Source organism: Nothoprocta perdicaria, unplaced genomic scaffold (assembly GCF_003342845.1).
Source record: "Nothoprocta perdicaria isolate Ctin4 unplaced genomic scaffold, notPer1 scaffold_27, whole genome shotgun sequence".
Classification (NCBI taxonomy): Eukaryota; Metazoa; Chordata; class Aves; order Tinamiformes; family Tinamidae; genus Nothoprocta; species Nothoprocta perdicaria.
In genome coordinates, this window is record NW_020455499.1 from 1,874,289 (window position 1) to 1,946,377 (window position 72,089).

The 72,089-nt window shown below is 39.5% G+C and overlaps 1 protein-coding gene across 4 annotated transcripts; it reads right to left on the reverse strand.

The window, feature by feature from the left end:
• Nucleotides 1–4,312: 4,312 nt before the first annotated feature.
• Nucleotides 4,313–54,396, reverse strand: KYNU (kynureninase). 4 transcript variants are annotated; one of them, XM_026040871.1, is made up of 14 exons: nt 54,310–54,396; nt 49,860–50,049; nt 45,827–45,947; nt 39,801–39,883; nt 34,612–34,673; nt 34,045–34,116; nt 32,877–32,951; nt 31,384–31,530; nt 24,330–24,428; nt 23,267–23,340; nt 7,752–7,804; nt 6,187–6,272; nt 5,256–5,486; nt 4,313–4,544 (listed from the first exon to the last, which is right to left on the reverse strand). In XM_026040871.1, the coding sequence occupies exons 2-14, from the start codon at nt 50,026–50,028 to the stop codon at nt 4,395–4,397; spliced, it is 1,422 nt and encodes a 473-aa protein (XP_025896656.1). In that variant the 5' UTR covers nt 50,029–50,049; nt 54,310–54,396; the 3' UTR covers nt 4,313–4,394. The 4 variants fall into 4 exon arrangements, with proteins under 4 accessions (XP_025896656.1, XP_025896654.1, XP_025896652.1 ...); XM_026040869.1 differs by lacking the exons at nt 39,801–39,883; nt 54,310–54,396 and adding exons at nt 31,144–31,221; nt 49,205–49,271 and having other exon boundaries at nt 49,860–49,889; XM_026040867.1 differs by lacking the exons at nt 39,801–39,883; nt 54,310–54,396 and adding an exon at nt 31,144–31,221 and having other exon boundaries at nt 49,860–49,923.
• Between the last annotated feature and the right edge of the window lie 17,693 nt (nt 54,397–72,089).

A 72,089-nucleotide genomic window follows, 5' to 3' on the forward strand; every position in this document is an offset into this window, starting at 1 on the left:
TTTTTGAACATACAATTTAAATTCACTATTCGTTTCTTATTTTTAAAGCTGTTTCATACCACTTGATTAATTGCTCAAAACTGTACACAAAGATAAAGGGAACTTTGAAATTCATACCTTGGAGTATTAACATGTACGCAGGACTAGACGTAAATGTCAGAGAGAAAAAAGATCTAATGAACTCTTTATTGGTAAAATTCAGTATTGCAGCTGTGTGGAATTCTAAGCGGTCTGTAGCCAGCATCCAAAGCAACATAACTGTAGACATATACTTACAGCATGGACTCTAGTAGATTTATAATGTCTTCTTCTGGGGTGGAGAGAAGCCATTTACTCTGCTATAAGTTGCAGCTACTTCATTTTGTTGAAGCTTAGTGGGATCCTCTTAAAGTTAGCAAAATATCCAGGAAAGAAAAAAGGGRAAAAAAAAAAAGTGCAGCCATAGAAATATTCTTCTGCCTAGAAAATTACTCCACTATAAGTCTTTCTTTTCCCCGATGTCTTCCCAGCCATAATAATGGCTTCAGGATTTAAATCCTTTGCTGTTATTGTGACTTCAAAGCCTTAAAACTGCAATTGAATGAAGTAGTTCATCTGTCATTATTCAAATATGAAGCAATTACGATGAAATAAAGATAGAAGTCCATTGAGAAATACCCCAATCAATTCTGACTTACATTTAACTGGAAATGTAAAGTGATGCTTAGAAGGGTAAGTTTAGGTAATAACAACTCAGAACATAAAAAGTATGAATTACTGATCTGTAGCTTATTCATTTCTCTCCAAGCTTTCTAAATATATTTCACGAATATTGACAAAGCTTTAAGCTTAGGGTGGGAATCTGTCCCTCAGCTGATTGGGAAGAGCGATTAGCTTTTCAGAAAACTATTTTCAAAGGCTTGGATGCCCAGAGGTTGAGGCAGGGGCCTGAAGAGGGTTTTAAGAATCTCTGAGAATCTCCAGAGTCTCTCTTCCTTCACAGCTAGAACTTCATAGAGAAGTCCCACCTGCCTGATGTGGTATCTGGGAACATGATATAACATATCAACACTTACAGTGTTAAGTATTTTATTTTGTTGTCTCCTCTTCTTCATTTTCTTGCACTGAATGTGTACTGAACTCAGCTAGACTAGCCTTTCTTTCTCCCCTTCTCTTCCCTACTTCCTTCCTTAGACCACCAATCCATAGCACTAAGTAAAAGAAAGGAAGATGAATTCTGCCAGTTAGAGCAAAGACTGCCAATATTTTACATCTTAATCTCTTAAAACGGGTCACATCCTCTTTCATTTGCACCCATGTAATGACATTCATCCCTTCAAGTACACAGTTCTTTCTGAAAACAAGAGTACCATGTGCTCCCTTCCTCCACGCAGAAGAGGACTTTGACTTTTCTCCAGCCTCCTTCTGACAAAACAACAGTAAAATTGCACAAATAGATCTTAAAAATATTTTTTCTTCAAGTTTTCAATAGTTACARGGAATTAAAATGATCTATACAGTACTGACTGGGTTGTGCTAAGAAGTATCATATACAACCAGGCACCTACATGTTATCTTTTATTTTTTCATCTTATAGACATTTTCTGATGCCTACCTGCCTATCATTTCCTGCCATCTACAGACCCTCATGTCATGCAGTTTAATTTAAAAAATGTAATTTCTTCAGACAATCCTAGAATTAAATCTCATCACAATTAGAAGCCAGAGGTACTTAATACTGAATTTTAAATCAGAGATGTAACTAGTGAGAAGCATTCGGGGTATATACAATTAATTATTTCTCACATAATTATTTCTGATATTACGCTAACTGTGATAACTTAGAGCACTTGAAGCTGTAGACTGCAATATTCCTTTTTTTTCTGCATAGAAGCTCTTTCAGTTGATAACTCTCACTAAATAATATGTAAAATACTGACACCTAATGTTAACTTTCAGTATTATTCATTTTGCAAAACTTATAGTGCAACTAAAGAAAGAACATAGAATACAAGTGTTTATGCTGTAATATTTCAATAAAACACAATATAGCCTTGCCCATCATTCGAAATTTGCTATTATTTTAAATATATGCACATGTTAAAGGAGCCTTGTGTTTGTCTTCATGGTTCACAGGTAAAAGAAAGGAAAAATAAGGGAATTTTGACTCTGAACTTTGACAAGTTCATCTCATACCACAAATGCTATAGAATGAATGTATGCTCCAAGTCTCATGTGTTACAGAAGACAAAATACTGGTGACTTTATTAACAAACTGCTATGTTTCTAAAACAGGATTTTACAGATCTACCTGGCTCACACTCCAGAACTTAAAGGAATTGCTGTACACCCAGTGATTATAACACAGATCCCAAACTGCTGTGCTGGCCTGAGACCTCAAGATTTGCCATCTTGCCCATCTACCTGATGTCTGAACACCAGACATCAAGTTCTTCCATGGTCTACTTCACAAGCAGAGTCAAACTGAAATAAAAATAAGGGATTTTTATAGCAGTTTATAGTGTAAATTTCTACAGAAAACACAAGTCTTTTAAAGTCCATGTTGTTCAACAGGTGACAGTGGCAGCACTTCAGATGTTAGAATGAAAATAAAAACACAGCCACTGAAACGCAGAGTCCTGATCTGCAAGAGAGCAGATCCTTTCTGTTAAATTAGAGAAATTAAAGGCAGATCATGTCAGTGTAATCAAAAGCTCTCGATTGACCCCAAGCTCTCTAACCAAGTAAGAAGTGCTGCTCCTTCTCGTGATATTCCAGGTTAAGTGGCAGTTCTTACTTTTTCACAGGTGCCAAAAACACAGACAAACTCTGTATTTGCAGTTCTTTCAGTCTTCCACTCTCTGTTGCAACCATGACATAAGTATTACTCTGACAGGGAATTTAAAGCTACCCATTTTGGGGGAATTTTAGAGTGGAGACTGGCCCTGCAGAGGCTCCATGTGGGCTGGGACACTGAGGATGGAGCCCAAACAGGGCACTTAAGGGACACACAAGAGGCAGCCAACACAAAAGCCCTTACAAAAAAAAAAAAAAAAAAAAAAAAAAAAAAAAAGGTTTGGAGCCATCCTCATGCCTCACATTCTACAAGTACAATTAAAAGCTCCTAAAAAACTTATCTTCTAAGTGTTTCCTACCAAAAATCAGACACACTGAGTATGTTGGGAAAGAAAATCTTATGGCTTAGCTGATTCTTGAAAAGTGGGTACAGACTGAACACACACACACGCTTAGGGGCTCAGTTACCGTTTACATTATTAATGTCATAACCGTGAACTACAGAGCCCAGATATAAGAGAGAGAACCAGTAGAGAAAAAGACTTTCCGCTGATCGAGGAAGATTGGGTTGGGGATTATTTAGGCAAAGTGGACACCCATATCTCTCTGGGCCCAAATGGGATGCACCCAAGAGTGCTGAGGAAGCCACTCAGCTGCTCTCCATCATCTTTGATAGGTCATGGAGAGTTGGGGAGGTGCCGGAGGATTGGAAGAAACGAACATCACTCCAGTCTTCAAAAAGGGCAAGAGGGAAGAGCTAGGAAACTACAGGCCAGCCAACCTCACCTCCGTCCCTGGTGAGGACCCTGGAAAGGTGATGGAGCCTTAAAATCACAATAATCACAATAAATGCTCATATAGCCCTTAACACTCTTTTCCATGGACTTAAAACCCCTTTTGGCTTTCTCAAGCATATCATCTTTAAGATCAAACCTAGAAATCTAAACATAGAACTTCTTATTTCAGCCAACTGTATCACACTTACCTACCAAAGGTGGGGTCCCCGATAAATTCACTCATCAATTAGATGTTAATTAAATGAGAATTTCAAAATGTCAACATCTTTGAAAGTTTCAGTACATAGCTGTTAACACTCTTTCAACAAATAATTGTTCAACTTTTACTCTTCAAGTGTAGAAGATTCACATTTATTTACTATAAATAGAACTGATAAATTGGAAATGCAAATTGAATGTTTTTAACAAAGCCAGAGGTTTGTCTGTTTTCCATTTTTTGTTGTGCATCATTTTTTGCTAATAAACAAGGAGACTTATTTTCATTCTCTTGTAGCTGATAGGCATTCTTCCGTGCTTCTCAAAACTAATGTAATAAAATCAGAGAAAACATTCAAGAAAAGCCCCATTAAAATATACAAAGCACACTAATTCATGAAGTCAAAGTCAAGGCAGAGTGGAAATACAAGCTTTAATAAAACTATGTAAGTAACCATTGAAGAACTATGTAAGTAACCATTGAAGCACAGTCATTTTTTTTGCTTTTTTTTTTTTTTTTTTTTTGCAAATTTTTTTATGGCCTGCTAAGGCTACGAAGAACAAAGAGTCTCTCAGTGGGATAAATGCATCTTAGTCAAAAATGGATTAAAAGATGGAGCTGAGGCATCAGTGAGGAGCAGGGCACACGGTGTTTGCTGCTTGTTTGGAAGCTGTAATTGCAGCTCCCAGGATCTCAACAAATCTGTGGACATCTCGGAAGGAGTTGTAAAGAGGAACCGGGGCRACCCGGAGCGCGTTGGGCTCCCGCAGGTCGCACTGCAAAACAGAAAGGGGAGCGTCGTGTAAACAGGGAGCACTTCACATTTATTTAATAGATAGCATTTTTGTTTTTGCAGAACCAAAACATGCCAATCTTGTCTTAAGTGCAGCCTATAAAACTCGTACATCAGTTATACGGTATTACACTACTGGCCTCCCCTCCCAGCACTGCCAAATGACAAACGCAGAGCCTTAAATTTAGTTTTCTGAGTGGTGCTCAATGGCAAGTGTGACCTCAGCTTGGCTACTTTCTGCCTGCCAGAGGTGATCACAAAAACTGCTGTCTCTCCCCAAATGAGGCAGGGATGTCCTTGCAATACACTGACACCTGTCCTGGCTCCAAAAAGTGCAACCATTCCACGTATGCTGAAAGATACCTGCATGCTGAGAGGAACCTGCACACACATGGCAATTACTGAGATGCTCTAAACCGTTCTTGATCTGCAAAATCATGCAGGTTTAGTTTGCATAGTAAGAAATCACATTTCCATCGTTTGAGTAAACCCTCTATTTTAATAAAAGCTTCTTCTGCAGGATTGCTCTGAAACYTGCTGAAGCTACTTTTGTGGCCTTACGTGAGAATACAAGAATAAAATACAGACAAATATATCATACTAAATATATACAGGAAGAAAAACAAAGTGATTATTTTGGAGCTGGACAACTTCTCAAAACAGTGCATAAAAAGGTGAAATTTGATTTACTCACCGCTACTCCCCTTTTCTCCAGCTCTTTAAATACAGATTTGATTGGAAGGGAGAAAAACAGAGTAAGCTGGCATCCTCTTTGCTCAATCTGAGGCGGGGTGATTATTTTAACAAAAGGCTTCTCTGGATTGGTTTTATCCTCGCTGTAGTGATGCTTTATCAGGTACTCCAAGTAACCAGTGAGCAGGATGGATTTCCTTCGCAAGGCTTTCATTGTGGCTTGACCAAAAACCTATAGTGATTTAAAGTCTTTTTATGTAAAGGCATTGCTGCAAGACATAAAATGAAGTCAAAGGCCATTTCTGGCCTTCCTAATAATGTAAATTGTTTTGGTAACACTAGAACCAACCCCGTTGTTCTTTCTTTGCTAGGGAACAGATTTCTCTCTATATATTATACCTGTACATGGCAGAACTGGGCTTTCGAGAATATGGGGTAAAGCTATTATTTTGGACTTTATTACGTTATAATATGCCATTAAAATGCAAGACATCCCTGTCTGCTGTTCAATAGTTTCATACACACCCAAGCAGGAATTTGCACCCAGCAGCAGTTTGCTGAGGAAGTGCTCAACAGCATCCYAAGAGGATCCCAAAATTCTCTGCACATGCAACCGTGCTGAGCAAAGCCCAAAACCACACATAAACTTATCCTGCCTCAAGTAGCAAATGTCAAGGGCTAGAACTGCAGTGTCGTGATTGATTCATATTGTGTGAAAATCCACAATCTTCCTTCTYGTGAGAATTGTTTTTGCTCTTATTTTCCAGCATCAGCCTTACTGTCACACTACAGCAAAGGAAGCATTACATAATTAAGGAGATGCAGCTCCTGGAGAAACACAGTTCTAGTGTTGGTGTCCATGTAAAAGTCGGAGGAGCAACTTTCTTTCAGCATTGTTATCCTACTAAAGCTGAAGTAAAGCAGACACTTACCTCTAAACTGGCTTGCAGAGCACAGACCAGTAAAATTGGAGGATTCGATAAGCGGAAGCCATTAATTCCTTCACTCAGTTGCAATTCTGGAAAACGAATAATGGATATTAATGTTTGTGAATTTCTTTTGCTCGTAATGTCTTGGACCTTATCTTGAAGCCTGTCCTCCAGCAATAAAACATATCRYTAATGTGGCCTTTAGGAATCAGTCATTAAAAGGAAATAGTAATCTATTCCCAGCTAATACTCTTAACTCCCAGAGAAGCCCAATTTTATCCAGTGGAAGATCTCATTAGCTGCTTCATGGGAACTAGAGAACTGCAATTAATTTGCTTAAATGGTGTGTGTTAAAGCCACCTTTACACTCAAATCTCTTTTAACACTGGCATAAACCAGCAAAACTGCGAGTCAGCAGAGGCACGCTCCCATGAAGCCGGAGCGCGCAATTAGGGAATCATGTTCCTTAACTTTATTAAACTGACGCGATGAGTGGGAGGCTGTGCCTATGGAGAGCTCTAGCTCCAGGCCACATATCAAAGTTGCGGGGATTTGGGGCTGTGAAAGCTCACAAAATCTCTTTAATAACAGCATCAAACATCACTGTAATTTCTGAGTCACCGTCTATATTTTATGCCCCAGCACCCAAGCAAGAGGGAGATGGTCCCCAGCTTCTCCTTATCAACTCTCCATGGGAATTAATAAATGACTCTTCTTCTAACACTACCAACAAGGTAATTTGTGTCTTCCGCTCTTTTTATTTTATTTTATTTTATTTTTTTTTTTTTTTCAGTACTACATTGCCTTGTACCTGGTCAGAAGAAAAGGAGCCCCTGGAAGCTATTAGAGACGTGCTCCACATCCTAACCCAAACCCACGCACATGCCCCCTCACAAAAACTCAACCAAAATCTCCTTTCTCATGATGCTTCAGAGCAGCCTCTCTGCAGCACTTTTCAACGAAGCTGCAGAAAACTGATCAGCTCAGATGTAGAAAGGAGGCCCAATTTCACCACCCGTTGGGGCAATAAACCTTCAGTGTCTTTCAGAGCAGATTTGGCTGGGTCTCATGCTCCTTCCCCTGCAAGGGCAGGGGATTTGGAGATGCTGAAGCATTCGTGATGTGTCATCACTTATGTCAGATTGCCTTACCTTTACACATATCATTTCGCATTAATTCCCGTAGAGCTAATCCTGAAGCAAGGTATTAACCACCATGAATGCAAACAGACACTCATTCCTCAGCACCTTACGGATTTAATCCACTTTTAAACTTTTATCCATAGGCTACATCTGCATTTTCAAGGAGTTTTGGTGTATTTAAGTAAAACACCTGGAAGTGGATAACAGGATAGGTAGGCCTAAAGATCAAATTTATTCCTATATTTATTTTATTGACTTAATTGTGTTACATACTTGGGATTAGTTTAATATCTTTAACACAGGTGAAATGCAAAGTTCCCTCTTAAGCTCCTTTAACTKGAACTTCTACTTAAAGTACTGCAAAAGTGATGCTAGTTATATAAACACATCCTATGACGTAAAACTGAAAAATATAAAAGTACGTACTGTTTTCCATGAGAAATCGTGTTTTGAATTCATGTCCCCACCAGCCAACGAGCCTAAAATTGGTCAGAGAAAGTAAATGAAATGCAATCTTTTTTTTGACATGTTTAAACTTGCTTCTGAGAGTTAAGGTATACATAAATAACATTTAAGAACTATATACATTTCTAATATAAAAATGACATAAAAAGGCARTAAATTCTATAAATAGCTAGCATTAACAACTTAATTTTTACTATTTGGAAATTTCTCTTTAACAGCTAGGGATAAAAAACACATTACATTTTTCAATTGACTATTGATTTCTAACAATATCAATTTCATCTGAATTCATTTTGCAAAACGAAAAAACAGAACATAAATACTTTCACTCTTCCATTCCTAGGCATTAAATTCCCCTCTCCTAAAATTAGCTTGATGAATATTGAAAGCTAAAAGGTATTATAAAAATCACACAATTTCAGAAAGCGAAGAAATTAATGAAAACAGCAGATGGGCAACGGGGTCTCAGAAGAAAGACTGTGCTGGCTTTGTCTTTTCTTTGCTGTGAGACAAGGACGGGAATTCTAGAGTAAGTTTTCTGCTCAAACTGAGATTACTATTCATAAAAGATCCTTTAAAATTAAATTTAAGACAATCTTACTTTACAGATCAGATTTTTCAGATCATCTCCAAGAAAGAAAGAAAAAAACTAAGTAAAGATCTGTTACACTGAAAATCGTTTATCCAAGCATTTTAATTAAGAGGACCATTACGTTATTACTGTTTCCCGACTTGAAGGGAAATCTTCTCAAGGACACTGCTATAAACAGATTTCCAATCCACGCAGAGATATGTTGGGAAACAGAGAAATAAGTTTCTGGCAGTGGCCARTATACTATTTGAATCCTTTATGGACTGAGATATCGGGAAGCACTTTAGTGGCATTAACTTTCTGTAGGAGAGGGGGATAGTTCAGACTCTATGGGTGAAGCTGGGGACAGGGCTTTGCTCTCACCTCCCCAAGCAGCTGCATTGTAGCCGGCATCTGGGCACCCCAAGACATAAAAAGTACCAGAGAGCAACAGAAAGGATGGAAGTACACCCTAAAAACATCCTGTTTTCTCCTTGCATTTCAAACCTCACAGTTGGTAAAACACAGAAGAAGCTGTGGCCAAAGATGCCTTCCCGAGGCATAAAACCATTTCTCCCTAGACTTTGCTCCCTTTTCTCTATGCAAGGTAGCTGAGCTGGCAGGGATAAAGCCCAGCAACGTTTGAGGTTGCAGTAGTGTAAGAAATCTATGGGTAAAAGCTCCTGTTAGCTCAGACTTCCTGGAGATGCACAAGAAAAAGAACCTCTCTCTAACGCAGAAGCACTTCTCTGCACTACACTTAGAGGAACTTCATGGTATAAAGACCACATCTGAGTTAAAGCCTCGTTATGGACTTATATAGTCTTGTTGTGCACAGTGTAAAACAAAGTACTTGGCATTTCTGCACAACAACGTAGKTTTTATGTTTACTCCTATGAAAGGCTCTGAGCTGCATCTAAACATAGTGTGCACAGAGAAAGCAYGGAGGTTTTTATAGCTGCATGATGTTTCTGCTCTTCTAAGACCCATGAAAATCAATAGTGCAATACGTATTTGTTTCAAATGAGATATTACACTGCCAAAATGAATATACCCCACATAAAACATACTACAGGTTCTGCACATGTGACTCCACTACGGATGCTTTGAATCATAAAAGATACCCTAACTAGTTATCACTACTGTATAATATGTATAGAATATTTTGCCATAAACTCCAAATTACTCTATATTACTACAAAATCCTACTGATATCAATGCCACACACACTCCATGAAGTCCAAAAGCTTTGCCCAGCAAAAATTCCAGTGTGAAATGCAGCAGGTGGACTAATATTCTACATCAAGGAGAAAACAATAAYATGCTCTGTTCGGACCATATCCTAAAGTCAACCCAGGTTGCAGCTCAAAAGCTCAAAACTTAATAACTCTGAAATGGGCTTAAACCAGTCTGCTGCAGAGCCCTGTTTGGAACGTGGAAACCGAAATTTCAGAACTTTTGCAAAGTGACAGAGTGAAAGATTTTTTTAAAGATACTTTTAGCTGTCTTGCTCTTTCCTACCATAACTTTGCTATTTTTTATTTATTTATTGATTTATTTTTGGTGGGGGGGGAGTGAGGAGGCTGTTCCAGCACTTCGGAAGTGTCATTGCAGGATATGCACTTTGAGGCAGCTCTGGTCCTAAACTATCATTGATCTAATAGTCCATATGGATGTCATATTATTTGACATTTAAAGTTGACAAGCTTCAAAGTGTGGAAATTAACAAAATCTTTACAAATTAGCAATTTGCTGTTTACAATTTTCTATGAAAAATTTGAAATGAGGGTAGCCACTTCTACGCCAAATTTCAGCCTGTTGTGATGAGAAATAGCTAAGGTGTTAAACCCTAAACATAAGGCTTTATAAATGCTCGCTAAAAATAATAGGCAATAAAATTGCACATTAAGATGCTGCAGTAAAATTTTGTATTAAAGGGTTGTTACTCTGCATGCAAACTGGCTATTGCTAAGTGCAGTCGACATTTTGACTACTCTTGCTTCAAAAACAAAGTCACCAAGATCTAAGTCAAATTTGAACTTCAAGCCATAACCCTTGCAAAATGCAAAACATGGGAGAATCTGAAAAGTTATATTTGACATTTTTGTATTCACAGACACCTTGAGCTTCGATATAATCAGACTGAAAAACATTCTCATTGCAGTTAAAGCCCAGTTTGCGAATAACTTTTAAAATGAAAGGAGAGTTGGGTCTATTTTATCTTTCAAATGAAAGCTATGTCTTCTTGTCCTGATAGCAATGAGGACGTCCTGGAGATTTCTGTAGCCCTCTAGACTATACACAGATTTAGCTTATAAATGTGCAAGATACAATATAAAGCAAGCTATTACTTGCTCAGTTTCATGACAAATATGAATGAAAGCTCTCCAAGTTCCTTACTTTATCCTCAAAATTTGATTAATTTGCAAATCAGTAAGTAGAGATTTGCTTCCAGAAAAGAATACTGTCTTCTAAATTAGTCCTACTCCTAAATGCACATTAATACCAGGGACCATGTCTTTAATAAGTGTTTTTATTTATTTCATTTTCTCTCTTCGTATCATGCATTAACATGGTGGTTTGGAGCTTCAGCCATCTCGTTTGCAGTTGCATTAATGGTACAAGAGCAGGGATATAATAAGAGGGATATAATGATGGTGATGCATGTACAGTATAGACATCAAAGAAGACCCAGTTAAGGCACACAGACAAAATATATATAAAAAGAATCCCTTTGACCTTTGCTTCGAGTTACAGACAAWCATGCTACTCATAATTTACAGCTTGAAGCAACGTGGGCCTCATTTCCCTTCTTGGAAAGAAAAAAAAAAAGAAAGAAACTCTGGAGCAATGATAGAGAAAACAGGGAAATATTATTAATGCAGCCTGACTTTGGCAATCGGGGCAATGACAAGGCAGCTTGTCATTATATTGGACAAAAATCGTTTTCTGTCCACGAGAGAGCATGTGGAAAAGCCGCAGCGGGAGCGCAGCACAAAGAGGACAGTGCTTGATGTTAAACGTGCTGGCCATGCCGTGCATGGAGCAGTGTGTCTCCCCTCAGCAAGCAGGTCAAATCTGTCGAGAAGTTTCCTATGTCTTTCTTAAATAGTGTGATTATTAGGAGCACATACCAGCAAACCATGGTACAGCTGATTTGGTTTAATTCAGAGTTTTTTTTTTTTTTTTTTTTTTTTTTTTTTTTTTTTTTTTTATTGTATTTGTGCATTCTATTTGAGCTATGAGGAAGAAGAGGCAATCGGTATTAGGAAAGTAGCAAGATACTTGTGCTTGTACTTCTCTTTTGGAGGAAACTCATGGCTTTATGGCTAAGGAACTTCAGGTTCTTTCTCCCACCAGGAGAGAGTAACTAATAACACTGGAAAACACAAAAGACAATTTATGCTAAGGATCTGACTGAGCTGTGCTATATCTGCAAAGGTATCTTAACAGTTTCCTGCAATCCCAGACATCTGTGACATAAACAGTTAGTTTAAAAGTGTCCCTAACACATCAATTCCATAGGTTTAGGGCTCACAGTATCTTTAAGATCTATAAAAGCAGACCAAGAGACACACTACACTGATAGAGGCACAGATTAGCTGTGTCTCCTGTATCCCTCCATCAGCAGGGAACACGTTAAATTGATGATCCACCACGTCTTGAAAAGTAGACTACCAAAATAGCTGAAAAACYTGCCTGAGGTTAGGAACAAGCTCTATCTGACCTCAGCCATGGCACATTGATCATGTTTAAGTAYCATTCTGCTACCTAAGAGAACACAACACTACCAAACCACTAATGCCACATCCCAAGCCCGGCTTGTTCAGCTTTCAGCGTTTCAGAAGCCTGTTCAAAAAAAAGAGAGAAATCCTGAGAAACCAATGTTATAAACCAGTTCCCAAAGTGCAAATATATTCCTTGATATGACTTACATCCACATATGAGTCTAATGCACACACAAATTTAGTTCTATATCTTGAGCAGTGTCCTGGGGCTCCCTGTAGTGTGGTATAGATATTAAAAATTAGCCAGGGCTGGGATCTGGAGCAGGAGCACTCCCTAATGCTGCTGTATTCAGGGAAACCCAATCTAACACCAATATAACAAGAGAGTGCCACGGCACATGTCACAAACTATAGAGAGAGAAGCATGTCCTGGCTGGGCCAAATCAAAGTAAGATGAACCCAAGGTGCTGCAACTAGCAAAGGAGGACAGGGAGAAGGGAAGTGAGGCCATGACTTCTGCCTCACCCCTRCAGCATGCAGCGCACTCATACATCTAACTCAGCAGCACAAATCGCATGAAAAAGCAGCCAACAGCCTTACACAGATCCCCTATCTGTGAACGCATATGGGCTGCTAGGACTTCTAGAAGACTCTGGATACAGACCTGATATCCAGAATCAAAAGTCAGGGCACAGTCCCTATTATTGATTTTAATCTACTTTGCATCCATAATTTTTTAATATATTTTAATATATTTGTGTGTAGGTATCTGTATGTCCATATAGATATATATGCACAAAGATATATGCATATATATTAATTTTATTGAAAGTCCAAGGGCACAACTCTTCCCTCTGGATTCAATGTCAAAATTTAGAATAAACAAAAAAAAAAAAAATCAAGTTTTTTAAGCAGAGGGGAAAAAAAAACCCACCCACTGCTCATTACTTCACATAGCATCGTTTTGGCTCACTGTCTGAGCTTTGAGAAGGAGTTTCAATTTTCTTTGCTGTCACAGGCTTGCCTGATCATGGATGAGTCATTTAGTTTTTCTGTGCCTCAAGCTCTCCTCTCCAGCAATGATGCTGAGCACTGCCCTAACTCTCTAGTGAGTGGTGAAAATATATTCATTACCATGTTTTCACATACTTAGTAATGAGAATCGTGTAAGAACAGAAAAATAGATTTCCTTGGAGTATTTYACACTGGATGCTTTGAAATATGGATGGGCAGACGGGAGTGAGAGGTCATGGCTGATGCGACAGTTTTCTTTCCCTGTCCCTCTATCTTTCCCTGAAATGACCCTCTCGGGCTCCAAAGTTGCAGAGATCATTATTTTTGGCCCATGGCTCTTATATCAGGAAAAAGAAAAAAAAAAAAAAAACAGCATTTCCATCACTTAGATGGTTTCATTACTTATGTGGTTTACTGAAACTAAACCAAATGCACATTGTAGCATCCCAGTAAGGTGGCTGATTTAGTCAAAATGAGCTCCTGCTAATGATGCTTCTCCCAGCCTCCCTGATTACACTGCTCTTTGGTCACCCTAATTCTGAGCATCGCAACAGAGTCCTGTTCTGACCCCACACTCCCCTGCTGATGGCCCTATGGAAGGAAACACTTCCAGCAATATTTGGTGTGGCAACGAGGGAGCCTGTTTAATAAAWATAAGGAACAACAGAAAACCAGACCCCAGTTTCATCACGTAAGTCAGAATTCAGAGAATTTAACCCTTTTGTATAGGTAAAAGCCTTCATATACTATGAAGCTGTCAGCTATGGAACATATTTCCTAGCATATATGCTCGACTAGGATTTGCATGGGGGATTAAGGAAGTTAGCAGCTAGTCCCTGTTAGATGCCAGTAATATTTAAAAATCTGCCTTCTTCAGAAACCTTTGCCAAGATTGCCAGAAGAAATATTTAAAATCTTTTTGGACTTTATTTTATTTATTAATTTATTTTTTTAGTGAGAATGTGAAAAGCTTTTGAAGGTAATGATTAGCTTCAGACTTCTGTTATTTTGGACTTCCACACAACCTGATGCTTTCCTTACTCTTTTCAACTCGTTAGAAATATTTCTAATTATTAAGCATATGTGACTTGTGAGTAACACCATGCCTTATTAATGTATCAGTCGCTTAGACCTCAGTGAAAGAAAGCCCTAAACTCTTTATGAAAAGTTGCTACTGCAGAAGTAGTAACTTTTCATATTTAATATCAATGAGGCTTTACTTTGTCAAAAGACCAAAGTAATATGATTGTATTAGCAGCTAATAGCATGACATTTTTCTTCCGTTAAGTAGCTTGCATTTATAGTATCATCTAAAGGGAGATATTTTTTCTCCTCTATTTTGCAGCTTGTCTTGGTTAAAAATGGCTAAATTCGCTTTCTGCCTAGCAGCAAACTTTTAACAGCAAGGACCAAAAATCACTAAAAACAGTTTTATAGCCAAAAGATTGCCAGAATTAACTATGCAATGGCAATGGATGAAACCACAAAATCCTCTGTGTTTGAATGATCATCACCATTCTTTTTCCAAAATGAAGAGAACATTGCTTCTCTCTATAGGACAAAATTTGCCGTAACCATTGGAACAATTATAGACACCCTTGGGTGAAAAACCTGACTGCTTGGTCAATCAAGCACAAGGTGATTTATAGCCAATAGGTATTTGAAGATAGAGGCTACACATGTTCTTCTTGAATTGATTTTTCTCCTCGTTAGTCTTTTAGACTCAACACAAGCGGGAATACACCAATCTCAACATGTTCCTCCCTGTTTCCCCCCCAGGTCAGAATAAGAGGAGATTGAGTTCAGTTCTTCAGTGGGAAACAAGTGGCTGTTTTAAGAGGATGAGGAAGAGAAATGGCTGCAGGGCCGGGCAATGCAATCAGGGCTTGGTAACTACCCACAGCCCTCCCTAAGAAATCTCAAAGGCGTCTGTGATAGCAATGATAATTTCATTTGTCATAATGAGGCAAAAGAAAGGTAYGACCAAGCCACTGACAAAACCTGAGCCTAAACTAAAACCTGGGGAAAAAAAGCCTTCCAAAAAACCTCTAGGGCTAATGACGTTGAATTAAAAATTATTAAATCAGCTGATAAACAACTATTATCACAAAGTGCTCATATATCCCTTCCACCAGCCAAATACCATTTATATAAAAAGAAGAAATACAGCCAATAGAATGCTAACACATTTAGTAAGAGGAGATCAAATCCTCTGCCTAACACCAGAAATTAAAAATCAAGCAGGGAGCCAATTKACTCAGAGATATTAATAAAGTTCTCAATGATCTTTACAAAGTATTGAATAGTTCCCAATTATATTATGGGGATTAAAAAGAGCATATTACATTTGCTAAGAATTCAGTAAATTTTTGTAGGCCGTTTCAAATAGATTAAATTAAACAAGAAGCAAAGGCAACAATCCCTCCTAGAGATAGTTTTATATATGAGTTCCAACTTGAAGAAGACTTGCTTGGTTTTGATTACTGTGATACATTTAATGAACTATAGTCTCCTCAATCCCTTGAATGAATCTTTGAGCACYGAATATCAAGATAGATTTCTAAATAATACATACATACATCTGACTGAACCATAGTACAAAAATTTTAAGATCTGGGAAGCTCTGCTTCCTCAGGTCTTCATTGTTTTTGAACATGGCACCACAGTATTACTGCAAGACCTTTAATATGATAGAATCTTTACTAGCTGAAATGTAATAGTAATCATCTTCTGCTCTTTGACTGAAACTCAAATTTTTAGGAGTCAGAGTTACCACAGGATCCAGTTGTGCTTCAAAACCTTTACTACTACTAAATGATACGCAGAGAGAAATGAACTCGAGTTGACAGACCTGAACTCTAAGACAAGAAGTTCTCTCTCATTAAGAGAGCAGAAAAGAGGATTTTGGGGGGTTATTTTAGAGATCTGCCTCCAAAAAGAGATGAAATTTCGTAAGAGATGAAATGACAGAACAAGACAGGAAGGTGAGTTGGGATCTCTTTCCAAAGAGGATGGGCAAGAAGACATGAAGATGCAATGTGAAGCTCTCCAAGAAGCTGCATGATACCGGGACTGTGGCCAAAGCAAACAGGTATTTGTAGGGTAAGCTCTGGGACATGAACCGTGTACGAGATCCCAGATACTTGGAGCTGAACAGATAAATGAAGGTTTTAGAGCAATCTCTGGAAAACAAAAAATCAATAAAAGTGTACTGAGGGTGCAAAAATGTGCAGGATTATAGCTGCTATATTCAGATTAGAGCATTTTGTGAGGAATACCAGGACACTGAAAGCACATTCAGTACTATGAGTTAGAAAACATTCCCGACTGCGGACTAACGAGCTAAAATGTGCATAACAAATCTGATGTTTAAAGGACACGTGCTTAAATGAGAATCTTAGCAGAAAAAAACTCATCAGAAGTACAAAAAAAAAAAAAAGAAGAAGAAGAATACAGGGTGAAAACAGTTTAAAAAAAATGACAAAACAGTGGAAATAAGACAACATCTAGAGGAAAATCCCAAATGCCAAGTTGCATTAGTTTCAGCAGATTCCTAAATAAAGGTAGGAGAACTGCGAGAAGAAACAGCAGCAGATTTGCTTCATGTTTTTGTTGAACAGAACCTTTTTCCTCCCTAGCAGAGAGAGTGGCTGAATCGAGTTTTTGAGGTGGGTGCACAGAAGAGATGAAGAAAGAGGTGCCAGAGGACAGACAGCTTCTCGAGCAGCTCCTGCTAGATCCCTGGGCCCTCCAGCAGCAGGAGGGAAACAAGCTCATTGCCTTCCCTTCTCAGCACACCCATGGTACAGTAGTAAACACATTTTCAAACCCAAATCCTTCAGAAGTGGAGCACTGAGGCCCAGGGAACACGTGGCCAGCAATGCAAGGCCTGGAAAAGATCTCAGTGGCTCACGTGGCTCCAAGGAGAGCCCGGGGATCTCCTCCTTGCTAGTTAGCCAGGATGCAAGGATTGCCCCCAGGCTACACTCAYCTTTCCAGCAGGCTAAGCCTGTTGTGCCTTTCATGTCTTCAAACAGTCCTGTCTTACATCAGATGAGAAGAAAAACTACAATTCAGGCAACTGCGGCCGTGAGAAACGCAGACTGACTGCTGTTGTGATTCCAGAGCAGACTGTAGGATCTATTTGCCACCCCAGCATGATCCAGGAAGAGAGATACACAAGGAATTTAAATTGGCCCATCATGTAAATCAGTGAACTCCATGCATCTTTGCCCCTCTCAAGTTTTCCATGCACCTTCTGCAGGTATCAAGTAGGTTGATAAGACCTAAATCATATGTACTGACCAGCAGGTCAGGGTACATCCTGGACTGCATGGCGTTGGTAACATTATCAACATCAGTGCTTCAGTAGGACTATGGATGGTGACTGCAAATGCTTTGAGGCCTCTTCCTTTTCTCACATGGGCTAATGCAGGCCTGCACGTTAAAAATGCAGAGGGAGGCYTGCATCAAAAGCAGGAATCCCTCCATGCTTTTGGAAAGTAGTAGCTTACATATTTGAGAAATTTTACAACAAACATGCCCCTGATTTTCCGAGTGCTCCATTTTAAATATTGAGTGTTTAAAATTAAATGTCTGTGCAGCAGGGAGCAAAAGGAAATAAAAGAGGACATTAACCATTACTTTCACCTGAACATTATCTGTCGGTAATGGAACTTAATATATACCAAATTTACTGGCATATAATCCCAGGAGTTTACAAGGAGAGACGCAGCTCCTGTTTCAAAGACCTCAAAATCTAACCAAGATAAAGGTGGTCAGGAATAAGGGAACATCACCAGGGAGGAGTGAGGGAGAGGATTATTTATCATGACAAAATAAGCAAGATTGCTTGAAGATATTACTTAATTATCAAGAGGAAATGAGGATTTGTATGAAGAAGGAGAGCAAATGCTCAGCAGAGAACCTGGAGACAACTATAGGCCTGGGAATGACATAAAAGGATGCACAAAAGCTGAAGAGATGAGACTGGGATAGATGGTATGGGAATAGGTGAATGCACATTAACCTTGTTTGCTTCTGCCTTCCCCTCCAAAGACTCCCTCTAAGGTTAAAAGATGCTCCTGGATATTTGGGATTCAGTTGGTGACGGCAAGAACACACCCCTGCAGGCCCATCACGGGCCTAGATTGGCCTAATAAATCACTTGTCCCAAGACAATGCAATTAAGCCTAATTAGCCAATGCCTTTATTCCTAAACAGCCTCTTCCCAGGGGAGGTTTTAACTTTTGGATTTTAAATTAGCTCAAGGAGCTAAATTGCTCTCATCTGCTTGGCAAAGAAACAGTTCATTTTTACCTTAATATGGGATATATTATGCACTTCAGAGACGAGCGTTATGTGCCACAAATAGCCCACCGATATATTACTGAGCAATTTGAGTGCAGCAGGACCTGTGACAAATCCCTTGCAAACTTATGCACTTTTATCTGTGACCACTTTCGACCTTGCTCTGTTTGGTGCAGCTTCCTGGAAGTCCTCTATATTGCTTCTGCAGATCCTCTCCCTTGCCAGGCTGCTCTGATCCACTATAATTTTCAGCACAGCTGAGCTAGGCAGATCTGGTAGACTCCAAAGAAAGTAAAGGTCAGTTAAAATTTGGCCATTTTGCTTTATTTTTCCTAGAAGCATTTTGAACAAGAGCAAGAGCAAAGAAGCCTTGGTTACTCGTTTAACAAAACACCTTTGCAACATGGTAAATATTTTTATCTACTTTATACACACACACTACACATACCATATACGTACATACATTCTATATTTTATATATATACAACCAGGCTATACATATCTGTCCACAGCCTTCACACATTTTTCTGACCATCCTCTTCTCCCAGCAAAAATAATACTATTTTTGCTATATGGTATATATGGTWTATTATTACATAAATATATCATTTTCAGAGAAGCTTCATCCATTTTGTTTGGGGACTGTGTGACTCTGATGAAAAYGTGGTGCCTCCTCAGCAATCAAAAGAATAACTAGAGGAAAGCTCAATAGGAGTTACTAGCCCTGGAAGGAATCAAGCAGACTCTTGCAAAATGAAGACTACTGAGCAAACAGGATCTGTCACTAGAATTGCAATATGCAGAGTTTCTGGGGAAAGAGGAAAGAAGAGATGCCAGGATGCTATTTTGTGTATTTTATACCTATGTAGAAGTCCATATATCAAAACTATGTAGATCTTCATAAAAGGTCCTCACATATGCCCTGGCATTTTCATTGGACTCGTAAGTCAAAAARGAAAGCAACCTAAAAGAAAAGGTTGATATCTCACCTCTGTCTGCAAAGGATTTGTTTCAATATACCCRATGTTTCTCAAAGCTAGTATGGAATAGTTATCTTTTCCTTTMTTGTTCTTTGATACATTTTTATCCTGCAATAAAAGTCAACGTGCTCTTTGGACATACAGCACATACAGCATTTCTTCACATCACACAAACTTTTTATTTTTAAACTCTACCTGCTGCTAGTCTGTGCTAAACTTAAGTCTTGATAAATCCTTTCATTTTAAACACTAGACTGTGTACAATTTTCATTTAATCCTCTGCCAAGGCTTATCTATTATTCTCCTGGCTGCTTTACATACATTTACTTCCCTTTCATCTTTTTAAATTGTGCCTTACTTTTTATTATAGGGATTCAGCAAGGGCTGTTCTTTTCCCCTATCTCAGGGCTCAGCAAGTTTCCCCCTCCCAACTCCTGTGCCTCTGACAGCAGAGTTAAACTCACTATGCAGTTATAACTGTGGATACTCAAACGAGATTCAAGACCTAACTTTTCCACCAGCTTCTACCCCACACATTTAAAATATWCACATTTCTGCATAGCCAATTTGTTTGGTAAATTTTAATTCTCCTTCATTATATAAATGAAAAAAATGTGAAGAACAGAGAGAGAAGCTTTTCCAGGATATGACAGGTTAATTCAGGTAAGCTGAATTTCAGCATCATCTGGACACCTTAGTGCTGTCTGCACCTTGGAAAATATCTCCTCTGCAATCTGAGTCCACATGGACAGTCTTCAGTGGAGGACGGGGCAAGCAGTAACTAGCCAAACAGTTCTGCTATCATTTTGTAGCTTTGCTCTGAGCAGGCCTTTCCTATTTGAAATTCTCCCATGGAGACGTGAACCTAGAACAATTAGCCAGGAATGGACTGCATTGTGATATATAGACAGATATAAAAATAAATAAATAAATAAATAAATAAATAAATAAATAAATAAATAAATAAATAAATAAACCACCCTACCACACCTCTTCCAGTATGAATAATAGGCTACAAAAAGGAGCTGAGGTCATGTGAGAAGGGGGATGTTGTGCCCATATATGTCAGATTGATCCAATTTTACTGCCAAAATAAGAAAGGTTGAGACTGGCAAAAGACTGGCCAACACACTTGGGAAAAGATGCTAGATGCTGGTACAGGTAGATTATAGACCTGCAGCCCTTGTCATGAATTAAGAAATCCAGCATCAAGAAATGGAGATCCCCGGGTACATCAGGGAATGCAGAATGGGTCAGGGGACCTCTAGATTCACAGCCTTGGTCTACTCCACATCAGGCCTGAGGATCCAACATTGCTTTTGTGCATCASGTAACATTCTTTACTAGAAAATTGCTCAGGCTGGAACAACTCATCAGAAGCTTACAGGCACATAAAGAAAAACAGCAGACAAAAATCAACACCTCTGCAACATATCACACAAAATGCTATCAGATAACACCAGTTTTGAGTTGTCCTGCTTTGCACAGAGGTTGCCACAACCCTGGACTGGGGACTCCAAGCAGAATGTGGCTTAAGGTGGCCTTTCCTGGTGAAAGGAGACTATTAAAAAAACAAAAACCTCTTCCTCCAGCTGCATTTTAGAATAAAGTAGCAGCAAATAAGCATCCTTGAATTACAGTCAGAACATATATTTAATATTAAAATGCACTATATAACTGTGACATCAAAAATAACTGCCTAACCAATAACTCGAAGGATGAGACACACAAGGAAATCCATACTGGCAATCCTGCAATGTTGGCCTTGAATTAAAAACAGCATTTCAGAACACCCAAATGACAAAAAGGAGATCCGTTAGACTGGAATTTAATCAACCCATGCGTGGGATGAGGTGTATAGCGAGGGAAAGTGTTGGGTGCTTCTGCTTTTGAATGAAGTTGTCTGGCCACTGGGTGTCATCCTTGATTCAGACGACAGCCGAAGACTTTTTAGATACAGCATAAAACCCGTAACTTCCAGAGCAGTTAAATTCCACTCTATTTGATTTTACAACATGCAGCAAATTGCTCTGCATTTAAATCAGCTGTAAAATTGAATACTTTGACATAGACAAATTTTCCTTTGTCTCACTGCCTTATTTAGAGCCCTGAAGTGGCTGGTCAATGTGGAAAAGAAAGAAAAGCAAAGCAACCAGGGGGAGTATCACCTACTAACAATTTGATGAGTGATTATCAGATCGTAGGCAGTATGAAATAACTATGCTTTAATAATGTTAACAGTCTCTGCAGGAAGTTTGGAATTGTGTCCTTAATTGGGTCCTAGGCTGAAAAAGTCTATTGCACAGAAGCATTTATATTTAAGACGTTCTATATCCTAACCCAATACACAAGTTAATGACTATGTATGAAGAATCTGGTTCAGGAAAAAAAAACTAATTTAAAGCTCCTACCTGCAATACTCAGTTAGTGTCCTCACAAAAGCTTCCAAATTTCACCGTGGAGGGAAAAAAGCCTCCAAAGTCCTTGAGGTGTTTTTGTTTGTTTGTTTGTTTCACATTCCCATTTCCTTCTATTACTATTCYGTGCACTCTAGCAGGCTTGCTCCTTTGGCACCCAAAAGACACCTCTTTGGGCATCTTCCCCAGCTACCCAACATATCCAGCACAGGTGAGCTGCACCCCAAAGCCTCGGCCACCACACTTCCAGAGTCACAAAGGAGATACACAAAGAGCAACTAGGCAATGGGCAACTAAAAGCACAAAAAGTAGCATAATCTGTGAGGAAAGAGAATCTAGTGGAACAATCCAGAAAAATATCCAGATTTTGCAGCGTTCACGTGTGAGGGTCAAATCAGCCCATGATGGGTCATATATCATTATAATGAGTTTTCTGTTATGGTGACTGAGAAGAACTCATCAGCGTTTTGTTATCTACCAAGAGTCTAGACAGTCTAAATTCAGCACAGGCTACAGTGAAGCTGCTTATTATAATGCTATTTCCTCTCTGAGACCTGATTTAGTTTGCCTTCTTCAAGCTAAAATAAAAGCAAGTGCCAACAGTTTCTCCAGGTATTACAGCGAGAAAGTGTTTACATTTGTCGATGTATTAAAAGTCTTAATCCTACTGTTCTTAATACACCTATATAGACTATAGTCATATAACATTTTAAATAACAGGTATTTTTTTTTAATGCAGCTAACCTCCGTTCTGATAGCACAGCTTTTCATGGATTATAAAGTCTTYGAGAACACAGATCTCCGTGTAATGCTTCCTAGCTTTACCAGTGGATGTAATTTTAATGAAAACAAGCCAGCATTAAAGAGCTATTAGGTAGCGAGTTGAAATTGGCTTTGATTTTGTTCACCAACCAGAGACTATGATTATTTAAAAAAATCYATTTTTAAAAAGAAAAAGTTAAGCATTCTCTTTACTTTAAACTGTCTCATAGGCATGATTGGGTTGGTTAGTTTTAATATTATAAGTATTCCTTTTTGTAATTATATTTCACTGAGAACTGATGGCAGATCTCAAGGAAAAAATCTACTTCAAATGTGAGTATGCATGTAAATTGACAATTTCAAAATTAGCTAAAATTAGCATAAATTCACCCATCTAAGGTAACAAAGCCAGATAACTAAGTTATCTAAACCTGCCCTTTTTGTTAATGTAATCACTCAAAAAATTTTGGCTAGCGGGTTTTCTTTGAAGCAGTAACTTATCCTTCTGCATCTATACACTATATATAAATATACGTATACACCACATACACGCACGAATATAACATGATTTCAGTCTATGACTAGGAATCTTTYACATTTTGTCACTTCCAGATTTAAACTCAAAGGGAAGATATTGCCTCATTTTAACTTCACAGCCCCTTTATGCTTTATTTGGGTACAGACATATACTCACGCTGGTTTAATACTCTGGGAATGCTTCTGGTGAATGTAGGCAGCAGCCAGACCTCCTGCTCCAGAATTCAAATACTGCAAGGAATAAATCAACATGCATTGAGCATTTTGTGCTCATTATCCCCAAGGGATAGCTTTCCTTCCCTCACSCTGCCCTATGAAATAGGGCAATTTAAACATTCCTAATGGTTTCTAATTGAAGATCTTAGTATCAATCTTAGCATTTGTCTCCAAGTGAGAGCCTAGGTAAAAGCAGATTCATTCTCGAATTAGTTCTAAAAATGTCTTTCTCGGCTTATACATGATAATTAAAATGTGACAGGCAAAAGTTCATAAAAAAAATGAAGTCAAAGCAGTCCCATATCATAATATACATTGATACTCCCCACAGAGTCACCCAACTCTACCTATGAATTTCTAACATCAAAAAAGTTGACAAAACTAAAGACACCTTGTATAATGACCTGAAATTATTTAAGTTTAGACAAGGATATTCTTATGAAAACCCTGTAGCTGCAAGACCTCCACATGGAATAAAACAGAAGAGCCTCATCTGACAACAGTCAGAGCAGATGTTCTACCATCACTCTGAAATTCATCTGCCAAGAGTCATCAGAGCTTGCAGGTCAAACAAAAAATTGCCAGCATTGACTATTAAAATCACAAATAAGAAAATTGCTGCCTAAGCTTGTGTCCATCACCTTTTTGTGTCTGTGTTCCACTTGCCAAGAAAAGCTAAGTATTCTTCAAGGAAAAAAAATGTAAAACAAATGAAACCACCACTGTAACTCTCTTTATAATTAGTCCTAAAAAAAGGAGTCATTGAATAAACTGGTTCTTAGAAAATTTTCTCATTTTCGGAAGAAATCAAGTAAGAAAAATATCTTTTAGTGCTTCTCCTTCCTCTGTCAGAAGAGACTTCAGTAGTCAGTGGAATCAAAATGAAAAGGCCATCTACACTCTCAGATAAAGGTCCAAATGTCTCAACCAAAGGTCACTGGTTTGCTGACCCATCAGGAAAAAAATATTATGGAAAATATTCTCAAGCAATTAATCTCTTTTACCTTGTAGGAACACCAGCAAGCAAAATCTACTCCCCACTCATGTAAATGAAGTTCCACGTTGCCAACGGCATGAGCCAGGTCAAATCCCACAAAGCAACCCTGCAGAAAAAAAACATGCAATACATTCCTTACAAAAATAACCATCACTATAAAAATGATTTTTCAAAAAGTATCTTTTAGGCTGCATGCACTTTTGTTCTATACAGCCATGCTGTCAAGTCCCATCTATTTTGTGTTATTAACAAAATTATGTTTATTTACAGTAGTTATGTATCCAAATCCAGATTTACTTTTTTTTTTTTTTTTTTTTAAAAGCTTGCCTTCAAGGACATTCGAACATAGTTTAGGTCTCTTAAGTTTATTCTTATGGAATAAAGTGGAATAGCTTGAAATAAATATTCAGAATGAACAAATTATTTCAAACACTTGACTTACAGGCCAAGCCCTAGGTAGACACTAAATAGCAGTGACATATATAATGACACTAGCCATACTATAACAAATGCATTCAAAAATTTAAACTCAAGGTCCTCCTGATTTTGTCCTTTACAGGATCTAGCTCTTTGGGAAGTGAAACATGTTGAGAGAACATCTTATGCAGCAGGTTGATCTTTAAGAACTTTTGTACTTGACCCTGAAAGCTGCAAAAGCATTTTCCCTTTTCTCTGCAAAATGGATGTGTTTATTACTGACACAATTTTTCTAAAAGACCGAAAAAGTATACGACCACTATTGAGGTATAGACCCAAAACAGCAGTTTCACACACGAACTAACCACTGGATGGCAGCATTTTTAAGCTAAAAGCCTCCAAAAGTTCTTCCAAGCTATGCTATTTAAGTGCAGAGAAATAAAACTGCCTTTTGTGCCTGGACTGCAAATTAAATGCTGTTTTGCATTTTGCTTTAAAAACAAACCACCTGCTTGCAAACAGCATGGTAAGAATAAGGGTGGGAGCATAGGCTTCAAAAACATCTAGATCCAATAATAAAACAAAGGATTGTTCTTAAGTCTCTTGCTGTTTCTTGCACAAAGGGAATCTCACCTAAATTATTTAAACAGTACTTTGGTATATTTAATCTCCTATATAAAATATAACTATTTGAATGAAGCAGCATTTTAAGATGATGTGACATATTAATTCTAATAGAGGTGCTAATGAAGTTATCAGTTTAAGATATCACTCCAAAATGATAAGAAAACTCACTGCCTTAGCATTTGCACAATATAAACGTTCACAAAACCAAGGTCCCATTAAATATCCTTACTTTTGCATCTACAGTGCTCTGTCTTCACAGGAACATGCAGAAGTAAATTAAGACAAACCAACTGAAATTGTGAAGTTAATTCAGAAAAGTTTAAGCACAATGAAGTCCCATGAGAATGCTCTTGTTCAGCGATAAGATAGCCTTGGTTCAGAGAAATTAGCTACAGCAAACTAAAATCAACTGGTTCTGATTAAGGAAGTTTTCTTAGAGTTTTAAGACATTAACTTAGCTGCATTTTAAGACATTAACTGCAAAGCTTCAGTTGACTGGATTTTAATAATTATGGGTATCCCTTCTTCCATGTCCCACACAGACCTTCCCAAGTTCTGTCAGAAATTTGTCGGTTGCAGTGGAAAGCAGGAATATAGCGATAGCCTGACAGAATGCATCTGTCTGGCAGTATATGAACAATTTTTTTAAAAAAAGTAACTTCTCATTACAAAAGAAAAAAAAAAAAAGCAATTCTGCAGTTATTACAATCAGCTGTTTTTTGCTTTTTTTTTTTCAGTTGAGCCTTTTCCCTGTCTGCAAGTGATATGCTCTATTAAAAAACATTTGAACAGAAGGTGACAAAGAGAAAAAGAAAATTGAGATGACTGCCAAACTGATAAGATCAGAGAAGTAGCACAAAACTCCCCGAGATACGAGAAGGCAGGATGCCCTTGCAACCACAACACTAGAAAGGGGCAATATAAATCCAGACCAAACCCTGCCACAAGTGCCCCTGGGCTCCAAAACCACCTGGGACAGACAAGTTTGTACCATCACTACTGGTCTCTCCTAGCTTCCCATAGGACCCACTAGGACATAATCCTGGAGGATGGTGGCTGTTCTTCTCYGCTCTGAAATTGCTCAACATCTTCTGGGTGCTGTTTGACTTATTAATTCAATGCAGCCTGAAAATCCAGGTTCAGTGTCAACAGATTTCCTGCATGACCTTGGTCAAGTCCCCTCATACCTTTCTGCTCACGTTGTCCTCTGCAAAATGGGCGGCACTGCTTTCCTTCCCCAGGAAGGGGAAGAGCGTCTGGCACTCAAGCTTCATGAACAGCAAATGTTTAGTCACACAGATTGCATATTATAAGTAAAACAAACCAAAATGGCTCTTCCTGAATGAGCTGAACAGGGATTGCGTGGGAATGTCACTTCCCCAAACTATGGGAATAAACAGAGCTCTCCATCTGGCRTGGGCAAAGCAGAGGACTTGTGTTCTCCCCTGCCTCTTCCATTTTATTTTAACATCTAAAAGTCATTTCTGCAGTGTGTCTGGATGGCTGCTGATAATCAGCAGGTAACAACTCAGCATGGACAATGACATTTGGAGAGAGAGAGAGAAATGACAGCCTCACACAAGCAAAGCTGGGACATTTAGAAAGAGAGACAGGAAAAGAAATGAAGATGAAGGATCTTAAAGCTCTTCCTACAGGGACTCAGGAGATTAAAATACTTTACATACTGCACAGAGTCAGTTGAAAGTTCAATCTAACTTATGAAAATTGCACTTGAAAGCTAGCATCCTAGAAGCTGGCCATTTCTTCACTTGAAAAGAAGGAAAATGACTCAACCAACCCCCATCCTCTAAAGCAAGCACAAAATAAGAAACAAGGAAAAGTGCTAAAGCTTCCTCAGGCTGCTGATGAGTCTCTGGCACAATACGTAGTAATTTTGATTTATCCAGGAGACTTAAGATGGAAAAATAGCCAGAAGTAATTTTTCAAGCTTAATTTAGTTCATTTAATATTTAATGACTTAATGAAGCTGTCTATGTGCAGAGCTTTCACTCTGCGAGGAACCTTAACATATGCAGAGAACTTAGGAAATTGGCTTAAAAATGTTAAAGGAAGTCARTAACTTAATTCATAAATAACTGACCTTATGAATTTGAGGACATTTTCCAGATTGCACTTGCAACTCAAATCTCTAGCCAAGACTGATCAGCTACAACACTACAGGTTCTTATTTAGACTGTACATTAAAAGAATTGTTGAGAGCATCTCCGTAGGACTTTGCTATAGTAGTTGACAAGCGTTTTTCCCCTCTCTTCTCAAATGACACTTCTACCTTGAAAGTTCCCCATCTTATTTCCTTGTTTATCACTTCTCCCCAACCTATTTCTGTTCAAGATCATGGAGTCATTCACTGTCCTTCATCACTAGTAGGAGTCTTATATTCTCCCCATCAACATAACTTTCTCAAATTTATCCTCTTTTAGTATAGATTTTAACAGAACGCAGGATCTCTCTGATAATACAGTRTCTTGCATGAGACAGTCATAACTCCAACTGGTTGTCTCAGCTCTAGAAGCTCTGGAAGGAAAGACAGCCTTTCAGTCCATATGCTTCCTATCCTGAAGACTTGCAAGTCTGGGAGTAGAGACTAAACAGCACAGAGAAATTAAGTCAGTGCACATTGCTGGCAACTAATTCAGTAGGTAATAAAGCCACATCCCTCTAGCCACCTGAATGGCAACTGCAAATCTGCATCACTCTCCATCAATCAGATTAATTCTCCAGAGGACTGAAATATCTGTATAGCAACATACACCATATCCACTGAGAACGTGATAATCTCTTAGCATTCCCAAAAAGACCTTATGAAGGAGAAATAGCTGCGCACCTGGGAGCAGTCCAAGACAAAAGAATGAAAATGCCACATCCTTGCTATGCTTGTGCTGACTGCCCTCACTAAACCTCCATAGGGGAACACGGTGCTCCTTGCTTCTAGGACATCTTACTCCAGCAAGTAYGGAATATAAGGAGCCATCTCTGCTCTTAAAAGGCCACAGATGGGAGTGCAGCATTCAGACATAACCTGAGAAATTGCTGCTGTCACACTGCAAACACAGGATGTGTTCGGAACTACAGCCTCAATAAATACTCATGAAATGAAATGCAAGCAAAAAGGTCAGTAAGATTTAATTAGGGAGATTATCAGTTATATCTCTTCCTATCTTAATCATTGACTTGTGTTCAATAGTAAAAATGAAAGATTACAAGACCTATGCTAGCTTTGTTTTAAACCCTCCCCACCCACTTCCTTTACTTCTTTTCCTGTCCACTCTACATACATCTCTGCCATCTCATCTTTTACATTTAGATTAGCATACTTATACAAAAAAAGTATAAAAARGTATAAAAAGTATAAAATGCTGCTCTCTTTCAAGGGACTTGCACTGTTTTAACTCCAAATGTAACTGCTTCATTTAACACATGGTACTGCCAGTTTGWGATTATAGCTATTGCCAGGTATCTCACAGATGAGATGGCATGTTCTGTCTCCACATCTCCATTTTGCTTCATAGTCTTAAAAATAAGAGAAAACAGAATATATATAWAAAAAAAAAAAWTACCYCATACTTGCATAGAAGCATTGCATTAGAGGTTTAGCCAGTTTCTAAAACAAGGACAGAAAACTCTATATTAAATTAAACCATTCATATTCAGGATCTTCGGCTAAATAAATTCAGATTTCTTGAGTAGGAAGGCTGTGTTTCCTTTACATTCCTCCTCCCTCTGTGCCTCTGGTTCAGCAGATTCCTCTGCTCTCCTCAAACCCAACAACAGCTCCCAGCATCAGCTCTGTCTGGATCAAGAAGATACCTAGTCAAGTACTTCTGAAGACCGGGCATTTTATTTGGGGTAACCAAAAGCTCTGAGATTTACAGAAGGAGCAAGACACAGGATAAATTCTTATCACTACTAACATTGCACACTTGCTGATTTAACAGCTATTTGAGTAAATACTTGCATTATGCAGATAATTAAGAGTGCTATAAGGGTATGCTACATAGTAGTTTGTACAAACATCTAAACATCACTTAACGCAGCAAGCAGAATCCATAAACTTACTGAAATGTTTATGTGGAAAATGACAACTGGACTGGCTCAAATTTTTCAAGTTTTCTAGGTATCCAGGTAGTTCTTTGGACGTATATATATTTTTAAATACTCATGCGATTATTCATAATCCACAAAGTCACACAGACCTCAGTCTTAAGTACTAACTTCAATAGAGTGGTAATTAAAATATAAATACGTATATACATACACACACATAGTTTATGAAATCTCTTGACAAGACCGCGCAGAGGTTGGCAACAAGAGCAAAAGAGAGATAAAAGGACAGAGCATCATCTCATGTCACATTCAGATTCCTTTATAAAGAGTTAGTCCTCTCCGGTGTTCACAGTATTATCTCAGGAAGAGTTTTTAAGCTTTCTCTGCCAAGTTCTGGTCATCTTCTTAGATAATATACTTCATTTTCACACCATGTAATGAAGTACTTGGTAACTATTTTTTAACTCCAGAAGAGGGATTCTCATCCAATTTGGGCCAGTTTAAAACTTTCAGAGACACTGTAGAACTTTCAGTTGGCTGAGCATGTGGTCCACGGTTTAGAGAACATCTTTAGGGAGGCGTTGAAGTGAGATGCTTTTCCCAGGTTGTTCATATTTACAGTATGAGGAGAAAAAAATTTCTCTCCCAGACACCTTTCAGACACATCATCGAGCCAGCAGATTTTGGAGAGGCAGTCTGGTAYGTGCGTAGGCACTGGCTGGGGAACAAAAGTTTTGCTGCCACCAGGAGCAAGAGCGAGCAGAGAGCTAGGTGGCATCATCCTATTAATACACTATCTTCTCTTCCAGCAAATTTTTCAGCATAGCTCTTAGATTATTTATTGTTAGAGAAAGACTGGAAGACCCTCAAGGAAAGCACTGTGAAGATGTTTTTGGAGCAATACTGATCTAATGCATACACAGACCCCAGTTTYCTCCTCAGTTCCTCACAGAGTTCTGCATCCATCTGAGGAGCTGGTCTTATACCTTATCCAGGAGCAATTTTGTTGCTAGATGCTGCTCAGCAAGAATATGCACTTTTATATCACGTGRGACATGCACTAACTCCGGCATCTGCTCTGGTCTCCTAAGGGACACCTTACCATCACTTCCATACACACCACCATAACTTACTCTGACCTCCAGAAAAACATGCTCTGGCAAACCCACATCAACTGAAGATGTATGCTCGAGTGTGAGCCAATAACCTCTCTAGAGAGTTAAGACACACAAATAATTAGCTGGTTTGCAGAAATCCAGTAATACTAAGTAGCTTTTATCTTGAGTGGCTTAATCTTAGATGAGATAAGGTACAGCAATAAAATACCACCCATCTAGAGAGCCTGGTGACCTCTTGTTGATAAGATGACTTGATTAAAAGCTATTTTCTCCTGATACCTGAGGCAATGAAGACGGTTAAAGAAGTTTTACAGCTATGTCCATAGAGTAAGATCTCTCACACGCTCTCTGCAAGTTCCTGGAGCCGAGTCATCACTAAAATATAGTCACATAGTCATCCTGTGAAGCTGATGTACTCCMCATTGCGCCCGTCTGAGTCGGAGCGCTGCCGGCTCTGCGGGGAACTCACCTGCCCCGCTGGCTGGAGGAAGAGAGCTGTGGAGCTGTGATAGCAGCTGCCAGCAGCAGGGTGGGAAAAGAGGAAGAGCATGAAAGCCTGTTGAAAAGCACAAGTCTGACACAGGCTCCTCTAACCTTTAAAGARAGTCTGGAGCTATGATCACCACCTCCTCTTCCCCTGAACTTCTTGAGATTCTGTTCTTGAAGAAGAGCCCGGCAGAAAGTGAATAGTCATGAATAATCTCTCTACATAGTTTAGGTCACAAAAATRGTTTAAGTTCCACAAAAAGTGGAAATATTTCCACCATAAAAATATTTCACAAGGAAAATGGATCTAAAACTGTTGTCAGGAGGACAGTTTGGGAGCATTTCTACCTTTTCTTGGCCAGCCTTTGTTATTCTGGGGATGTCGAACAGCTGTCCCGTGTAGTACTGCACTCCGCTGAACAGAATTACGGCAATAGAGTCCCCCTCCTTCTCAATTACAGCAAGGATATCTTCAGTTCTCAAGGTCTCCTCCCCCTAAAACAAAGTTAAAGTGCATGTTTTACATCAGCTCTGGCAGTAATGAAACTGTCGTTTCTTATTTCATAATCTATATTTTACTGAGTTGTGCTGCTTGCATAAGATCAAAGACAACCCCTTAGCACGGTAATGATATACAAAGGTAGTGCCTTGAAGTAGCCTATCAGTAGATTACTTGGGTGAAGGGGAATTAAAAATAATTAGCAAACTTATCTTGAAGATGTCAGTCTTAAAAAGTCCATTTACTACGTATTCCATCATGCTTCACAGTTTTCATTTCTGACAATTTTAACTTACAGTATTAAAAAAAAAAAAAACTGGTGCAAAGAGTATGGATCATTTTTTGTGGATTCTGAAATTTTTGATGCCCACAAATCTTAAGTTGTCTATCAGTTTCAGTCTGTACTTTTCTGATAAACTTCATACCCCCAGGAAGCTATTATAAACCTGCCATATTTATATTTCAAAGACAATAAGCCTCACATCATCAAAACTACAAAAATCTCCAAACCTGGAGTCATTAAATATAGAAGAATTTCAACCCCAAAAAACCCTCACTTTTGATTCTTTACAGGAAAATTACTGCCAAATCCTCCCCTTGCTTTCCTAGCAAGGGACTGTGTAAAACAAGCCACCACCTAGGGATCAATTAGGGTGTGAAAACACAGAATTAAATTAGACTTGTTACTGAAAAGAGCTGCAGTAAGATTGCTGAATTGAAAGCAACTGTTATTACCCCAACAATCTTAGCAAATCTATCAAGCATTCAGGTGGAGGCTCTTTGCTCACAAGATGACTCAGATTTCAGAAACAAAAGGTCATCATCAGTTTATAGYTAGGTGGCAAAGTTTTTAATGCCATGAAAGTGAAGCAAGGGAATCTTTCACAYGCATCTGAATTGCATATTTCTCCAAGCAGACCTTTCCCTTAGTCTGCGTTGATAAAGATACAAAGGTGATTTTGTCAAGGCAATTTTTTGTTAGGACAATAAAAGGGCATTGGGGCTTCTGAATGAAGSGATGAACTGCTCCGTTCTGCATTTCTGTTAGGATGCTGCCTGCTATTACAAACAGGAAAAATAGGGATGGAAAGATAACTTTTTTTTTGTTYTTTAGGGCAAGTGTTGTTAGTTGAACCACACAATTATAAAATGGGTTCCAATATCAAAAGAACACACAAAAGGAATGAACACTGCATAAAATCTAACTGAAAGAATTAAACAAAATAGAGATTTTAACTCAGGCAAGCAGACACACACTACAATATCTAAGGGCATATGATCACATTAGTCCAAAGCACATGTCTGCTGCTAAAATTGCAAGTCCTTGATACTTCTCACCAACCTCCCGTGGATGTATCATGAGCATGCATTTCTCCACATCAAGTCCATGAAATCGGAGCTGGGATTCAATGGCGTACTGCAGGAAATGTCCACATAGAATAATTAAATGATAAAACGAAAACAGAACAGCAGCCAAGTATATTTGCATCTTCAACAAAAGGGACTGAGATGCCTGCCTTTCACTAAAATTAACACGTGGAATTCTAATCCAGGAGAAGATCTTAAATTTGCTTTGGTTTGGTTTGGGATTGGCATGTTGGTCCATGCTATGCTCCAACTTCAATCAGCTGCACATCTAGGGGGAAATGAGATCTCTAAACCTTCAATGATTTTATTGCTCAATAAGGCTTTGGAGAAGGCAAAAAAAGCAAATAATGCTATAAAACAGCTCAAAATTACATGGCAGAAATGGAAGAGACTGCTGGTGCATAGGGAGTTACTGAGGTGTTGCAGAAATTTAACTGGACGGATGCACCRGCACACTTGGAGCAAAGGTAGCATTGGGATCAGCATCACTTCAAATAAATGCAATTTCAATTGCATACGTCTGTGCCGCCATCTTCATTACAAATAAACTTGTTACAAGTTTGAGCCATTTTTATGGCACCTTAGAGATCAAATTTGTTATCAATTTCCAGGAGTTTACCGAGTTGATGATAAAGTAGCAGCAGGCCACAAACCAAAAGATTAATTTGCTCTAAGCTCCGATGCACGGGCTATTGTCTCCCATTTTATAGCACACAAATTATGTTTGAACTAGTAATCTAAAGTGCTAAGAACAAACATTTCCATCTCTGTCTGGGGATATATAAGCATTAATGTTGGGAGTTTGTATTGATTTGGTTTCATAAAGTAAAACAGCAACAAGAATTAATAAAATATTTACAACTTCAGTTGATTTAGGCCAGCAGTTTGCTCAATGCCTTTAAAAGGACTAATAAATCAATGTACCCATTCAATCTTTTCCTCTTGTAACATTTTTTTTATTTGAACAAAAGGAATAAAGCTACAATCTGTAAAATATGCTGAGCTCAAAGGCTTCTGACAGATTTTTTTATTGTAATGTTACTTGGACAAGATGAGCTAATAAATATTCAAATCAGGGTACTGATATTCTTTGGAAAAAAAATGATTAATAATACAAATATGGTGAAATATTAATTTCTTACATGGTCAGAGGGAAAAGCTTTGGTTTCTAGAAGAATTTTATAGCGTCTTGGTGTAGGCTTAAAAAAAGATAGCTGTTAAAACCAAAAAAAAAAAAAATATGTTAAAACATATCTGAGCAGAGGTAAGACAGAGATCCTTCCAGTAAATAACTTAGCAAAGTCTATTTTATTTTGCACAGGCTGCATCAGAGAATTGCCAGGAATAACAAATATTTATGTGCCCATATAACATTTATCAAGCAGAAAAGTATTATAATATTTTATTTTGTAGACCTGTAACAGAGGCCACAAAAATCCAACAGTGAAAGTTTCCYTGGGGAGGGATCAACGTCAAGACAGGACTTCATCGGAGAACCAGCCTCCTATTCCCTGCTCTGCCCATTGGTTCCCAAAGCATTCCTCCCTCTGAAGTCAAAACACAGATCAGGTTCTCCTGTCAGACACAACTCCAAAAAGCTTGGTCATTATCCCACGTTGCCATCCAAGAGCGCCCTACGAAAGGTCCTTCCCAAGTCAATGCAGACTATTTTATCAATACAGCGTCCCATAAGCATTGCAARGACGTACCAGCAAGAGGTGCAGATTGACAGTTAGCCCATTCATTAAGGCTACTTCTCCTCCTTGGGCCCCTGAAATGTAAAAATTTACAGGTTGGGATTATTCCACTAGAATTTCAAAGAAATGCAATACAACACTTTCAAAGCAAAAGCACGTTTTTTTTTCACTAGATGCCTCTCTAAAGGCTAAAAAGTAAACAAATACTTGAAGTGTCGTTGCAGAGAAGTGGAAAGATTTCTTGTCTGACTCACGACACCACTCTGACAGGAAAATATTTATTTTTTCAGGTCAACTACAGAAACCAAAATAAACACACACACACACACANAAAAAAAAAAAAAAAAAAAAAAAAAAAAAAAAAAAAATTTCCATTTACCGGCACGCTACTAGTGGATTTATTGTCATTAATACCCCAGATATAATCAAGTCATCATCATCTATGACAAGCCATTACTGTGATGTTGAGTTAAACCCCATACCTAACAAAAAGCAAAATAAAATGACTTAATATAGGATATCACTATTAACATAGCAGCTGGACAAGACATCATGTGTGCCCAGCCTTAAGGATGTGAATAACAGATGCCTTTGGCTACAGATAATTGTTGACTGAGCTAATGGAGTTACAAAAGATTGCTATTATTAAGTAGTAATGAATTCTCAAACCCTTATGAACCWCTGGTGGAAGGATTTAGGAAGGATGAGGGACTGCACATTAGGCAAAGCACTGCTGAGATAGGGAGAAAAATCAACTTTTATTTCTGTTTCCCCTTCACCCTATGTCCATTGCTGAAAAGCATTAATCCACCCTTGACACAAATCAGTGCTTTGAGAATATTTGGCTGAATGAAGGTAGTTTGGGTAGTATTGCCTATACGTCTTGACTGAGGTAGAGTTTGCCGAAGAGGACTGGAGGGCAGGGACACAGAGATAGAGGCAGAACTGTGTGAACATCCAGAGAGAGCAGGYATCACAGAGAAGATGGAGAAAAGGAAGAAAGGAGAACACAACATTAGGGAAAAAAAGTCCCCATCCTGGGGACACCAAGCCTTGGCTGCTGCAGGAGAAGTGGTAGCACCAAGACCTTCCTACCACATCCCACAGCATTTCATGGAGCTATGAATTCACCTGCTCAGGAAAGCAGCACTGGTTTGACCTCAATACAAGTCATGGCCAATAAACATGAAAATTCATATAAAAGCATAAATTACTCATAAAATCTCTCTAAGGGATCCCATGGCAAGCAAGCCTCAGCTTCTGTCACGACAGCAAAAACCACTCATATGTTCAATGGCCCTTTTCTTGTTGAGCAGAAATCTAAGCATAATGCAGAAAGGCATATTATTAGATATCGTGAAGTCAGGAGGAGATGCCTAGGAATTAGGAACGAAGTCAGGAGTAGTTTTCCTACTCCAGACACTGGGGACATCAGGTTTGTAGGAAGAAGTGTAAGTGACGCTAGTTGCTCATAAGGAAAAACATGCTTTCCTCTCCTCACTTTAGCAGTTTTTGCTCCCTTCTTATAGCATTGCACCTGCAGGCTCCGTGCTGCTGGGAGAGGTCACCTTGTGTCTGTTCTGCTGCAGATACAGAAGACTGCCAGAGAAAGATTGCGGCTGAAAATGCTGTTATTTGCAATCTTAATATTTAAATAGACTCCTGAGGCTGGAAAGAAAAGGGCCAGCACCAGAAAACGGTACTAGTCTGGCTTCTTCTGCCATGAGGTCTGTGGCTTCGGTAGGGATTTCTGTGCTGCCTGCGTGCAAAACAAATGGTTAATCTGTAGATCACTCYTAGCTGCATGCTAGCAACCCAAATTAAATATGACACTACATTTATCATGTAAGGCTTGGTCTTCTGTAAATTATATATTTATTAAAAGCTTTCCATTATTGAATTTCATGCCCACAAAACAAACTTCATCCGTGTCATTGGGAAACTGTTATCCTTCATAACCTGCACTGTGCTTCAGAAAACAATCTTTCCATGATCCAATTAACCTATTACAATATTCAAAGACCCAGTGCACTGGAGACAAAATTATGTTTGCCTTCTCTGTTTCCTAACTTTACGCCGTATCTCCAACCCCTATGTTCCCTTTGATAAATCTCCTCTTTAATAAAGGGAAGCAGCRTTTGCAAAGCACAACTTTAGAGACGATACTGATTGTGTTAGGCAGACGCAGCTGTCCTCCTCTCTGGCTGTAGCAGGGACCTGATCTGCACCAAGAGAATTAAAAAATATATATATCATTAAAAAAGCTCCCATTCTRCAGACAGTTTGGCCATTTTATATAATCCTTATCATTCAAAGTCACTGCAAATTTGCTCAGCATCAGAGCACCAGCCTTGTAGCTTGGTAGAGACCTGCCTGAACCAAGCCTGGAAGAGGGGAACCTCCACCGACCTTGGCTCTGCATCTCACAGCACATTTACTACTGCAGCTTTCACTGAGCAAGAAAAGGCGGCTGTGTTCAATAAATAAGGGGCTATAGTGCAATAAACCATTAAATAGAGAAAGGAATTTTGCAGTCTTCAGTTTGATTCCAAATAGATCTTCCCAAATATTCACTTACTAGTACTAAGAGTGAGAAATGACAACTTCTCCTACTACATAATGTGATAAATATTGAATAAAAAATGTTTAAAATTCTGTTTCTGTTCTCACATTAAACTCACAAAAAAAGAAATKCAGAATTCATTTTCTGACTCGTACTGATATACTTGCTATTTATGCTTGTTACTGCTGGATGAGAGTGCTTAATCACAAGTACTGCATTGGAAGAGACCATCTTACTGTCTTTTCCTGCACATAGTCTCTTTGGACTAGAAAACAGGAAAACAGGACTAGAAAATATATTCTAGTGGTGAAYGTCTTCCTAAATATAGTTAATGAAAATGCCTCAGTCATGACAGGGTCTACAGAATATAATTTTTAAATTTATGTATCAATGTGTAAAATTAACAAAGTGGTAAAGACTAGTGTGGCCTGAGCATTCTGTTAAAAATAAATATAGAATATATAAAAATGGAAAGGCTTTCATGAAGGAAAAATAGGGAGCCTGGCTGACAAGTTGGATAAAGTTTAAGCAGATATTAGATTTTCCTCTCTCCGGACTTCAGTTATCTTTAAGTTAAAGAAGTATAACACATGTGGAACTGGCAACCTCTGCAAGATATATGGCTAGTTAATAATAATAATAATAATAATAATAATAATAATAATAATAATAATAGCAACAACAACCACCTGCCTTGATGCTCTGCTTTCTGCAGGGACTCTTGACCCAAACCTCAGGGCCAAAGGCTGTGGTGCAGCCACCTCCACTCCTGCCATCGCAGCCACCAGGATTTGAGATTTAGCCCTGCGGGACAGCAAATCTCTGCTGGATACGTGGAGAGGGCCAGAGTTCACCCTGCTGCTCTGCAAAGCTAAGTACCTCCAGGTAGGCAGCCTCGCCTCGTTGCCCTCTGCTCTAAGCACAGAACTGAGATAAATCCCCCACCCCCACGTAATTAACTTTGATGTTTGCAGTTTCAAAGCCTTCACTGGGCAGTCGCGCGGCAGGTTCTGTTTCACTGCTTGCTCACAGCTGCCCCACTATCTGTGAATCACAGCAGAAAGGATGGGGCAAACAGAAAAATAAGCATCACCAATTTGGCTGTGTTTGCAACCAGCCACCCTCCCCCTCCCCATATTTCTCGCATTTTATGTTACCCATTCCTTCATAAGTGTAGCATGTTTGCCCTTCAACACTCAGAAAAAGTCCTTTCTTAAACTCCTGAGCAGTACCAGAATACTAGGGCAAGTACCAAAGCCAGAACCTAGAAAACTAAAATGCCTGACCTGCATTTTGGGAATTATTTCCTCCTATGAGGATAATAGCTCTACACAGCACATCATCAAAAATAGGTACACTGGTATTTACATTATCTTTGTACTTAACATGATGAATAATCATATAACAAAGCTATAATTCCATATTTGCTGTGATCCAGTGAAAAATCCCACTATTTGGAAGCTTCATGAAGAAGTCTGGGCATTTGCACATGTTCCCTTCATTTGCCTTAGGAGTTAAATAACTCTATAAATTAGCCTGTCATGCAGCACTCCTTAACGTCTCCCTTTCCTCTTGCTCCGAGCCCATTTACTCCTCCTGAAGGAGGAAAGCCAGGACTTGCTCCTTGTGCACTTGTCTATAACTGGAGGAGAAATTACCCGAGACGATCTCTAATGCACGCCAGGTCAACCCAGCCGTAATATTTTTCCTAGTGCCGACGCAAATGAACCCGCGATAACTCAGTTCAGACCGTCAGTATTGTCAGCTACCTTCAGCAGCTGAATTGATATACTGGCTAAACCCAGCTCAAATCTGCTAGCCTAGCCTTGACAAGAGCCGTAAGGATCGGGGAGAAAATACGGGCTGCAGGAGACCGTGCCAATGTCGTTTCTCTTCCCCTTTTTGATGGCAACAGATCTGAAGGAAATCACAGCRAAAGACCGTTTTGGCAGCTGGAGCAAGAGGCGAGGGAGGGAATTTGCATTTGGACACAGGCGGCTGCTTTTGGGGCTGCCCGGTTTGCCTGGAGGAGCTCCCAGGGCTCCGAGCAACCTCTGCAGTAACCGGCCGCGCTCGCTATCAGCGTCCCGCAGCGCCGCTGGCTCCGCGCGGAGCACGCGGGGTAATGGGGACGTGCAAATAGCAGGTCCTGCCCCAATTATCTGCTCCAGTGGCGTAAGTTCCCAGATATGAGGCCGGATTTAGCGACAGGGAAAGCAGGGCCAGGAGAGCGGGAGGAGGCAGAAAGCAGCTAGGAAGAAGTCATTTTTCAAAAGGGAAAGTTCACTGGCTCACTTTTAGGGAAAAGGCAGGGACTCTGATGCCAGCTGCCCTTTAAAAGGGCTTCTCATGTTAGACCAAGTGGTTTACGATGCTCCAAGAAACCCTTTGCTGTRATTAGTTTCATGATATGCATATACTCATATATTACTGCCTGCATTTCTCTCTTAAATCTCTTCCAGCCTTTAAATAAAGTTTTAGTCCATGTAACAGGCAGTCAAAAAGCTCTCTTAAAACAAAAGGACACAGGAAATCAAATCCAAATTCTGTGATTCTATGCTCAATACAAAGTTCAAGGACTTCCAGCAGTAGAAGAGCCCAAGTACGTTCATGTTTCTACAGTGAACGTTGCACCTACCCACAAGCTGGTCCATGAGGTCCACGATGCACTCGTCCGCCAGGGCCCACGGCCGGCGCCCGTGGAAGTGGCCATGAACACCTCTAAAAGCAGGAAAAGAAACAGGAGATAAAAACTGAGGCGCGCCCTTTGAGTCAGTCCCTAGGATCCAATGGGATCCAATGGTTGGAGAAGAGGAAGGGGGGAAGACTTGAATAAACCAAGTACCTTATTTTTAGTGCAAATCTGAAACTCACAAGTGAGGAGCTAATGGCAACCAGTCATAGGTTCCTCATGGAGGAATTGCTTAGAAGCTATGCAAGCCAAACTTTTACCTCCTCAAACTCCTCTGGAATGCTCCAGCCCCCTAATCAGCACCCTAAACCTGAAAGCTTCATTACTCTGAAGTGACAGATATGCACATGTGCTTCTGGACCAACTGTCTGGAATTTATTTTTGCTTCAAGTAAAGCAGAAGACTACTTCCATGGTAGCCACACTGCATATWTAAAGACATTGCAAAGCTTATTAAGCACACAGGCAGTAGGATACAGATTCAAATGCAAATAAGCCCAAGTCAAGGAAAAGGTGCTAATCCTTTGCTCTGGGCCTCCACCTCGCACCAGGCGATCTTCCTATTTGTGGAGCACCACAGGGTACTGGGGCTGCAGGTGGCAGGAGGCTGTGTCAGAAGAGGGACCAAGGCAGCAGGAGCGGGGCAGGGAGTAAAAGACAAAACAAAAAGAATAAAAAGAAACTCACATAGAAGCTGGGATGTGAGGAAAAAAAAAAAAAAAAAGAACAAAACTTTCAGGGAAGAACAAGCCTACAGCATTCACTCAAATACATGAGAGGACTGCTGGCAGAGTGAGACATGCAAGAACAGGGTGTAGGAGGCAGCTACCAGCTTTGAAGAGTCCCCTGTGCTTAAGCCTATTGAAACACATTGCTTTTTCCTGTCTGCCTCAGACTTATCCTTCTCCTGCAGAATTGTGTTCCATCATGCCTGCCTTCCACAGAAATTAGGTGGATGTTTTTAGGCCCACCCTTTCTCACTGGGTCTACTTTGGGACTCCAAGGAGAATTTAAAAAAATATACACACAGTTTGCACGATCCATCTCATTTCTTCTGTGTTTCGATATACCAAATACCCTTTATTTCTGCAAGGGGTTGCAGGGGACACAGGTAGAGTTGACCAGATGATGAAATACCCCCACTATGATGAGCAAGTCTAAGCTAGCACCAGTGACAACAAGGACCCCTAAGCTAGACCAGGTCACAGCACACTAAATGACAGTGGTATATGTTTCACAAACAGCAAGACATTGCTGCCCTTTGCCCTTCTCAAATGCAATACAGCAATGAAGGGAGTTTGGGGTAATATAGGCTGCTAAAAGAAAAACAAAGATTTTCAATGGCTCTCAGTCCAAAGGGATCTGCATTTCTGAAACACGATTCTGACACAAGATGACAGGAAAAAAAGCCCTAACTACCTACAAGATTCTCTTTCATTAGCTTTCGCTGATTTTATAGCCATTAGTGCCCTTCTAATGGGAATTTACTGATGGAAGCTCTCTATTCCAGCACACAAGACTAACAAAATTTTGGAACAAATTTCCAAGTTATCATGAAAACCGATATGATATTTCAGGCATGAGAATATTTTATTTTGAGAAGACAACGGGAAAGTTTAAGTATACTTAAAGATGGAAGAAGGAGTATTAATTATTATTCATATTATTATTATTACAGCACAGCTTACAGCTTGCCTCCCTCTTGATGGCCAATATAAATGCCAAGAGACAAAAATTATTGCCGCTAAAATGGCAGTTAAAGGCATAGTCTTGGATCCTTTTTTTATTTTAATCACATGAAACTCTGTAGCCTTTGCTGATGGCACAATACATCCTATTACTCTTAGGTTGTAAAATTCTATGCTCTGCCTTAGAGAATTTATATCTCTCTATTATGCCACCCCTCTCCCTCAGCTCTGGTAGACACTGAGGGTAATAATCTTTAAGGACACAACTGCAGCACTGAGACCAACTCAGACAGGTGCCCAACTCTAAATTTGTTTCCACGGCACTCCAGGTAGCGAGAGGTACCCCAATTAAACAGAGGTACCCCAATTAATGAACACCAAATGTGGTCCATCAAGCCAGGAAGCACCATACAAACCAAATTTTTACCTACTGTGAGAGTCTCTCCTTGTGCAARTTAATTTTTCGTCAGTTATCATTTTATTTTCAATTTGGCAAGAAATCGGAAGGCCACATTTTATGTGCTGAGGTCTCGTTGATTTAGGGCTCGCTAGGGGAGCTAGAAACGCATTTTCKGATATGATCCCAAGGTTTCAAAGGAGATAACAAAAGGGATTTAAATTAATTGCCAGCTTCAGGAATATTCTGTGCTCATCCAAAATCTTGTTCAAGCGGAAATTTCCTTCTTGCTTTGTTGCCAAAGATGATGCAAGCTGTTTAATGAGCCAATGCAGACCAACTTTGATTATGGTTTCAGGCAAAAGAATAACCAACAGAAAGGGAGACGCATCCAAGGTGAAGAAATGCATGGAGCAGTAATATGAAGGCAAAACTGAAACAAAACCCAGGGCCTTAGAACAGGTATTTGCAGTCTAAAACTCAACTTGCTGGATGAGGTTGAATGGAGAGATAGGACTTGCAAAACTGAARTGGGTTTGTCAGACCAACCTGACCGAGACCTGCTGAGCTGCACTCTTGTTTGCAGGGCTGTTATATCCCCCAAGATTAACTAGAGATGACTTTGGACTCACTAGTAACAACCCTTTGCTATTGCAAGTGTTAGCTGATCTTGTCAAAGACTTCAGCTTCTGTCTGCTCTACTCATTTCAGTCAGAGGATTCTTTTTACAAGATACAAGATTACATTTGTGAGCATTAAGGGTTTTTCTTTTTTCCTTTTTCTTTCTTTCTTTTCTTTTCTTTTTTTCTTTTTCTTTTTTAATTTTCCAGCCTAAATTCATTAATTTAGGTTACATTTACTGTATCAACATTTCAAAACAAATGGTTCATTCCACCTTCTCCCCCACCCCACTAGACTTACCCATGGAGATATGGTAGAGTCATTTTTATCCCTTTCCTTCACTTTGTTAAACTAAGCTCCAACCCCCAAGACCTCCACACAAAAGCTTCTCCCCTCCCTTGATCACCCTGCTAGCCCTTTAATAAAGTGTGACTTGGCAACAGCAAAATCCCTTTTATTTTAAACTTCCACTTTGATAACTAACTTGGACATAAATCATTATGTACTAAAAGCTATATATATGTATTCAATAWCTATTTTATGAAATACTTTCGTTGCATATGTAGCTCTGGAGGTAAAGGAAAATACATGCTGCAGAATATCTCCTGACCTTATCCAGCCACACATGTCACTGGAACCTTTATCTGCCACATTTCAAGCAAGTGGCCTGTTGGCTCCTCTAGGTCATGCATGGAGAAGATATCTCCAACTCTTCTTTTATTCATCTCTTCACTTCAAGTAATCTTGGATTGAGCTCTACTCCAATTCTAATCCTCAAAAGAGGGAAGGGGAAAAAAAAAAAAAAGAAATATCAAATGCTTTTTTGATCTATGCTAAAACTATCCATAAGACTGAATTTTTAGTCTTTACATCTTAACATAAATTAAAAGAGGAACTGAGATTATGGAAAGAGAGGAACAAAAAGAAGGCATATATGGGGAATCGGAGCTAAGAGAAGTATAAGTTCTCCATTCAAAGGAGAGGGGAAAAGGTATGGAAGAATACAACACAAGAGAAAGTGGTGGGAAAGGCCTCTTTCTGTCCAGGTTTACTCTAATGACCACACAGATCTAAAGATTCATACTTCCTTGCCCTTGATGGTAGGTAGACACCAGTTAATCTCCCCTTTCCTTCTCGCCCATCAGCTACAAGGAGCAAGAACTGTTTAAACACACAAGCATAGCAGCTATTTGAGATGAGTCCCAAGACAAACAGAAAACACGATAAACCAATTTATAAGAAAGCCAGAATCTAYATCATTGCTGACTTGAAAGATGCTTCTAATTTATATGCCATTTCTAAGATTCCTGCTATTTATTCATCTAAGCCACAGCCGCTGAACTCCATGCTGCTGGCACATGAGCTGCTGGGCAGACTTCAGCTGGTACCTGCTATTACATTTGACTGGATTTTGCTTGTCTGKCCTTGATGACAGAAATAACCACACTCATTTTGTTCATCACCAGCTCTCTATTCCTATGTGGTTCCCAGCACCCTACCCCACATCAGCTTTTTCCTTTTTTTAAGCACAAATTGCTTTGTTCAAATGTAGTTCGACCTTGCCCTGACATTCCCATTGCCTTAGGTGTATCTTCAGCTAGCGTGACTCACACGCATGAACACTAATTTTCTGATGAACTCCAAAAAAAGTTTGGGCCAAGTTACATTTTTTGACAAAAAGCTTTTCTAAATTTCCTCTTCCTGTTCCAATTGTTTAAAATCATGGTGTGGTTACATTTCCCCCTTAATTACAGCTACTTTGAGTCTTTTTGGATAAACACACTACCTCCTCTTTTCTTTGGGATTTTTATAAATATTGAGTCAGGAAAAAAAAATAAAATAAAATAAACCCTTCATTGTGGCAAAGGCAGATGTAAGAATGGAAGGGAACCAATAAAAAGCTACAGCCAAGGAGCTGAAATATGTTTGCACTCCCAGCACATCATTTTAGCAGATAAGAGTGCTATCTGACTTCTACCTTTTGAAAGAACTCAGCTGTTTCCCTGATAAAGCATGATAATCATACAGAAATGGACAGGGCTGCATTTTTTTTTTTTTCCAAATAACTGGAGGAACTGCCAAGATGTGCTGAATGAATATCCAGGAGGCAAGAGTGCTTCCTCAAGCCCACATTCRTTCTCATTCATTCCCAGCTCTCTCCCCAATTCCAAGAGCATAAGTAATAAATAAGAGAKGGTAAACAGTTTTTATTAACCCACGGCATTCGTGGAGTAAAATGGCAGCTACTGGATTTTCACATTTGCACTGTGAAATCTTTATCTACAGGGTCTCTGCTCAGGGTGTCCCTGTTCGCAGGATTAGCTTTTCCTCTTCTACCTCCTCTATTTCCTCTGCTCGCTCACCATAAAAATCACATCTGCTCCACTCGTATCCCACACCTAGTAAAACTGTTCATCTCTTTTCCCAGCTCACTCATTTACCTAGATGTGACTTGCCTTTCCTGCCTTCAGCCACTTGATTTTCACTCATCTCTTTTCTTTCTCTTGTCTGCTSCAGCTGCTCAGGTGGGTGCTGGACACCTTCACAAAAACACTTAAACATCATAAGGTAGTGTTTTTATTTACATATATAAATGCATTTGTGATCTATGTTTTGCATTTATCAGATGCAAGGAAGACTCCAGGGTGACAAAATGCATCTTTTCTGCACTGCTGAAGCACATCCCTCTCATTCTCTTATCTTTATTTCCTTTCAGGGACTGTTGCAATCCCTGCTCAGCTCCCTGAGAAGACAGGAACATTGCTTTCCAAATGGGATGAGCCCATCAGGCAGGGACCTGGGCTAAGAGAAGCCAAAGAGCAGCATTGTGCTCAGTGCCTTTAGGAAGGAAACCTGCCCGCTCTAAGCACCRTGGGGATGAACCACAAGCAGTTAAAAACAGGAATTAGAAAAATCAGAGACTGAGGTAGAGCCACACTGAGTGAGCAGCAGTGACTAGAGGACTTTGTTCCCTGTGTTACTAACACAGAGATCTGAGCAGGGGTGGTTCAGCCAGGCAGGTCTGCAAGAGGAGGCAGCACTGAGTGGATCATCCCAACGAGGAGCTTCTCCTTGCTTGCCCTACTGTTTGCTTCATTATTGYGGGTTTAGATAGAGCTGAGGAAATGCTAAACTTATTCCTCCCAGCTTGGAGCAGGTTTTAGGCACTATTCTGTTAGAACACTTCCAAGGCCAGTCCCAAATAAGCCGCAGCACTTGTCTGGTGCGTGGGTGGTTAATGTTCTGCATGTCCCAAAACATACTCACGTTCTAGCCCACATGTCCAGCTCTTCATCCAAGTAAGTTTTGACTTTTCTTGGCTCAAGCCCAAGAGAATTTCCGGCAAAGTAGACGCAGCTCTCGTCACCATTCACCAGGCTCAGATCCGCTGCAGAGGAAGACCACAGACACAGGTGTGAATGCAAGCGGGAGAGACTGGCAAGAGTCATCCACAAGAAGGCCCACCCATGAGACGTAATATCCTCCTTGCCTCCTGGGACACTACACAGATGAACCTGATCAAGRGGCCTTAGGACAAGGACAGTGGGGCAATTTGGAAGGGATTTTCACCCAATCCTCCTGCCATTTGTGGCAAGGTCATCTATATCTGTTTTAGAGCTCATGTCACTTCAGACAGCATCTAGAGCTACAACACAGCAGCTAACAATTTGGCAGTGAGGAGGAAGCGTTTTCCAGACCAGCCCATTCCTTTTTCTTCCAATATCGGTATACTCATACTCTGAGTCATGCAACTACTGGAATCATACATTTAATAAAAGTTAAGATCAGGTAAATCTGTCTTTCATCTAGTTCTACCTGCCAGGTTAAATCACTGTTCCAAAAAAAAAAAAAAAAAAAAAAAAAAGTGGGCATTGCACAGAATATTTTAAGAGGGTCTCAAAAGTTCTTGTCTTGTCAGCATATAATGTGGGCTGCACATCATGTCATCATCCATGATGAGGAGGAGGAAATCTATGTTGACAAATCCTTTCAATGATTAGGAGAAAAGCAAGGCGCTGGAAACTTAGAAATAATAGCTCTAGTGAGGGATCTGAACAATCTAATTACCCACGTCATCATCTATCAATCCAAATATTGCCTTTTTCTATCATTTTTTGTGTTAGATATTCTGAGAGGGACAAATGATGATGACCTTCTAGAGATAGCAAGCAATCTKCATTCATCTATACATAAACTTAACACTGTGTATTTTTGGTGAGCACTGACGGTACACCTCAACAGAAAGAGCAAATGAATGTGTTAAGATACATGCCAGAAAGAAACTATAAGACTGCAATTTCTTTCTGTGAGCTTTGGCTGGAGAAAAATAGACGAGGTGCCTGGAAAAGGTCTCCTACTACCTTTAACACTAACAATTACGAACTTCATTGAACTTCACCAGAAAGACATTTTTCAGAAGTATAGACAACTTAGGTAATTTCTTAATTAAAGCTTTGGGAGCTTTTAGGAAGCATAAGTCAGAGAGCAATTTCAGTTTAATCTGTTTTAGAGATACCATGTCTGTTTTTCATCTCTATTCTTAATATGAATGAAAACAGAAAGGTATAAATATTATCCATGCTCCTAAATTGGTTCTATTAACAATTCTTTTGCTATCAAGACAGACAATAACACTGCCACATTAGGAATACAGAGAAGGATCTTTGCTCAAGAATTCAGAGCTTTAAATCTCACTAATACTCTTTAAATTCCAATCAAGCATTAAAACAGGTAAAGACTTATAAGCAAATTAGTTTTTATTTATTTATTTATTTATTTATTTTCCCCCACAGTCCTCTCTAAATAAAAATACCTATTGGGTCACTGCTGTAGAGAGCCGGCATTACCTCGTTGATAAAATGTGTTTTTCTAGTTTTACATCTATTACTTTGAATATTTTCTCAGGGGCAGGAGGATTGGGAGGACATTACTTTTTCTTTTCACAAATGCTGTTTACTTCCTTCTCTCTGACATCATTAAAAGACTCATTCCGGACCACTGCTGCTTCTCAAACTACACTCATTTCATGGTGCCATTTTCATCATTTCACAGTTCCTCCAGATGAGCATGTTATCCTCTAACATTTCCGCTGTCTTTGTTAGATTCCTTACAGCCAGGCATTAGTATTCTTAAACTACCRTGCATCTCTCTACAAATTACTTTACCCTCATTTCTCATAGCATTGGTCCTTCCTATTTCTGGAGGTGTTAGAGGTGACAAAGAACATATATTGAGACATTCACAACCGGGAGGAAATAAGCACAACTGACCAAGTAAAGGCTGCTGCAACATAGTAAGAAAAGGTAATKRTTGACATGTACCTTTAAAGCAGCCAGTATTAAAAAATACAAACAATATTTTACATTAATTAAGTGGCTTTCATATTTACTCAAATTCATGCCAGCTAGTCAAACCTAATAACCTGTTGATTATTAGGTTTCACTCTGGGACATTTCTTTGTTGCAGAGAATCCCAGAAAATGTCCTATTTCTCTACAGAAAGAAAAACAAGCCATAACCTTAGYTTGGTGATTTGGAGCCCATCTACCAGCTGCCATCCAGGTACTCTTAATTTCAACTCACACCTCCCACAAAAAAGAAACAACATTAAAACCACTTTATTGGCAGCTCTGAGTGAGGCAACACGGACACTTCTCCAAGTCTTGAACTGCCAACCTTCACCTTGCTCACCTGAGCTCATCCCTCAAACGCACCCACGGCATCACAGGAAAATCTGCTGCAGAATTAGTCCGCTCAAGGCTTTCACTTGACTAATGCAACAAATAAAGTTTATAAGCAGCTGTTACAGTTTGTAAGTTGATAGCCAAACTATTATGATTTTTAAAATATATTTTTATGTGCATAATCTTATACTTGTCTCCCACGGATGTTCGCATCTGCTTCGCGTAAGGCTACACTTTAAAACCTCATTGTAATGTTTTATGTAAATATATAAAGAATATTTGATGGCTAATCTCTGTAATGACATTTATCTTCAGAAGCACGTTATCTAGGATCCGCTCCTGTGCTAAGATAAATGTCATGGGAGACGAGTCTCTACAGTATACACAATGTAAAAATATATATATATATATTAAATATATATATGTATTTACCCCTGCTGTTTTTCAGCGGGGAAGCTGTTTCTGATGACAGCTGAAGTAAAGAAGAGAAAGGCAAGGGAAAAAAGAAGCAGAAGGAAAGAAAAGCCCCTCAATTTGGGAAGAATAGAGTATTCTCTACCCTGTCCAACCTGTACTATTATGTGGGTTGCTTATCTTCACTAAAACATATATTTAGAGCCTTAAGGGCTGTGGATATATTATAGTCTCTGAAGAAGAAAACATACATCCATAGCCTTTGGCTCTGAATACTACAGCAATTGAAAATATAATGGAGGGTGGAAAGGATGCAATGGATACAGTCACAAGGGTATCAAAAGGGGAAGAAAATACACATACAGGTGCACACACAGTTACTGCTGGCTAAGACAGGATAGGATTTACCATCTCGGTGTCCTACGTACCAGCATTCATGACTGCTAGGAGGGAAGGGAGTCAAAGTAAAGATACTTCCAGAAGTATCCAGGGATTTAAGCAGTTGTGACTGTTCTGTGAGGGATCTTCAAACAATTTAGTCGCCTTAACTGCAGTTTCCAATGTTCTGTCAGCATTTCCCTTTCCAGAAAAACCTATGGAAAGTCACTCCTACACCTACCAGAAAATGAAAATATTTTGCAGAGGGAAAGGATCAATACCTAGATCAGAAGTCCCCCTGTGCCCATACCCAGGCCAGCCACACACTCCTTAAAAACCAAGCTACAGACCAGGAGCAAAGCAGAAAATTCCTAGTGTCATTTTTGCACAGTTAMATGTAAGCCAGAGTTATCTATTCATAGGCAATTTATGAGAGAAGTGTGTGTGGGGGGAATCTCCAAATAACAGCTTCATTATGAATTATTTGCTCAGCTCARTTATTTGTTCTAAGACAGGGTCTTCCATTAGGCCTCAGGAAGAAAGTCCTCTCTACGCCTAGCAATAAGACATAAAATTTAATGCAATATATCTGCCGTCTCTTTCATTAACTAAAATAATTGTAACTAGATAGATCATACCAAACTATATTACACTGAGGACGCAACCATTCCAGGCTAGGTTTCTAGCAACACTGCAATTTTGAACCATTATATAGAAACGCTTTTGCCTATATTTCCAATCAGTGATTTCCAAAGATTTGTGATAAACATATGCAGCAGACGCAAACCTCCCGCAAACCACCTTCCCCACAATTATAATTCTCACTTGGAGGCAGGTCCTTGGCTTTGGGGATATGGAAACAAGTGCGGAAGTGCTTCAACTCGTCTTCGTCATCCAAGTGAGCGGCGAGGCGCGCGTCGGCCGGGCTGCACCCAAGCCGCGAGGCTGTCCGCTCCAGAACTGTTGCTGGCGACACCACGGCAGAGGGATCCATTTTCGGGTCATTCAACGGCACCTTGACACGAGAAGTTGAGGTTTTACCATATGCAGAGTCACCAGCCACCCATAGGCAGCCACTAAAGCTGCATCACTCAAAAAAAAAAAACCCAAAATAAAAAAAATCTTTTAAAAAGGGAAGTATTTGAACAGAGTGGTAAAACTGATCAACTGAAGTATTTCCAAGGGAACATATTGCTGTTTTTTCCTGCCCTAGATATAGGGCTGTTCACTTTTTAAGCTTCTTTCAAGTCTTTTCAAGTCTTTCTTTCCTTACCAAGCAGGAGGAAGTGCTTGGTACAAGGGGCAGAACAAGGAGGATACAGATGGCAGGGTTATAAACACAGCTTTTAAGACCAGGATCTTAAAATAATATTTTGTTCTAGCCCCATCACATACCAAATACCTTTCTGTATTTCTTTTTTTGCTTCAYTTGTCCAGGGAAAGGGGAGAGGCCCAAGTCAAGTTGACAGACTATTTTCCAAGGAATACCCCAAACTGCAAGCGCAAAATCTACAAGCTCACTGATCTTTATAAAAGAAATATTTCTATAGCTGTACTGCTTGGAGACAGCATTGTGTCCGAGACAGCATAAGTGCAGATGGCCTTACAGATCCATTGGAAAAGAAAAATTACAATTTATGCCCTGTACTTTAGATGAAAATTGAATTTAGGGAAAAAAATAAATGGTGCTGCCATGATTTGACTACTCAATTCCATACAATTTAAGATAAAGTATATACAAGAAAAAMAGAAGTGCAAGGGAATGGACAGCAGTGAGAGATGAGAGTACAATAAATATATAGTCACAAGAGAAGATGCTTTTCCCTCTTTTCTGAGGAGGAAGTCAACTCAGTAGACACTTCTTGTTAAAAAAGTATTGTTTTCTTAAAACCAATAGCTTACTAGRGATTATTCTGAAACAAGCTGTGTGGCGAGAACAACAGATGATTACACGGGTTGTAGTCAGCTGAGGAACACATTCATTGCCTTTTAACTGAGATGAGATTAAGGTAGAGAACAAGTTACAATAGTCACCATGCAGTTGTGTTCCAAATTATAGGCATTTTTGAGAGATTAATACCACAATAATAAAAAATAAAAACAAATGGGTCAAATACCTAAGTGTAGATTGCTTTTTTCCCCTACCTCAAATGTTGATGTTTGCTAGGGCTTGGAACAAACAGGAGTTTCATTTATACATAACAGGGAGAACAACAGCCAATGCTCAAGTACAAATCCCCAAATATCAAAGCCTTATCAGTGCTAATTAACACAATCTTGTAGACACTTTGGCCAAATGGCCAGTATAATGCTAGTTTCTACCTAGTCCAACTGCTCACATTTAGTTGATGATCACTGTGCTCCCTCCCACACCAGCTCTAAGCAGTAATTCCTCCTCTGCCACCCAGCGACAAAACCATGCCAGAAGATCTCTTTTAGCCAGCATATCCCATTTAGCTGATGTTCACCTTCTTGCAGGGGCATTAGAGATGTCCTGCTCCATTGCTGGCTCCAGGTGGGCTGTTCCTCATTGCCCTTGAGTCAACCATTCGCACCCCCTCATCCTCACTGCCTCTCCAAAAAGGAGAGGAAGAAGGCAAAGAAAAGGTAGATATTTGAACACCTGGATGTTTAGCTTATTTTTTTCCCCCAAGGTCTCTAGGAGGTAGGTGGCTACAATTAGACAAATGGGATGACACCCAAGAACTAGCTCAGCTAAGAGGAATGAGCGTGTCCTACCAGTTACCTCCTGGGAGGCTGCCACCTCTGATGCACCTTCCTGCCATGATAATGAAGCTGCCAGTTACCAGAGGAACAGCTTTTTGGCTCCTCCACAGCTGAGAGGTAGGTCTAAAGACTCCACCTCTACCAGCTGTTCTTGCAGGATAGTGGTAACTTTTTCAGCACCCTTGCACAGGCCAGAAGAGTATCAACCTGGACCCACCTGATAGTCATCAAGGAAGTTGGTTCCAAGATCTCCCTTTTCCACCAACAGGGAATCTAGAGAAGCAAACCAGGTCCATAGTCACTATACACAACAATAACACTCTCTCCTTACTCTCTTTTAAATGAAATCTGTGTCACCTTGCAGAATTATTATCCACTTTGCGCATCCTAAGGACTCCATGGTTTTACTTGAAAATAAGCTCAGGGATACCAGTTATCTTGGAATCAGTACCTGGAAGTCACTACCCTCTCTCATTTCCATTTGATTCCTCTCCCTTTCCACAACACTTGCACAGAAGGCCCCATCCCAGAGGCAATATGAAGGCATGTCAAGCATTCTGTTCCCGCATTTTATATAATGACTATTTAATATAAACGATGGAAATATTCCTCGAGAAAGGCTTTGCAACCATGTTTCCCCAGTCATCAGCTGCCCTCGAACTCCACACGCTACCCCAGATGCCTGGTCCATACAATGCAGGTTCTGCAGTATCAACACTGCTGTCCCCCACGTCCCTCACCAGTTACAACCTTCAAGGAAGGGCCAGCACCCTCTTACAGACCATCTAGTTAGCCCCAAGGCCAACGCAGGCAGTTATCTTTGCAGCTAATATCTTTGCAATTTATGAACAGAAGGTGCTTGAAGGATGCGTTGGTGCAGACCAGGTCCTTCTCATTTGCACCGTGAGTTCTTCATTTTACATCCTCTGAACAGAGCGCAGCATCCTACCATTTGACTTACTATTCCCCATTTTTCAGTAAGGACAGAGTTATTACACTGGATTAATGACTATCATATTCCAGGTCATCAGCTGACCTGCCTGGCAAGCAGAGATGGGTTTTGTTTCCATTTGAGGCCTGACCCAAAACCCATGGAAGTCAGTAGGTGTCCCTTTATTATATCCAGATTTCTGCATCTGGCTCTTGGTTCCTTGTCATTGCTGCATTTTGCTCCACCTGATCAATGACTTTCCTTTATTATGACTCTTATTTATATTACATTTTGACAGCAAATATAATATTAAATACAAAGATCTAGAAGCTAAAAATGATTAAGTGCTCAGAGGTATCTGATTTAATACAAACATTATGAAATAAGATAAAACTACTAAAACAAAATCAATCAAAGTCCTACTGAGGRATGAAATCCCAAGGATCCATTTTTGAGGCCAGAATAAAAAAATTGCTTTTGTCCATAGAATTGGAATTAGGCTTCATTCGAACAAAAAAAAAAAAAAATGTATTTTTTTAACCTTTTTGGCTGACATGGCATTTTCCTAATTGCTACCGAATGAAGCCTCATGGAATTATTCCACTGTAATTTATGAGTCATTTGTTAATTTCCACATGCAGAGAAAAAATATCTGTATGAGAACAGAACAACTTCATTTCACCCAATTATCCTCATTTAACTTCTAAGACATATTCTGTGTCCTCTTCAAATTAAAATTCAGTCCTATCAACCCCAAGTGTTCTTCCAACCCTGATAAACATGGGTTTCTTATCATATTTCTTTTCCATACAGCACAGAGTAGTAATCAACATTTTAAGAGGAACACCTTGCCTCCACCTCCTCCTCTGAAGATTAAAAAAAAATATTCAGTCATTTTCTCCATTTCCCTGAAATTTCCTGACACAGTTGTCACGAAGTCAGCATCCCCCACCACGCACCTCACTTTCTTACCCCCAATGCTTTCTTTACCCTGTGACATCTTCACTGCTTGTCCTGTCCCAGCACTACTTTTCTYTTCTGCATATTGACTTTCTGCTACTGCTCCCCTCTTCTTTCAATTGCTCTGGGCCCACCGTCACCATCCTCTCACCTGCTCCCTCTTTCCTTCCTCTCATTTCTAAGAGAAACACATGCAACCAGAATTGAACAGGCTGGGAAMCAGGTATTTTTATACTTAACTATAAAAAATGTATAGACTATATATTAATATATATGTATCAAACCACATATCAGCCTGAAYGTTTTGCCTCCTACTTTAAAACCTAAAAGAACAGCAAATGAGAACTATCCACACACAAGTGACACTAATGCCTGGACAGTTACTCCTGTTTTGTCCTTTATGCATAATTGACTGACGAAATAGAAAAAAAAATATGTGCAAATATTAACAAGCCATCTTATCAAACTTACACAGGAAGGTCCATTAGGTTTAATTATAAGAATGATTATCTAAACTATTTTTAGTCCATGATGCTTTTGCAGATCTGCTGTCTGCCTTGAATTGTATCACGATGTCTTCATTTAAAGAAAAACTACTGTAAATGCCTCTCACCCCCTTTCAAGCATTTTCCTTAAATARCACAAGATTTTACTCACAGTGTAAAATCTTCTACCCAACACTGTGCTGACACGGGGACACAGTGGCTCTCTGCTTAAAAGCTGTATCAGTATCTTCAGAAAAAAAGAAAAAAAAAAAGAAGTTTGGCATGAAAATAACTGGTCCTGCCCTTTCTGCCTTCCAATGGCTGTTTAACAGGTTGCTAAATGCTGCTCAGCCCACAGACCTTTGGCACGTCCAGGTGCTGGCTCAGATGAACCCTTTGGAGGGCAGCGGGGGTGTCGGCACATATGGACACRCACACCCTCGGCATAGGGCTGGGCAGGCAAAACCCACCCACTGCGTGCACCAGCAGTGCTGTGGCGCTCAAAAACACTTAGCAAAATCGTAAAAACTACAGAATTGCACATAGCGTAAGGGCTGATTCTCCTCCTCTGCTTTTGGGCAGTAAAATTCTTTTATGAAAAACATTTTGCAGAAGTTCTTTAAAAAAATGAAATAAAGAAATTGCCCACTCACAATCACTGAGGGTAACYTGGCACATGTTGACCTTAACATCAAGAGGCGGTTCAGTGCGAAAAGGAATTTTTGCATGTAAAGCTCCTGTGTCCCCTCCAGTTGGCGGCTGCTGCGGAGGAGGAAACCCTTGTGCAAACACCCAAGGACCGGCCGCTGTCACGTGCTGCTGCTTGCAGACTCTGACCCGTGCAGCTGATCAACTTGTGACCCTTGTTAACCAAAAGCCACATTTTTATTTATTTWTTTTTTCGTTGGCACTGCTAACTAATTAAATGCTCTAATTAATTCTAGAGGGCATCTTTCTCCTGCAGAGGCACAAGAGTCAGCTATAACAAAAGCGGTTCTGAATCCAGCTCTTCAAGCTTGGCATGAATGGGTGGAAGCACCTACAGATACACTGGGACCAGTTCTATAGATACACTGGGACCACAGCTTCCTCAGGACCAGCACAGCCAAGTAGGTCCCCCAAAGTACATAGCTCCCACTGGTTATTAATAAGAGGGTGGGAATTAGGCACAGCAGCAAGGCTAGACACATTAGAGGGAAAAAAAATATAAAAAAATTGGGAGAAAAAGAGAAGAAATGGATCAGTAATATAACAGCTAGCAGTCAGCAATGTTAGCAACAAGAGCAGACCACACAGCAGATGTAGCAATTGGATTTTATATGAGGTGTGGACTTAGCAATGTGGAAAATAGAAGTATTAGAGTGGAAATTAGAGAAAAACAGAGGCTATATTGCCCTTCACTGTCCCATAAATATTATCTCATACCACCCATGCATTTGTTGTCTGCTCTGTCCCCTCCATGCACCTCTGCTCAAGATCCATTCCTAAACAAACAGCACAGCCACTGAACACAATAAAAATAATTTCCTTTTTTTTTGTTGTTGTCTCTATGTAGCCACCAAATTGTTAGGAAAAACAAACAGAAAAGRAACCCAAAACACACATACTTCAGCAAGCAGTGAAAATTCAGCAAAGAAATAAGAAAATTAAATAAATAGTAATTAAAAATAAGATAATAAAGGTTTGCAGTTTTGTGGGAAGAAGAGCTTGGCACACCTGGGTAACTCTGGGTTGCACGAGGAAAGCCTGGGGAAGCAAGGGCTAAGAGGCCATGGAGGAAAGCACATTTCTCATGTGAGCTGCTTTCCAAAATCAACCTGAGGTGCTAAACGGCACTGAACCAAGTACTGCAAGATGAGGTTGTGAGCAGGCTAGGACACAGCTTCATCTCTTCTCTCTTCTTAATTCCTTAGTCTCCTCATGCTCTTTGTCTCCTGATCCATCCAAGGCCTGGTAACGGCAACTGTGCTCCCTCACAGAGGTAAATCATGGGATCTATATCAGATAAACTCACACTGAAATTGTTCATCACCTTGGCAAAAAGCGTATTTTCTTCTCCAAGCAGATGATGAAAGTAAGCAACCAAGTACACCAAGTACACCATCCATCCCATGCCAGCTGGGGTGCAAGGACACACGGGCCATGAGGTCAGCAAACTTTGCTTTGACATTACTGTCCTAATGTGCCCTTCCTGTCCTGAGGGTAAAGAGATTTGGGAAACAATGAAAGAGTCTCTTTAACCATAAAATGCAGGTCTTAGCAGGGACAAAGCCCCAGACGAAGGCCCACTTACTTGAAGGTTTTGGGAGTGGATGTATTTTGTCTCTGTGCTGCTCTGATTGGGTTCTGCTGCTGATGTGGAGCCAGGTTCAGACTAGTTTCTCAATCCATTTAATGCCCTGTATCAAGTGATAGATTGGCGTGTTTGCATGATGGATATTCCCACCTCTGCCACTCCTTGGTCTGCAGACCTTCCCTTGCCCAGGTACCAGCTGTGCCAGGACACCTGCAGAGGCCTACACCTGCTTGCAGCACATTCCCTGCCTCTGGTCAAAGAGCTTCGGAGCAAAGAGAAGTCMGAAATCAACTACAGAATGGCTATGTTAATAACTGCAGACCTGCTAATACCCTCTCTGGCATACAAGAGCTTTCCTTTTTTAAATAATACCTGTGTATCATGTCTTTAATGGCACACGTAATACCATCGCAGAGCACCTCCTAGCTGCAGACATCAATTTAACTGAGCTAGACCAGCTGCAGCAGGGAGTTTTCCCTCCTCCTTCGCCCCTTATTTGCAGCTCCATAAAAGTGAATGTTTGTCACACTTTMATTTTTGTTTTCTAGCTCCTGCAGCAGTTGCCACAGGAGGGAAGACTCGTGGAGGGGAGGAAGGAAGMGGCAGCTCAGGAAATAACAGAGTGAGCTGTGGGTTTTGTCATGAAGAAGAGGACACAGCAAGATAGCACTGAAGAGCAAGGAGGTGGTGCCTGGGGAAGGGGCTTTATTTGGCTGTACTTTGTAATAGGAAACTCCTTCCCCAGGTTTCTGCCAGAGGGGGTTTAGCAGAGCAAGCTCAGACAGCAACTTGTTGCAAGGCTGCCGAAATCCCTGCAAGGCTCTCGCTGAGGAGCAGAGACGCCCGTCAGCAAGTTACTGTATCTGCAGAAATCTGCAAAGACCAAGTTGGGGTGTTTGGAGTCGGCCTCCCCCTCTCCCTTTCCCCTGGCCTGGATGGGAACAACATAGCAGGGCAAACCTTGCTCTTTATTAGTAAAGTGAGTAAATTCACATTGGATGGCAGGTAGGGATGGTTAACTTTGCAGGAGAATTGATGCATATTCCCGAGTCCCTCGGCATCCGTGCTCTCCTGCCTATCCCTCCATCCTCAGTTTTGAGCTGATGAGCCATCCCTGGGCTCARGATTTAATCTTTCTTTGATTCGCTAATAAACTGATCATGGAACAAATGAGGCCACAAAGCATCCAAAGTCTCCATGAGGCTTTGCCAGCGCCCGACTCCCTACCAATATTTATCCTCCTCGGATAACCCATTTCTGACCCAGCACCCCATTAGTATTCCCGCAGGCACTTCCAGAGCGCTTGAACCTGCCTGCCTCGCTCTGCCGCCATCAGACCTATCAGTCTGCTCTGAATTGCTCCGAGGAAGGTCATGGGTCTCCATAGGGACTGCACATGATCTTTCAAAAGTGCATTTCCCTCCAGCAAGGCATAAATGCTCAGGAGAGTTGCTAAAGATCACTCAAAATATATTATTGAATACTCGGATGCTCTGCTCTCCTTCTGTGTTATCATATACTTAGAGCAGATTAAAAGGTTCCCTAAATATCAAATGCAGTTGTGCAGAATAGAATTGTATTTTCTGAAGCCAGAAGAAAATAGCTTTGTGTCATTACAGAATATGTAACACTTTTTTTCTTTAGTTCTGCAGAATGCATTATAAACATTTGACAATGCCTTTTTCTTTTTTTTCTTCCTTTTTTTTTTTCCCCCTCTTTTTTTCTCTCCAATGAATGCAGTGATAGACTTTAGTTAACTTCTTCGGGTTGTTTTTTTCGCTTGCTAACAGTCCCCAGTCAAAATGAAAAATAAGAACCTTCTGGATCTTGTCTTGATAAGGTCAGATTGTAGAATTTTTCTTTCCAGCAGTTTAGCCAGGCTCTCTCCTTCCAGAATACATTTGCTCCGTAATAAACATCTCCAGACAGCCGGGCTGTACAGACTGGAAACAATTAAGCCAAAATTGGGGAAAGTAGCACATGAATAAGTATTCTGCTTTAAYGAAATCAGGCTGAAAAATGCAGTAGTGGGAAAGTAAAAGCATTTGCAAAATGCATTAATTAGATGTATTTCTAAAAATAAATGATTATGCAAGTACCTTATGCATTTTTTAATATCAATCTATGCAGAATATATTTTGGGCAATTACAGGCCTTGCTGTGGTCAAACACCAGACACATGCCAAAATATGGGACAGATTATTCAACATAGTATGGTAGGAGTCCTACTCCCTCCGCCCCCCTCAAAGTTTGGCCAATTTTTTTTTTTTTAAGGTAAATAAAAGGCAGCTCAGTAGACTATCAAACAACAGCTTAAAAGGGTTCGTCTTTCTAAAGTGGAATAAGATTAAAGCYAGACTACTGGCTTTAGGTAGTAGACAGGAGGTAGCAACATATGATATGAAGCATCATCTCTCAATTATGTAAATAAATAAGTAATTATACTTAGCTGCTGTAGATTGTTAAGAGGTTCGAGTAAAATCCCTCTAACATAAACTAGAATCTTTGCATTATCACAAACATTTTACCAGCCCCTAAATTCTATAGTTAACCAATTTCTGCACAAATGCATTTACCATTTAGACATCACATACTTAATTACAAATCCATCACCTGTTTACTTACCGTAAAAAGAACAAAAAGCACTTCTGACATTATTTTTAATTAAGTTATCCTCCTACAGCTCCTGTTCGACACTCTCAAATAGCTTATAGATAATTCTAAAATAATTTGGAATTGAATAATTTACACATCACAATTGTGACATCTCTTGGTTTGGTTTTCTCAAGAGAATCGAAACTAGTACAAAACTAAACTTGTTTTTTTATGAAGCACTTTTTCAACCTGGAAAGTTCACAGCATTTTCAAGAGGAATTAATGAACATTGCTAATAGCTGAATCCAAGTTATAAGGCATTAGGAGGACACAGTCTTGAGGAAAGGCAATATATAACCTTTAGATAGGACAATTAGAGATCAATTATAAGAGCCAGAGAAAAGTGTTCTAAAACAACGTCTTCATTAATCAAAGATTATCTCAAATTAGAATGTTTAATTATTTGCCAAGGTGCTTTGTATATTCTCTAGCACAAAAACGCCAGAGGCTTATGGAGAACTGCTAACTTTGGGATCATTTCAATTAGTGTAGAAGGTATTTTAGGTGTAAAATTCAGTACTGGAAGGTATCAAATATTCTAAGAAACAGTGAAAATAGCATAACAGAAAATAAGGTTGAAGATGTCCCAGTTGCCATTTTTGAAACGCTAAGTCTGGTGGTCTGTATTAACTGTTTTGATGCATCGCTACACACATAGAAAAAAAAATTCCATAGTATTTTCAAGAAAGAAAAAGTTTTGAACATCCCATGCGCTGTAATGGTTCAGAGCAGGATCAAACACAGAGCATGGGCCAAATCTGTTGGCACCTGAGTTTTAGGTTCCCACCTCAGTGAGTTGATCCAACATCTTGAACGGATGGAGGACCTTGCAAGTCACATCTGCTGTGGTGGTTGCCACCACCTGGACAGCACTGTTTCCCATGGCAGAGGTGGCTGCCCAGACACAACCTACAGAACGTTTCAGAGGCTTCTTCCATATTACCCATCCTGGGCTGGTAACCATCACTGTTGGAATAAAATCACCATGTGCAAGCATATGATGACAATTCAGATGATGKTGAGTTCATTGTTCAACCTGTGCTGAGCACACTCACCATTTGTCTCTCACAAGTGAGATAAATGCTCTTCGCATACAGCAGGAGCCCTTCGTGGAGCTGCAGGGCACCTGAACACCTGCTCGGGGATCTTCTTAGCAAGCTTCTCCTTATGCCTTGCAAGAGAAATTATTCCTGTGTATCAGCAAGACATAAGTGTAGATGCAATCTGTGAAACCAAGCTGTTTCCATTCTTAATGCTTTTCTCTCATAGTTATATTTTTCACATGACCAGCATTATTTTCTTCTCACTATAATGCTCTTTTCTATCCATCTTCTACCATTAAGGGATATCTTGAAACTAGGTATAAGAACTTTTCTCCTGGTCATCGATGATCTTAGAAAAGGTGCCACATCAAATATACACCTGCTGCCTCCAGTKTTTATAATCTGTGTATCCTCTACATATCTCCATCTTGCTCTGCAGCTATGGTTACCCATGTGTCCATGACTACTAGTTAGCTAACCACTCMGCTAACTTTCACTGCCACCTGCTCACCACTGCTTGCTGATTTGTGCTTGGCTGCAGCAAAACCAACCCACTGCAACAGCTTTGGTAACCAATTTCCTATGGCTCTTCTGTATGCAACAATGGGAAATGGGCATGGCCCTCAGCTCACAGGAACCTGCTCAATACTTATTTCTTTTATTTTTTTTTTCTCCCCGCACATATAGAAACGCAGTTTTAGACCTAGAGTCATGCACSTAGGGTACCCACAAAGCTTCTGATACAGAATGCCTCCTAAACATGCAGCGTAAATGTGTTTTGGTTCTGGATGATGGATCCTGACATTGGCAATCCTCGTGCTCCACCAGAGTTTAAAAAAGCCCCCATGGTGTCACCATGGCTCTATTCACTTTAGGAGCTGTCATGGGGAAGAAGAAAGAAYAAGAATTGTGGAAGTTTTACTTTCTCTGCAAGCCTCGGCCATCAAGCCCTAGTGATGCTCAGCAAGGGCAGGCTGGGCGATGGTGGCCATACAAGCAACTGACCCTGAAACATTCTGATTAAAACTGATTAAAACCTGATGCTGTTTGTGAGAAAGTACATTAGCAACTCAACACAAACAGTTGTCTCACTCTGCCTTTCATTAGGTCTTTCCTCTATTGCTTGTTGTTTTACCTGCTCTTGCAATAAAGATTTGTCAGACTTAGCCGCTTTGACTCAGGGATCTTATCAGTCACCACTGAAGAACATTGCAGTGATACTTCCAGCACATGACTCTGCCTGCTCTGTTCTGCCTCGGAAACTGTCAGAAGAAGTGAATTCAGACAAACCAGAGAGGTTTGCTGCCCACAGAGACCCTAGCATGAGCTCAGAGAGCTGCTCCTCCGCAGATGTTCAAGATGTTCAGAAAAAGAGGCAATATAGAGGATACTGGGGTGGCTGTCACTGATAAAAGAGAGTGAGATGAACGTGGAGGAAGATGAAGTCAAAGAYGTAGAAAAATCCATGTGATAGTCTTGAACAGTCTAGCACTTGTCTTTATAAAGATTAAACCTTATGGTGCTGCAGCGTTTGCAGTACGAAGTAAAACGATTAACCATTTCCAGACCAAACTGGAACGGGAGCACCATGTGCAGCAGCCTCCTTTCATTTAATGATTTTGCCTTCCTTTTACACTCTGCCCTTTGAATTTTTGACATTCTGCCAAACATAAGGCAAAATGATGGATAGCTACTTATGCTGTGTGCTGCTCACTGCAATTAAAGTCAGTTCTTGAAACAACTTGGCCTGTTTTATGCTCTCCTCTAGGGAAAAGTTCTTTTCTCACTTCCCACAGCCTCACTAAACTTTATTTATTTATTTATTTATTTATTTACTTATTTATTTATTTATTTATTTTTAATTCTTAGTGGTGCAGGAATGAGGTAGAGGAATGAGGTGCTTTTCAGAATTAGAGTAATGCCATATAACCTAATTACTAAATCAGACTTTATCTGAGAGAGAGGCAGTAGTACCCAAAATAGCAGGAATATAATACAGACATATGTGAACACTGAATACTATAGGCAGAAGATCATATCTGTTCTCCTACAGTGTCCCTATTTCATGTAGCGAGAAACAGCATCCAAGTCTGAAGAAACAGGATAGTGGCCATGCATTGCTTGCACCTTGGTGACTCCTGTCTGCTTTATCTGTCCTTTGAATCAGCTGCTAATTGCCCTGATGAGAGCAGACTTCTGGATGCCCTAGGTCAGTGCCAGTCAGCCTTTCTGGGCAAGAAACCACTTCATTTGTTAATTATTTATGTTGCCTCATAGCACAAGTCACACCTGCAACGGTGCCCTACACCTCATCCCTTGATCCATAAAGCTTTATAGGTAAGGTGCATATCAGAGACCGGAAAAGGGAGCAAAAAGGTTGCAGTCCCACAATGACTTTAAACTGGTGCAAGGCTTGGCAGCTGCTGACAGGTCTGAGGTCTCACCAGTCTTAACTGTGTGTTTGTGTTCCCTCACTTATGCTTGTGCTAGTGCTCCTATAGCCAAACCGTGAGCTACTGCTCTATATTTAGAGTTGTTGGGTTAATTTTCAGCCATATATCTGCATTGATGCTAGAACTTGCACAAGTTAAAAGGGGGAGAATAAATAGCCAGGCCAAAGTAGGGTTGTCCAGACTTATGTTGACTATGGAATTGCAGCCTAAATCACCCCAACTCCAGCACGGCTATTGTGTTATGCATCTCCATTTCTTGAATACTAAGGGTATAGCAATGTGCCAAAATTGACAGGAAGGCATTTGTATAAATGGATTTATACAGCAGTCTCTCAGGAAAAGAGTTTCTCCCACAGGATGGAATTCACCCTGATACAGACCAAATGATATGTGGCAGAAGAATCACCTCAGAGTTTCCCAGTGACTTCAGACAAAGCTTGAGCAGGAACTGGGAGGCTCAGCTGCAAAATTTCTGCTATTATATCAGCTTGAAAATATGACTTATTCTGCTTTTTAAGAAAGCACACAATTTACTTGTAAATTACAAAAAAAAAATTACATCAATTCTACTATGTATTGGCACGAAAATTGCTTATTGATTCAAAGAAAATGCTAGTAATATTTTACATAAAAATACTGTGCTAAAACTGAAGTTTATAACACTGAGGACTTTTGTGAAGAGTCATTAAAGGGAGGAAATGAGTTTCACAATAGAAAAGGATAACAGMTTTCATGAGTTTTTCAAAAAGAATTAAGTGCAAAACTTTTTTTCACATAGAGATATTTGTGCTTAAGATACACAGATACAAGACCCCATAAATACACTGTGCATTCTAACTCATTTTAATTAATACCAATCAATGTATAATGCATAGAAATCCTGTTTTTTTTTCTTCAGAAGGCAGAATCATTTTTACCAACGTAATATAGCAAATGAAATTGTTATAACAAACATTTCAGAATAAACCACACATAGAAGGATTACCACTATGCTGCGGTTTGCCAGAGGTACCTCCCAGTCTCCTTCATCTCCACTGCTCTTTGCACCACACATCAGCAGGGCTTGACCTGGCCAGGTCGGAATGGAGCCGAGCACTCTGCCTTGGCTTCACAAAAGGTATAGTTTTAAGATCAGTCATATACTTAAAAAAACAAGTTTAAGTGTGGCTAGAATAAACTCAGACATAATGATTTCCGTTCCCACCCCACTAATAGAAAATTGTATTTCTGGCTCAGCAAAGCACAGAAGCATGCAGGTTGACCCACATAAGTTCCAGTAGATCAACATAGATATACATATGCCTACACTCAAATAAGCAGCATGTACAACTGCTCTGCTGGAACGAGACCTATATCAACACTTGCTTGCAACAACACTTAACAACATGTTAACTTAATATATTAAAAACTKAATAACAACACTTGCTCATGTCTTGCATGCAAAGCCTTCAGTGGGAAAAGACAGACACAGCATCTGGACTGGACAGAGGGATGTCTGTGAGGGCAGTGAGGGCTTCTGAGGGCAACCTGTGTCTCCAATGCAGAGCTGGAGACCCCAAATCACCAGGGATTACCTTTGCCTTAACCAGGTAATCTCAAGAATAAGCACTGTCAAAAGAAATTAGTGTCAACTTAGAATCAAGAGCTAAGTTTCTACTCAAACTAACTAGAGATGCACACACTACTGCACATGCAACTAACGTCACTTTTTGCTCAAGAAAGGCTGAATGCAGGATGGATGATCCTCTCTCCCCAAACCTGGGAATACACTACCTCCCTTCATCCCCCTGCAAATTTTTGCCTTAAAAAGGGGTACTCTGTAAGCTTATTTTGACAAAGCAAAGGCATAATTTTCTTCCTAATAGTATAAATTGAGGAAGTTTACATCAGCCAAAGATTTTGACATCTAAGTGACATAGCCCATGAAATTTATGTTGTCTTTCAATGGCACAGACTTTAATAGAAAGCAAGTTGCACTTGCCCTTAGAGGAGAAAGTGCTCAGCGAGTTGAACACTCTGGGGTCACCCATGTATGTATTTCCTCGGGGTTTATCTGCCTATGAGCTATGCAGAATTGTCCCCTACAGCACCATGAAAATGCCTTCATGAATTCACAATCAGCTGAAAAACTAAGTTTAACATAAATTCTTTGCAGCAGGGTACATCTTTTCATTATGGAAGTTCAGGGCTCAGTATGAAAGAATCCCAGKACCCGACTGAGACGGCTATGTGCTCTTGCCATCCAAAAGAATAAGTGGTAGTGGTGGCATTGACAGAGACGCTGGAGCTCCAGTCAGCATTTCCAGCTACCCCAACCTGTTAAACATATTAACCTACCTTTAGAAATAAAATATGTGCCCGAAGCATTTCTCAACTCATTTCCCATTAAAAAAGAAAAAAAAAAAAAAAAAAAAAAGAAAAATCCCTTCTCAGCTCCTTGAAAATTGGCTCCACATCTGCTGAGATATATCTGCAGCACGGCAGGCTTAAGTCAAAATGCCCATGCTTATTCATCTGAACTCTGTTACAAATGCCTGGAAACAAGGTTTATTATAGGAATGCTTGATCACAGCTTTGCAAAAGACAACACCATAATTTCGATGTCTCTGGAGCAGACTGGAAAATCACCTCTCCTGCAGGTTATCACAAATTTTTTATTAGTCAATACCTAATTTTCTTCTGTATCACACATAAAATATTAGTATTTTCAAGGCTCTGAGAGTAGAGCTTAGATGTGGTATCTGCTAGGTAAGGACTAGACTCACCAGTTAAACTCAGCTTCACTGCAGTCTGTCTTTACATCCTCAGCTGTGCAAAAGGACTGTAAAGATAASTAATAAAACCTCCAAAAATGTTGTTGCAGTATATGGAGAACAAAARTCTTAGGGAATCTCACAGCTGGAGTAGTTCCCTTCACTCTCCTATTTTTTTTTTTAAGAAAATAAATATATGGGTATATAGTTAAAAATCCTCAGTGCCACAGAGTATTTGTGAAATCAATCCTTAGGTGTCATTGAGGCAGAAACTACATGGGAATATCCCCAGACATGCGTAGAACAGGGAAACTCATTTCATCAGTTCTTAGCAAGAATGGGTGCTCAAAYTGGTAATTTTCAGCTATCAGTTGCTGTATTAATTAACAGCGCATTGTGAAAATATATATTTTCCATTCCACCTTTTCCTCTCACTTTAAAAGGATAAATATGATTATCAGAGAACACTTCCACCTGCATAAGAACCTTTTCTAATTATTCATACTGCTGTAAATGACTTCTGGCAGTTCATAACACGGAGCAAACTGAAGATGAACAGTACATGGCACTGGAAAAATGGAGCAAATCCTTCCCCATTTCCCTCAAAATGAAATTTTTGGTCTTGCTGTGGCAAGGAAAATAAAATGAGTGCAGTTTTATAGGTAATTTAAGGTCTTCTCCTTTCTTCACTCCATGTTTCCAACCTCTCTATTGCAGAGACACGGTATGCATTCATCTGATTGAGAAGTGATCATATTTCTCTCTTTTTTGCTCTTTTTCAGCCATGTTAGTCCCCAGTCTGTCTCATTACAAGGTCACCTAARTGCAAGGGCTGGGGGAGGGAGCTGCAGGGCTTGCAGGACAGAAGAGAGGATGGAAGGATGATACATTCAACGCTACGATGCACTTGGACCTGTTCAAATGGATTGTAAAACTGCAGCCGGTTTCAGCCTTGTCTTTAGGACTTGGCAGCACACGACACTACTCTGCAGCAGTAGATACGTCCCAGTTACATGAAGACTTATGCAATATTTCATGTTGTGTTTGCAGCTTATGGCTGCAGCGTGAGCAGCATGCGATGTAATAACATAAATCGGTACTGGCACAAGACGGGAGGCGCCAACTTGTTTGACAAGGAATTCTTGGCATTTCATTCAGAAACGAATTTTACAGCTTAGTGGTAAACACCTAAAAATCATGTTTTCTAATAGAAATGTGATGCAGCTTAATACACAGCCCATCTGAATAGCATGCACAGCACTAGGAAATTCAATGTGTCTTTATGGCAAACCTATGACTGGAAGATGCAGTTAGTTTTCCAATACTTACCTACAGAATCCAGTATAAATCTGGCTGCAGACGAGAGTTAATTCAGTCATAGCATTTATTACAGCAGCTCACAAAAACAAAGAAACAAACAAAATCATATAAATATTTCCATCAAATTGTGATGTATAGTTATGAGGTAGCAATGCAAAATATTTAGATATTTCTTAGTTTTGTCATCCTGAATAGTATATATTTCAAAATTTGCTTTGTCCAAAAAGCAGGCTAATTTGCAGAGGTAAATATTCAGCTTTTTTTTCCTATATTTTTTCCTTTTTCATAGAAGAAGTCCTGTATTTCACAATAATTATGCTATGCAGAGATAGCTTTAACAATTTAGTAGCCATTTGAAAAAAAATCCTAAAATATATGCAGTCATTAAAGTAATATCAAGTAAGTGCTTTAATAGTAATTTTTGGTAGGGGCACATATGTTATAAATAAAATTAGGTGCCAAATTAACCTTAAATTAAAAAATTAGCAAAATCACAGTCAGCAAGAAAATTAGATGTCTTACAAACTTTGTTTTGCAACTTTTAAATTCTCCAAGAAGATTTTACTGGAAGTGATACTTAACCTTTATATGTCATGGTCTGGGAATGTCGAGGTCTACACTTCTATGGCCAGGCCAATTATCTTCAATTAAGCCATAATGTGCAAGGCTTTTTCAATGCCAGTACAAATTCACTAGCTTCGTCTGTATATCCGAATATACTCTAAGAGTTAAAAAGCAGAATCACCTTCCAGTAACATTTTAATGAAACTCACCTTTATGCAACGTCACCATTTAATATCTTTCATTTAGATAAGGTTTTACAGCAGCTTTAAAGAATAAAACTGCTTGGCTATCCTAATTTGAAATAGAAGATGTATTGCCCTCACGCCTTACAGGGGTGTTTTAACTATACACCAYGTGTATTTCTTCTGGACAATGACCCTATAAAAGATTAACGTGTTGAATGTGTTCACTGTAAAGCACAAAATTTATTGGAGCAGTTCATTTTTTTTTAATTTACTATAAAAGATTACAATCRCCTACCCTGCAGGAAGACTGGTAATCTATCTACAATACAGCTAACTCATATTCTACTGCAGATATTTTTTTTTTGGTATGGAAGAGATACAGGAACTATTTTTAAGAGACACACTTTGAGAATTTTTTTTTGAATGTATCAAAAACATTATTTAGGTTTTCTCTGAAATAACATATCCTACTGAAATGCTTTTATTAGAGAAAAAGTATTGGTTACAAAGCTATAAAATGGCTGTACAAATTATTTGGATGCTACCTGAGCAGAGTAGAGAGCGAGTAGAGGAAAAATAGGATACTGTACTCTCCTGGATTTCTACTAAACATGTATTGCCACTTACCTCACACTTTGCTTTATAGCAGAGCCACAGTGTGTACGGACATTTTAGGTTGCACAGAACAGAAAAGCTGCTATGTTTTTCCCTGACCCAAAAAATGACAGAGAATTTTTAGTGAATAGGGAAGGAAAGTAGTACAAGAAAAAAAAAAATCAAACACTAAGGATTTACCAAGCAAAACATGGCATTTACTACCATATGATGTGCCTTTTAAGCACACTGGCTCACTTATCCCTTAAATATATAAAAAAACACATTTCTCCGGGTGAGTCTTTCAAATAACATCAGAATAAAAGATTACAGTAGTCATGTCCTTTCCCGACTAATTTGAGAGACATACCGCATTTTATATCTACCCTGAGCACAGCCACCTCTTTACTGATGAGTTCTTCTTTCCAATATCACATGGTCAATCCTGCTGTAGGATCACATTCACCTCAGCTTACCTAGGTGATGCTATCCGGCCCAAAGAGCCAAAGCTAAATTGCAAAAGGCTTCAGCAGAAGAAGGCTTCAAAGCAGGACCCAACAGCACAGAGAATATCAGCAAGGGCTCTGAGGGAAACATGAAGAGGTGGCCTGCTAGTAAATGGCAGCTAAGGATGCCTAGGTTATCCTTCTGGAGTATAATTAGAGCAAAAGAAGCAGCAAAGGCCTGGACAGCTCCAGCCTCCAGGATGTTCCATCAGCATCTGCAGAAGAGGAGCAAGGAAAGCAGTGTGGGGAACATACATCCTAGGTCTGGCAGCTCCACAACCTTCCAAATGGGTTAGAAAACCCACGTGTTGGAGCTGAGGTTGATGAAGAGGGCAGAAAGGGACAGATTCTGCCATGATGGGCCTCGTTCCAGTAGTACCCATTAGCTGTCCATCAAAATCCCCTTTTGGGAATGTTACTGTGGGAAAAGCCACAGCTCTGGCCATGCCTGGAAGATGAGGATTGGAAATGGGAACCACCAGATAGGAGACAAGTTTGGTCTGTCACACTTGCAGAAGCCAAGTTTAAAACATAGGCATAAGCTTCATTAAATGTTTGCTACAGTTCCTCTATTGTTCAAAGTCAAGTGTTTCTTACAGCTTTTCTGTTGTTTCACACATTGACCTATATGTTTTGCTTTCCCACCTTTGGGTGACATAATTACATGTTGACTGGAGCTGACAAATCTGTTTTAATCCCTCAAAACAGGACGAAAAGGGCTGAAAGTGCTAGACAATAGGCAAAGGACAGCACAGATTGCAGGATCCAACCACTAGTCACCTATTCCACCCTCCAACTCACTGACACAAGGAAAGTCTTTGGGAAAACAGTACTAACAGCTGCCTCAGATAATTTTTTTCTTTTTTTTTTTTTTTTTAAGTGTAAAAAGGAGGAATCAGTCTCTAAACATTTTCAACATGTTCAGGGGATATTCTTAGAAATTCATTAAGTAGAACTTAAATTCTTATTTAAACTTTCTAGGTTTAAATGTTTGCTGCTCCATATTCAAATACTCCCCCTTTGCTAACATTGCATATGCTTTGCTGACAGGTTCATAAGCACATATATATTTTTACATCCAGTATATTCGTACAGATATAGTGTGATCATGTCAAGAAGTAGGTTTTAGTTTGACCTTAAAAGGGCTTGTATATGTGAATTGGAATCTCCAGAGCTCAGAGACAATGGAACCTTTTCCCATTTTGTTCGGAAAARGCCATGGTCATAATCTCTGCAACAAGTTAATACTCAGAATCTCCTTTCAGGTCCCTCTCCTTCAATCTCTCCATCATCGAGCCAGCTCTTGAGAGAAACCAAGGAGATGAAGTGCTGTAATTCATCTCGAGGAGATGTACATATTGTGATGCAGCCTTCTCAGTAGAGCTTTTTTGTCTGTCTGATAATTGAAAAAGAAAAGGCTAGCACCCATGTGATGGCTTCAATACATATAGTGTAGCTCTCCTCCCACCTCTGGTTCACGCTGTTTCAGCTGGTGAACCCACAAGACTCCTCTCCTTAATGGAAACTTTTTGTAAAGTTTCAAAAGCAGCTATTCAAAAAGCTGATAACTACCATGCACTTCTAAATGTCTTTGAATCTTTCCAACAAATTGCTTTGCCTTGCTCTCAATAGAGATAAAAGGATTCAACTGGAAATCTAAGTCTCACGCCTCCCCTTTCCTGTTACTCTTTCTCTGGAGTTAAAAAATGAAATAAATGCTGCAGCACAGGTGTGATTCTGTGATAGAAATCTGTTTCTTTAGTTCTGAAGAAAGAAAATGGAGGATTTCATTTGGTAATATCTAAGAGCAACATTAATAGCTAAAAATGAAATCCGATTTTCAGATTTGTCCTTGTTTGACTCTAGCCTTCCTTCCTAATTAGATCAAATGCAGCTCATGCTGAAGCAACAGCATCATCAGCCTGGAAACTGTCAGTTCTCTTGACAACAATCTCAATTATTTTGCAAATTTAGTCTTTCTCTCTCTCATCCTTTGTGGTGCAAAATGTGCAGTGTGTTCTGATCAAAGTCTCTCTCATTTACAATCTGCATTCATCTTGCTACTGTGCACAATGTACATTTAGAGAGTCAGCTCTTCTGAGGGCTCCAAAGATCATCTTTGGGACAGCTTTTCCCAACCATACGTGAATTTGATAGTGGTTTTTCTTTAACTTTATAATAAGAATCTGAAGAAACAAACCTGTCATATCCATACCTTTGATCAGAGTTTTATGTGCACCCTGACATATCATTTGGACACAGGGAAGAAGTTACACTGTTAATGCATCCTATATCTTGTAAATGGTATCTCCATCTACCTTTCAATACACATATAATATTGTGCTTTCATTGTTGTGGAATGGGTAATTGTGATAATATTCTTATCAGCTAAATAAACTATCAGAGATATCTTTTTCTGAAGTTTTTCTGAAAGCCTAGTCCAGGAAGTATCTGGAGAATTTCATGATTTTTTTTGCCAAAAATAAATGTTTGTACCATATACTTCTATAGAATATATATTAAGTAGCATATGTATTACTTGCATCTGGCCATCACATACGACATAGTCTACTGCTGATTCATGTCTGCTAGTCACATTTAAAAGTCATGATAACATGAAGTGCTGCAAGTTGACATCCTGCATCCTGCTTCCTTCAACCTGTTCCTGCTCCCTGCCTTAAACCAGCACTGATGCTCATCCATTTCCAACAAGGAGCCAATCCAAGGACTAATAAAACAACGCACCAAGGAAGCAGAGCGGCTGGCTGAGACACACGAGAGCAAGGGCAGGAACCTCTCTCATGGACAAACAGCTTAGCTGCATAGACAACCACTCAGGAAAAATAGTATAAAAAAAWAAAATAAAAACTCAGACAATATTGTCTAAGGTCATTCTTATCAGAGCTGAACCTCAGCATTCACAGGAGAGCTATAGATCTCAGTAAAACTGCAGGCCAAAGCACGTTTCTACCTTTCTCCCAAGACTGAATATATCCCAAACAGAAGGAATAAAAAAGCAAAATCCTGGGAAAAAAAAAAAAAAAAAAAAAAGATATACGGATTCTTTCAAGGAAATATTATCATCACTGTTTGAGATGTCTAAATTAGGGAAAAAAATATCTTGGATTTGAAGCTATAACAAGTATACCTCTCTGAATCTGAATAAGCTCCCAGCCATTAACAGGTTTTTTTTTTTTTTTTTTCCTAACATGGATAGCTTGTCAAATCGGAAAACAAACTTATGGCTGTGCTTAAAAGTCTTCATAAAGAGTAAAATCCATTTCTGTGAAGGGTGATAAAAAGGGCTATTGAGAGACTGAACAAAATCAGCACCGACGGTTTGTGCCTATTACCAGGAGGAGATTGTAAAAACCTATACAAGCATTTTTGCCATTGTCGTTGCTGCAACTACAGCTAGGTGAAATTCATCCCTATCTAGGGTAGCTATGCAAAAGAATAAAGATAAACTCGTGTAGGGAAGTAGTGGCATTTGTCAATTCAGAAGTGTTTAGCTTTGCAATTAAAATACTASTCGGCCAATGTAGTTATTTTGCAAGTAATATATGCTTTATAAACATTCAAT